Raw genomic sequence first — 72,089 nt, 5'->3', positions numbered from 1 at the left:
ACCAACCAAGAAGTGAGGGAGCGAGTTACACTCAGCGTTACGGCCACAGTAGGATTAACCCATGATCGAAACGTTCGAATGAATTACGATCGATCGACTGGCTCGCTACAATCCCTAACTAAATAACTAACTAGAAACTAAATAATAAATACCTAATCAATCACAAACTAAATATCCTAAAACAATAATAATCACAAACTAAATAATAAATACCTAAAATCTAAAAACTACCTACGTAAATCACAAACTAATTATCCTAATACAATAATAATCAAAATAACTTTAAATCAAGAGAGAGGTACCTTAGGAGCGGGCGGCCTTGACGCGTCGGCGTTCGTGGCGCGGCCGGCGAGGGTACTGCGAGGCGCAGGCGGGCGCGACTGGCGGGAGTGGCCGGCGAGGGCGCGGGCCGGCGCGGCATGGGCGGGCACGGCCGCGTGCGGGCGCTGGAGGCGTGCGCTGGGCGGCGGCGGGGCGCGGCGGCTGGCTGGCGGCGTGCGCGGGCGGGCAGGGGGCTCGCGCGCTATATTTATTTGGCCCTACCGCACCATGGATCAGGGAGCGGCAATGCCGCGCCAAGATCGGTGGCGCGGCAGAGCCCTGCCCCGTCAGCGGTCAGTGGACCGGGTCACCGCCACGTCAGCCCTCTGCCGCGCCACCATGCATAGCGCGGCACAGGCTTTTGGCCGCGCCACGAAAATAGACGCGGGCCAAAAGTGTTAGTTAAAAAAAATCCGACAGTGTTAGATTTAAAATTATATTAAAAAACGGTTAAAATTAAAAAAAATCGATGATGGTGGGGCACAGGACAAGTGGCTGGCGGGGCGCGTGCTATGGAAGTGAAAGGGGTTGTGCGGACGGAAACAAGCAGTGGGGAGCAGTGCGGACAGAAACAGAAGCAAGTCACTAAAGTCAGTGTTGGGTTGAAAGTGACTAGGTCCATAAGCTAAATGATGGGCTAGACGAAAAATAGGATAAAATTTTGAATCTTCAATATTTAGGTATAGATTGCTTAAACTATGTTACGTGTAGTCACATATATGTTCTACTAGTAGAGGTTTCTAGTGGAGGTTGGGGAAATGAGAAAATTTCAATTTTTTTGTTCCTTATTATTGGCTTGTGCTAATCTGTGTTTCCTAATGCAATTTAATCTGGCGTACTAGTTAATGCTTGATATAAGAGTCTCTCTCCACGCAACCACACACATAACTAAACTCGATCCATTGCACAAATCTAAATACAGGATAACGTAAGCAACAAAATACTAGGACATGGAGAGATGAGACTACCGTGGCTCCTAAGGATTTGTTTTTGCCATTAGCCAAATATAATGTTAGAAAATATGAAGGTAGTTGTAACTGCTCCCTTGTAATCTCTCTATATATATAGAATTAGATATTCTAGGAAATATTTGCTCGTAAATAATGGTTGTACCGGCGGCATGGAAACATATCCTGTGTAATGCCTTCGTTCCAACAACCAGACCCACTGAGCGTGCGCAAGCGGCAGGTGCAGACGGAGCGGGCAATAAGCAACGCCAAGCAGCCCGTCCCCAGTCCACGCCATGCAAACACAAAAACTACGTAGGAGCAGCACCCGCAATATGGTGAAAGGCGATAAATAATAGGGGATAATATAGGGCTTACAGTGGACAAGAAGCATCGTGAAAGTCAGCGAGAGCAGAAGATTCTTTCATCCGGCTACATGTAGCTTCCTACCCGGCAGTAAGCACTGAAGTTTTGTTATCTCTCCTCATCCATCGCCTTGACCGTGAGATTTGCTTCAGGAGTACACTGAAAGTGTGATTCTTTTATTCTATATTGAGACCCACCTTCATGTCACCATATACTTATATACATTATTAATATTAATCTAGCTTCCTCATCCACACTAACTTGAGCCAAAATTCGTACAAAGAATGTAGAATCTCATGTAGATGTAAGGGGTTATATACGCTGTAGTATATACCCCAGGCTAGTCTACCTTCCTCATCCACACTAACTTGAGCTCAAAATGAATGTACAAACATCTGAAGTTGATTTTCAACTAAGAATTGTGGCATGCAGTACAAAAGGTTTTAGTTCCATGTAGCTGAATTGCGCATTAACCAAACAACAAATCAAATATGCTTGAACATTAACCAAAACTGCTCAACAGCAGCAGACTCAGGATGATGGATCATCTACAACCACTGCAGATCATAATGTCTTTTGCACCATTCAAACTACTTAGACTGCTCAACAGAAAAAGAAAGAAAACTTGACAGTAGCAGTTTTGGTTGTTAACAGCAGCAAACTCAAAGATGATGGATCAATATCGTCCATTCTGCAATGACTTGCTTCCATGTGGCACATCAGAGATCAGCGGGTCCTCCTAACAATAGATTAAAAAAAACATGCACAATATTCGTAACCAAAATCTGACTTCACTTGCACTTCAATGAGCTATGTGCTAGTAATAATTCCAAAGATTTAACTACAGCAAGCTCCAGATAAATGCTTTAAGATGTGCAAGAAATTAGTCAAATTTCTATTAAAAAAAATCTGAAACAAGGTAGCATGAAAGTACAAGATCAACGGATTTGTATGCATATTTATCAATGCCACCAAGACAACGACATGGTAAAAATTTGGTTTGGCTTTCCAGTGCCATATATTCGGTTTGCGCTGCTTAGTAGTTCATTCACAAGCCAAAACCAACTAAGCAAAACATATTGAAGCTTCAAAGACAAGGAAGGGCAAAAGATAAGCAAGGGTTAGTACAATACCAGGAGTGTAGAAGCTCATGTAGGGTAGGACGCTGGAGAAGTCCCCGGGCTTGTCAACCTTTCTCACTCGCCCTGACTTTAGCTCCATCATGAACAATCCAACACCTATGCTGAAGAAAATGACACCCACACCCTCTGCAAAGTCACTGGGGTTGTCTATGGGCATTTTTTTCTCCAGATCAATGACTATGCATTGTACCCATTTTGCAGTTCCCTCTGAACTCATCCTTCTCGACCATAGATAAAGTCTGTAATCCTCAATGCCAGCAAGGCCCAGCGAACGATCCTCCATCACGATGAGCGCGAAGCCGCCGTGCATTGCTGGTGGCTAGGGCTTAGCTACAGATAAGAAACTGTTGGTCCAGTCATACTTCACAATTGTAGCAGCCTCCGAAGTGCGAAGTAGATTTTGTCTCCAATGAGGGGACCACGGCCGTAGGCCAATCAGGAACATTCTCGAGCGTGACTGCGTGACGCCCTCCACGTGCCTACGTATCTCCGATGACTTACATGGCCGCCCACATGGTAGGAGTAGGACTCATGTAGTTGGTGAACATGAGGACCAAAACCGAAGGAGGTCAGGCGACGGCGGCGGCGGCGGTGCCATGGCGTACTCGTGGAGTCAAATGGTCGGCGGGTTGAGGGGGGAGCCCGACTACCCGAATATGGAATTATGGGCTCAGGCGCAGCTCGTCCGTCTCAGCAACATTCTATCGGCCCACAGTTGATGCCTGCCTACAATTATTCTCGGTCCACCATTGATTCCTGACTCGACTCGAACTCCCAAAGAGCGCGCGCGCGACGACGCAAGCGGCAGGTGCGGCGGCGGTGCCGACGGAGGCACGGAGCGGGCAAGCAGCGCCAAGCCGGCAAGCCGCCCGGCCCCAATCCACGCCGTGCAAACTCGATCGCGGCGGCGGCGTCCCCGGCGCCTCTTTGCAAACTCGATCGCGGCCATCGCTCAGCCACGTCGTCGCTCCTTGTGCGGCACCGTACAGCCTCCTCGCGCGTGAAGGGCAGCGGGGACTGGAATGGGTCCGAGGTCGCCACGCGAGTGCTCGTGCAGTCATGCTGCCCTGTGCAGAGCGCAGACGCACTGAACCAAATTGCTTGGAGCCTTAGTAACCACAGGCTCTTTGCTCCGTGCTTGAAACATGTGTGTAATCGCGCTGGCTGCTAACATATATATTTTCTTTCTGAAATTTGCAGTTGACAAGAACAGCATGAGCACTAGCTGATGTCGATGCCGCTTTTGTTTGATCGTTCCTGAATCTTATAATACAAAGACTACATGTCCTGGTTGCTCATCAGTCGGTTACTTTTCTGAGATATATAGATTTTATTATTTATAGATTTTCTAAATGTATTTAATATCTAGTAAGTGTATAGGAAAAATTATGAATCTACAAAAGCCAAAACATATTATAATTTGATGAAATTTGGAGGGTGTAATACAAGTTTGAACTGTATTTATTTTTGACAGGCTTGGTTTGAGTGGTGTCTGCTGAGCCCGATGATGTGAAACCTTCGAGCTAAATGCTCCAAGATGCCTACAGAGATGCAGGCTGGCTGTCTGGCCCTTCTGCCGCCCGCTGAATTATCATTTGATGCATTTGTGGTTGACCTTTTATGTGGTCTATATATGTAACCTGTCAGGTTCCAAATTGGATTTTGTTCCAAATATTCCCTTGCACGCAACACGCAATGACGAATCTTTGATTTGGGGGGGGGGGGGGGGGGGGGGGGGGGGCATTCGGTTAGCGCTACATAGATAAAAGGTTCAATACTTATTTTTTATCTTCTCCAACAATATGACTCAAAAGAGAACTATTTCTATAAAATAGGTTTCCAGGTTATATTTGGGTTGTACATCTGCTGCCATCCAAAATGGGTCTCTCAGATAGGTACTATGTTGCGGGTGTATGTTTCAAGTGTTTCAGCTGTTTTAAACGTATGTTGCAAGTGTTTTATCTGAATATTGCATATGTTTTAGTTGCTATACATGTATGTTGCAAGTGTATGTTTCAAATATTTCACCTGTTTCAGATCTATGTTGCAAGTGTTTTATCTGTATGTTGCAATGTTGCATATGTTTCAGACATGTTGCAAACATCTATTCAAAATATTTCATCTATTTCAGAAGTATGTTGCAAATGTGTTTATCTAGATGTTATAGTTGCTATACATATGTGTTGCAAAAGTATGTTTGTAAATGTTTCACGTGTTTTCAGATGTATATTGCAGAAGTGGTTTCATGTTGCAACATTAGCAGGCGTAGGAAGCGGGCGCATGCAAATTTGGTCTCCACGTGCGTAGCAGTCCCCACCTGCATGCACATCAGCAAGCACCAGGCGGGCATCAGCAGGCATGAGGTGGACATCAGTAAGCACGAGGCGCACAACTGCAAGCGTAGGCGCACTAACATGCAGGGGCAGGTTTGCAGTCGCAGCAGTTACATGCAAGACATGGCGGCGCAGAGTTACATGCGGACAACAATTGCATGCGGAGTAGACGGGATAGGCTTTTTTTTAAAGGTGGGGCAGGCGGCGCGGGCGTCCGCACGATCGAGCGGCGGGCACTAGTCATTCCTATAGATTAGCATTGTCGTTTTCTATAATTGGCTAGCATTGCCATTTTATATATTGGTGCACAGTTCTTCATGTTTGGAAAAAAAAAGAGACTAGAACGTCCATGTCATGCAGCCTGTTCGGTTAGCTAGTTCGTATTATTGCTGGTTCGTGAAGAAGTACTGCTGGCTGGTTTGTGTGAGAGAAAAATACTGTTCCGACTGGAAATTTACGATCGTTTACGACAAGCCACAGCCAAACGAACAGGCTGATGATGAGCCGCTAGCAAAACAACTTGAATTGTTAATGTCAGATCGATCCTTGCAAGCAAACCTTATCCTATTGGACTAGACTAATGTAATTCGTTTTCGTATCGTTAGATTGACTTATTTGTCTCTTTTAGGAAATACAAGTTGACGGCGTTAGGAACTAACAGCATGCTTCGCACGAGTTTCTGCACGATATATTTAATCGCACGTGGTATCAATTTTTTTTCTCATGTCTAAGTCACTTTGATTACCAAAAGACTTACATGGGAATAATTAAGCCCTCTGTTTTAAACATTATACTCCTACAAATCACGTACGTGCTCTCTCCATCCCAACTTTATAAATTATTTTGGGTTTTCTAGCATAGCGTTTGATGTATGAATTTCAGGTTTGTTTTTCAGTTAGATGACATAGTGTATGATGTAAATTATTTTAGCTTTTCTAGTTACACAAATATGATACAAGTCTTTTTTTTGTTTTTCTAGTTAGATATATTGTACCCTCTCCTATCTCCACCAATGCTATATGCCACACCATCTTACAGGGTCGTCCATCCTAAGACATCTCGGCTACCTCGCTCCCTCCCAACTATCGTGAATTGGAGAACTGCCATTACTATTCGCATATTTCAAATCATGTTATTATAATTCTTCATCTACTTGTGGATTGTTTGGATGGAGATGGAGATTGGGATAGGGACAGGGATAAGGAGATAAATATTGTATCCTAACCATCCATTCTTTACGCCTCATTTAATCCTAGTCATTCATTCATTTCCCTTTCCCTGTCCCATCCCCTATATGCCAATATCCAAACGGCACCTTGAGATATGACAACCTATACATTTGGGATTCAGGTTAACTCGATTTGACTCACTCTTGGGCTACCGTATTTTCACATAGACAAAAATACCACTCTACTCCCTCCTTCCTCCATTCACTGACGCACAGGTTCCATGTGACACTGCCATGGGCCCACTATTACACTTATCCTCACCCCACAATCTCTCTTCTCTCTCTCTCTCTCTCTCTCTCGAAAGATTTGGGCCATGGAGGCCGTCGTTCCCTAGGCGGTTGTCCCCTACCCTCCACGTCGTGGTCGTTGGTGCTGCTACCTCTTGCCCCTCGTGGACTCAGCCACACCGTTGCCCCTGCACCCTGGACTTGGCAACACTATTGCCTCTATCCTATGAGGACTTAGCCACGTCGCCGCCCCAGAGCTTATGCCACGCTGACAACCCCTCCTCCTCGCTGCATCGGGGCCCACACACTGTGCCTCTTCCTCCCCATGTTGGGCCAGTGTCCGTGCGCCACATGCGCTCCTCCTGAGCCGCATCTCGGCCCCGCCCCACTCATGCTAGTGGTTACGCTCCATCTCATCCCCTCCAAAGCTTCGTTGCACCCCTCAAACATTGGCGGGCGAGCTCCACCTTCCCCTTCTAGAGCTGGCTTCGATGCTCTCGCCTGATCCAACGCTAGCTACGCCCTCGTAGGCCCTACTCTCCTCCTATGCTGGTGGCCGTGCTCCTCCCTCCTCCATGCGTTGGCACCCGTGGCACCACACCCTCGCCCCAGTGCTAGCAGACCACGCGCTGCCCCTCTGAATCCTTTGACGCTACTCCTCATCTCATCTTGTCCTTGCTTGGGAATGGAAGAGAGCTCCATGAGCATGTGCCTCCACCGGGTGGTTCGGATGAGCACAGGGTGTGACACGTGTGGCCGTGGAGGTAGCATGCTTGAACATAGCGGCGGCAAGAGGGGGAGGGAGGGGGAGGCAGGCAACACGCAATTTTGCATGGTGGCAGAGGGAGGAGAAGACAAATTGTGGAGGAATGGGATGACCATGGAGAACAGGGGCAATTTAGTTCATACAGAAATATTAACGCCTACAGATGGGCCCTAGGGGCCATCAAGTGTATAAACCGGCAAATTTCAAGTACTTAGGAAATTGCAATAGCATGTTTCTAATATCACGAATAGTAATGGTAGTTCTCAAATTTGCGATAGTCGTAATGACACCATCCAATTAACCAGTGCTAAAACGCCTAGCTCTAAAACTAAACAGAGCACCTTGTATGCATGATGTATGAATTTTGGTTGCCTGAGATTAAGGAGGCGTGATGTTCAACAGATAAAAAAACACTTCATCTTAAGAAGAAACAAGGTAGATTACAAATGGACATATACATAAGAGTATGATTATCTCACATTCTCACCTATTTTCATGAAAGCTTAAACGATTAACTCGTGCTGTTTAGCACTGCAAAAACCATCAAAGCTGCAAATAATGTAAAATCGTCACAACCAATTACTTTGCACATCAAAAGCACAGCAGCGAATCGCCATGCCCCATGCAAGCCATGTCGCGTAGCCCGATACAGAAAGTCGCGCGAGTAGAATCACTCTGCCTTGGTGACGGTGACGGCGCCGAACCAGCGCGAGCAGGTGTAGACGGAGCAGAAGGCCTGCAGCGCGGCGAGCAGCAGCATCATGATGGCGGCGAGGAAGGTGAGCAGCTGCCACGAGCTGAACACGTACTTGCGCATGAACCGCTTCGTCTTCACGCGCCACCGCGAGTTGTAGTAGCGGTTCACCTCCTCGATCGTCCTGTCCATGAACGCCACCTTGGTGAGCCGCACCGACCGCGTCATCCCGTTCCACAGCTTGGCGACCTCGCCGTCGTTCTTCATCCGGTTCAGCACCACCCCGCGCCGCCGCAGCAGCGCCACGTCCTCGTCGGTGTCGATGATGCCGTTCATCAGCTCCGTGTACCGCGCCAGCACCAGCGGGCCCGACGCCGCCGACGCCTCGTAGGCGACCAGGTTCCGAAGCAGCACCTCCGTGTTGGAGTCCAGGGTCACCACGGGCAGCTGGAAGGTCGCCGTCTTGGCGTCGAACGCGATGGTGGACAGGTCGCCGGAGGTCGGGAGAAACTTGACCCCGGCGTTGACCAGCTCGGACACCGAGGGGATCATGATCTCCTCGATCAGCGGCGGCCGGGTTAGGTACCCAGCGGCAGATGAGCTCGTGTCGCGGGGATCGTTGCTCCCGTCGCCTGACATGAAGGACCCCACGCCCGGCACGACGGCGAGCATCTTCCATGGCGCCTTGATGGCAAACTCGATCGGCTTCGTCACGTAGCGCATGGGCCCTGCCGTGTTAAGACCCGACACGATGCCCCACACGGCGAGGAACAGCTGCTTCACGTACTCGCAGCCGGCCGCCGGCTTCCGCTCCTCGGCGCCGCCGCCGTCCGCGGCCTGCTCCTCGATGTCGTAGCCCTCGTCACGGAAGGTCCCGTTGGCGCCGTCGGCCTCCTCCGTGGTGTCTTCTGCCGGCTTCGGCAGGAGTATGTAGTAGAGCACCTCCAGCAGGTGCGCGTGCTTGCCGACGTCGACCGCCGGGAAGTTGTCCATCATCTTGAACGGGCAGAGCTCCTTCGTGAGCCCGGTGACCATCCGCGCGAGCGTCTCGCCGGCCTCGTCGACCGACGGGTGCTGCGGCTCCAGGATCTTGCAGGAGCAGGAAGAGCGGGACCTGGTTCTCGAGCATGAGCATGTCGCGGAGGATGAGGTTGTGCGCGGACTTCCTCCCGGTGAAGTCAACGAGGTGCGCCATCCTCGACGACACCCTCCTCAGCGCCCTGCCGCCGTCTCCCTCGTCGTCGGCGATGGCGACGGCGTAAATCTGCAAGAACTCGAGCAGGAACGCGCCGTCGACGACCATCATCCACGCCAGCGTCTCGCCGTTGAAGTCGAGGTACCGGTGGTAGTAGGCGCGGATCTTCCGCTCGAGGCGCGCGAACTGCTAGGACGAGGCCGTCGAGCTTGAGCCCCGCGCAGAGCCGCTTCTGCGCGCGGCTCGCCGAGGCGAGCTTGTAGCTCTCCATCTCGTACAGCTCGGGACGCCAGTGGTGGTAGGGGCCGAGCGCGATGAACTGAGGGGTGTAGGCCTCGGGCTTGTGCAGCCGCAGCTGCTTGGGCACGTTGAAAACGGACACCGAGATGCCGTTGTCGTCGTCGTCGCCGGCGGCGGCGTCGTCGTCCTGGAGAGAGTGACGGATCTGGACCACCCACCGTACCTCGTCGAACAGCAGCGGCGTCCCGTGGCGTACCAGCTTGTTGATCCGACGAGGCCATTGGTAGTCCTCCGTCCTGTGTGCTTCCTCTCACGGTTAGTAGCAACTGGCAAGGAAAATCATTCCAACTAACCAGAAACGATGGCACTAGCTTGTGATTTACACATACATTGATTGTTAAGTGTGGCGGGAGCCACTGGAGACAGGGGCAAGAACGGTGACAGCGAACAAGAAAGAAGGCAAAGCATTGCAACACACACAAATACTCGTTCCGTCCTTGAATAAATAGATTTTTTTTTTGAATTGCTGAATAAACAGATTTCTTGTAAGTTCAGGACATATTATTATGATAAAGAAAAGACCATATTACCCTTCATTAATTGGATTCAAGTTGCAAAGTAATTATAGTATTTACTACACCCATCTAACTGCAAAAACTCAAGCCTGGATCGGTGAAAAAGAGAGAAGAAAGAGGGTGGAGTAAATATGAGGGATCTTCGAGAAAAATAATTGAGTTAGTGGACCGTTCAATCTCCTAGAGATTGATTTATTTGTGACAAATTTGTGTTAGAAATCTATTTATTGGATAGAGCGAGCAAACCCCTAAACGGTGTTTTGATCTGACCGAGAAGCCACAGGGCCAAAACACACGAGTAACGAGGACAACAACCTGTGTTTCGGTATAGCCTAAAATTTTACATTATATAAGTATTATAAATGTTTCATGAATAAATTTAGTAAACTGATTATCTTTACCATCTTATATTTATTTTCTAACATAGCACTCAATTAGATACTCCATAATCTCTATCAGATTGTGATCGATTTGCCAAATACTCTATATGGCGATGTGGGTTTCTAATATTCATTTAGTTGAAACCTTAGCTTAAATTATAGTGGCTCCTGCATCCTTTTTTAAACCATTTAATCTATATTTTGGCCTATATTTTTATCTTATTAGTTGTTACAATTTATTTATCCAAGTTCGAACCCTAGTGTTATTGTGTCTTTCATTCAGAATTTTCTTTTATATTTTATGAAAAAAATGAATTCTAGGTCCAAAGCTCCACTCTTTATTACGACAATCATGGATAGTTATTTCATCTTGCATTACACTTGTCAAGATGCTGAATTTATTTGTTGTGTTGAAGAATTATATGCATATTATTATTGTTTTATAGAAACATAGAGTGCTTAAAGCTAAATTAACAATACTGACATGCTATAATGTTTCAAGTAAAATGTATAAACTTATCTAAAGTACTCCCTCCGTTCTATTGCAAGTGGTTTTAAATTAGTTTTAATTCAAACTTGTCTTACTTTTACCAAGTTTCTAAAATATATTAAATCTACAATATCAAATAAATGCACTATCAAAATACATTGTGTATATAATAAGTCTACTTTGATACTATAGATGTTTATGCATTTGTTTGAAAAAATGTGAAAACTAGAGAAGCTTAGCTTAAGACAAAGCTAAATCAATCTACAATTTAGAATGGAGGGATACCAACTTAAAAATATGGCCTTGGAGTATTAAAATAGGTTAAAGTAAAATAGCCAGTGTGTAGGTGGGTTTGTCAAAATATCTTCCTACAATTGATAAACTATTATAATTATTATTTATTTTAACATATCTATATGTTTATTTGGTCTACATAGTGGCATATAATATTTTTAATTTAGCCATGATAGAGCTGTGTAGTTTAGAAACACATATAGCGTATTTTTTTGTGGGGGTATGATCCCCGGTATCCACGAGACAAGACATGGGCCGCACCATTAGAGGTGGCCCAGCCTACAAGATCAAGGCGTGCACGACGCTGCTCGGCATGCACCGCAAGATATTGTATATTACCAAATAGGATATTTTTCTTGTAACCCTACCCCTCCAGAGTATATAAGGAGAGGCAGGGGTCCCTAGCGGACAAGATACATACATCGACATACATATCATATTCAATACAATACACCAAAGACACATGACGTAGGGTATTACGTCGACCAGACGGTCCGAACCTGTCTAAATCGATGTCTCTGCGCCTTGTGTCATCATCCGGTTCCTGATTCCGCACACCTCCACCGATCAATCTACCTTCGTGGGATACCCCTCGGTGGACTGCGGGACATCTTTTGTCGATATTTTTATTATCCAATTATTCTCCCTAATAGATTGTATTGGTATTAGATATAAATTATTATTTTTAATATTATTTTATAATAGCATAGGTGGGCAATTTAGATACAAATTTACTTCATTATTTTCAATTATATTTTATAATGGCAAGTGTAGGTAGCTTAGATCCAAATTTAAAATGTTACTCTATGTATTTTTTTTATAATGGTAAAGATGGGTAATTCTAGAAAATATAATAGCTCCGATGGCTATTATAATGATTAGAATCTGGCGTATCAAATCAAAGCATAGATGTTCCTGAAATTTATGTGTATTTATATAATCTTATATTTTTTTCTCCTGGTGTGTCTCGTAAGGAGTAACTGTTTGAATCCTTCTAATAGTAAGATTGACTTAATAAAGTTGAGTTGGTGGCATGGTCCTTTCAGTTTTGACATGTCCAGATTCAGCTTATTTTTCAGAAGTCTCGTTGCGTGCCCATTCGTAGTGATCATCACCATGCCCCAGCTTCCATTTTATTTTTGCCCACATGGTTCTTCTTCTGCAATGGATGCAATCAGAGAGCTGCAGAAGTGGACCAGCTGCCCAGCTTGGCCTTTCACTTTCCTGTCTCTCTCAGTCCTGCTGCCTGCATGCGTCCTGCAACTGGAGTAGTACCCTGCCGAAAGCAAAACAGGGAGAACAATCATGAACCGAAGCATACTTCGCTGATTTGTAGTTTTGTACCTGCCAACACCATGACCGGAGGCATATACTTCGTTAATTGGTACAAAAACCAAAACTAGCTGATAAGAACCCTTCAAGTTTGCCAACAATCTCCGATGGAACTCCATAATAAAGCCCAGACATACGACACGGCACATACATTACAGGGTGGAAACAAGATCGAGTGACCAAATGATACCGGCCGATCGCCTCATCGAGGGAATGATGACACTGACATCCACATTATTCACACCACACATGCACCAGACTGGAAAGAACAGTGATCTGGGTCGTGGACCGATAGCCACCACGGATCATCAGACGCTGAAGAATCTTTGCACGGACCCATCCGGGCAGTATATTATTAAATATGAAATTCAGATTCGTGAAACATGCTGGGGCCAGTTTAGTTCCAAATTTTTTGGCAAAATTGGTACTGTAGCATTTTCGTTGTTATTTGACAAATAGTGTCTAATCATAGTCTAATTAGGCTTAAAAGATTCGTCTCGTGGATTTCGTCTAAACTGTGTAATTAGTTTTATTTTTTATTTATATTTAATACTTCATGCATGCGTCTAAAGATTCGATGTGACGGGAAATGTGAAAAATTTTGCAAAATTTTTGGGAACTAAACTGGGCCCTGGTAGCTGAGCTAGCACGATGATGAAGACGAGCCGTCATTTTCGCGTCTCGGAGAAGATCACTGTGGAAATTCCACGGACTGTTTGCATGCTGCGTTTTCATTTCTGAAGATGTAGCCCATGGATTTGTCAAATGTTTTTTTTATGCAGCCCGTTCCGGGATCCATTTCAAAGCAGCAGGTGCCATGACAAATACTCGCTCACGTCTGCTTGTTTGTCAAGGCACCCAATCCGTACCGGGTTCCGATTCACAGAAGACTTATTTTTGTCCCGTTGTAACGCATGAGCATGATCCTAGTAGCATCTATATATATGTATCGTGTTAGAAAATGAACAAAGAAAAAAGTGCATAGGTAGGTATTTTTATTAGGATCCCGATGGTCCACTGAAACCTGGTTTGGTTCGTTTGGTTCTTTAGGAACCTGCCCTCGAACATTTTCTACCAGGAATGATCGGCTAATTTATATAACATTTGATGACCTGGAACAATTCCTAGGTATATTCCTAGCTAACCGAACAAGCTCTTGGGAACACTTGGAATCGAACCAAACCAGGTTTTAGTGAACCATCGGGATCCACTCAATCCGGCCCACAAAGAGAAACATGCCTGTTTTCAACATGGAACAAACGAACGAGGCCTTAGATGTACTTCCTCGGTCCTAAAATAAAGATATCGATGATTCAAAATGTATCTTAAATTATAAGATTCTGGATTGCTCAATCCAATCTATACATGCCTGCCTTTTAAACTCCATCCATACATGCTTTTTAAACAACATCTTGGACGAAATGACTTCTATAAATGATAGCTCAAATCGATGACATGCATGCATGCCTTTTTAAACTATACATTACTACCGGACTCCTTTTGATACTAAAATTGTTTGGATACCTTGTATTTCAATAGGAGTAACCATCTTCATAAAACTCAAGTGCGACAAATGCATCTTAATTATTCTATGCTTTTCTGAACTTTCTATGTAGGTGATTTTAACGGTTGGATCTTCAGTTATACTCAAATTATACAGCACTGTTGATGATCACTCCCTCGAATCTAGCAGACTTAAACCAAAATTTCAATAATAACGTAAATAATCTATGAAATTTTGATCAGCGATGCAGTAGGATGCATCCATGACTGGACCTTATCACTCGAACTGAAACATGTTTTTTCCTCTCCCTTAATTGAAGCATGTTTTTCCCATGCTACGGGTGCTCTAACATTCTGTCAAAGGTTGTCAGGTACCTAATAATAAGATGAATCAAATACCTTTTATATATGTTTCATTATTGGCAAAGATGATGCAAAATTTGAGGCAAAAAAAAAATCCTGAATTTGCCATAGTGTGTCTTCATGGTCTTAATGTATCTGCAAGTGTTTTTGAAGAATATTGCTAGATGCTAGCTTTGCAATGTTGCTTACTGATGCAATAGGGACTTTTATAAGAATCAGAGATTAAGGATGAATGCAAACTCAATACCATGTCAATTTTGCAGCATAATTTTTGAGTTTTAAGGAGATATCTTACAGCATGCTTTACAAAAGCTGACCGGCTTTACCTTCAAGTTGATGTGTCCAGATAAAGCAACAACAGGTAGCATTTCACTTCATCACCATAAACTGATAAACTTTCGCAATGAAGATCGAAGAACAAGGTTTAGACAGAGTCAACCGGCCCCCGCGTCGCTCTCCCTCGGGGGCGACTCGGGCGGCGTCCTCCCCAGCGCCGTCGCAGGCCCCCGCCCCCGCGCTTTGCCGGCCCGGCCGCCGCCAGAGCTCGACGCCGGTGGCCGGCGGACGGCGGCGGTTGGGCTCTCTCCCTCCCCATCCCCTCCCTCCCACCCCTCCACCACCATACCTCTACCTTCGGCTTCTCCGGCGAGTCGACGGCCGGCGAGCCGGTTCTGGGTCCTGGGGGGCCGGATCTGCCTTCCCCATCACCGGATTTGCGACCTCTCCGGGCGGCTGCGGCAGGCTTCGCACGGGACTGGACGGCAAGCAGCCGGGTCCGGGGTGGCGGCGGCCAGCGGTCCGAGCGGCGGCCGGCTTCGCCCTGCCCGTGGCGGACGGGGCGGCTCCCCTTCTCTGCTTGGCGTGAGGATCCGTCTCCCTAGAACGCCGTTGTGGCCGGCCGGCCCTTGCGCCGGCCGGGTGGGCCGCGCTCGACGCCTTCGCCGGCGCGCTTGCTGTGGTGCGTGTGCCGGCGCATCGGGAGGCCCGTGGCGGCGGGCTTGGTGGTCACTGACAGCCGGCCGGCGTCTGCCGTGACATCCCCAGCCGGCCCATGCTTGCCTGCCGGTTCCCGGAGGTCGGGCCACTAGCGCGCGGCGGTCAAATCTGGCAGGCGGGTTTGCCGTTGGTGCTGCTACTGCTAAGGGTGTCGCGGATGGCCTGCTCCGGTGAACGTACACTGGGTGAAAACACTGCCCGGGTTCCCTAGGTCGGCGGCGGTGGCGCAGTCGCGCCATCTACCTTCTTGAAGGGTCGTCGAAGTTCCTAATCGTTGGGGCAGGCTGGGTCGAAAGACCTACCCGTGTGCTTCCTTCGGCATCGTTGGAGCACTTCTGCAGGCCATCTCCCGTTGCTCTCGCCAGAGTCGCTCGTTCCTGTGCTGTGCCTGTATGCGCTTCAAGCTCGTGCTTAATTGATGCTGCCGCCATCGTTTGGTTGTTCGCAGCGGATACTTCACAGCTGTCGCTGCTCTTTGACGGATGCTTCGTCGTCGTTGTTGTTCGGATGGATACTTTGCCGGCAGGCACCCCTTCTTCTCGGACGGATGCTTTGCTGTCGTGTTGCCTAGGCAGATACTTTGCCGTCGGAGTCTCGTTGCTTCCTAGTGGATGCTTGGCCACCGCGGCTCCATCTCTTTTGCTGGCAGCTTTGTGTCGATGTATTTTTCTATGCAGGTTCAGTTGTTTAGGTTCGTGGTGGAGGGCCTCTCCCTTTCACCTTTCTTTATGTTATGTTATCGTCTATGTTCCTAACCACTCTCTTTGTGGTTTTGTAACATGCACTATGGGGGCTTTTCCATAGTTACGTTGTGTTTGCCATTCTTTCGGCACCTCTCCTTAATGAAATACACGTAAAGTCGTGTTCTAGAAAAAAAAAAGATTGAACAATAGTAGCTTACCAGCCCATGGAAATGTAGAATACATCCGAACTTATTAAGGATGCCAGTGTCTTGGAGCTCACCTTCCAAGTGTAACATGTTCTCCTTGACAATGAGCAGCATGGGCCATTCACAATATAGAATTTGGAGCGCCGCCTCGGTCTCCGCCTGCCGAGTCACCTGCTCGCGCAACTGGGCGTTCAACTCCTCCGTCCCAAGCACCCGACCCCAGAGCGCGAGCACTTCCGCTCCGACTCCAGGGCCTCTAGGGAACTTTGGAGCGCCGTCTCGGTCTCCGCCAGGGACTTCTGCAGCGCCGCCTCGGTCTTCGCGCCGCGTCAAGCCCCCACTCACGGCAGTCGCCCGCTCCACCACGAGCAGTTCCGTCGCCCGCGCCTAGGTCACCCGCTTCACCGCGAGCAGTTCCGTCACCCCGCCTCCGCAGCCCGGTCTTGGGACTCGCAGCGGGCGGACTCCAGCTGGCGCTCGAGCTCAGCGACCCGCCACGACATCGCGGCCTCCCGGGCGTGCTCCTCCCGGAGGAAACGATACTTGCTGCTCGACATCTCCTCCAAACCCTACAAAACGAGAAGCAAGCATGCTGAGGCGACCGACGAAAGACCAATGAGCCAAGGACGAACGTAGAAATCTCACCTCTGCGACGCGGGGCAGGTCGACAGTGACTGCCTGATGGATGACCTTGACCCGCTCCAGGGCCTCCTCTAGCTTCACCTTGGTTTGGGCAAGATCGGACTCCATCGCGAGCCCTCTCCCCTAAGCACGTCCTAGAGCTGCACCTCATGCTCATCCCGAAGGTTGAATCGGACCTTCCTCGGGTCCTCGGGGCAGGGCCACACTAGGTGGGTGGTCGCCCCTAAAAGGATCAAGATGCCCAAGAGGGGCGGTGAATTGGGCTAATTCTAAATTTTCTTGCAATAATTAAAACCTACGGTTAGCCCAATTAACCCCTTGTGCCTAGAAAAGTGTTTCTATTAATCTAACGCACAACGGACTTGCAACCTATGTTCCAAACTTACTCTAGCATGGCAATTCTATGAATGTAAAGACAAGTATTGAATTGCTCAAAGTAAATGCTCAAAGTAAATAGAGAGAGGAACACGGCGATGTTTTGCCGAGGTATCGGAGAGTCGCCACTCCCCACTAGTCCTCGTTGGAGCACCCACGCAAGGGTGTAGCTCCCCCTTGATCCGCGCAAGGATCAAGTGCTCTCTATGGGTTGATTCTTCGACACTCCGTCGCGACGAATCACCCAAAACCGCTCACAACTTGAGTTGGGTCACCCACAAGCTCCGTCGGGTGATCACCAAGCTCTCAATCACCACCAAGCCGTCTAGGTGATGGCGATCACCAAGAGTAACAAGCACGAACTCTCACTTGACCACGCGAAGCCTAATGAGAACGGTGGATGCACACTTTGCTATTCTTGATTCACTAATGAGGCTACTCTCTTGGATTCACGAATCTCAATCACCACACTAGGACCTTGCTCTTCTTGGCACTCACAAACGTGTTTCTCAACTGTTGGAATGAGTAAAAGTGACTCCACACACGAGTGAAGCTTCTATTTATAAGGCAGCCTGAAAAACGAACCGTTATGAGCTTCTACGGGGTGACCGGACGCTCCGGTCATGTTGACTGGATGCTCCGGTCAGTTCAACCTACACACCAGTGTTAAAGTGTTGACCGGACGCTGACAGGGTCCGATCACCACTGACCAGACGCGTCCGGTCACATTAAACCCTCACTGGATGCTTACTGTACTCGACCGAACGCTGGATCCTCAGGGTCCAGTCAGTATTGACCGGACGCGTCCGGTCGCAGATTTTCTTCTCTGGAACCTTACTGGAGTCGACCGGATGCTGCCTCTCAGCGTCCGATCACTTAACCACTCCAGCGTCCGGTCGCACCGAACTCAGTCTCTTGATCAAATGAACTGACCGGACCCTGCGGCCAGCGTCCGGTCGCACCGGAGCTAGCGTCCGATCAGCATTTGACCCTTCATTCACTTCCAACTCTCGAACATATATGAATGAAGTTTGCTCCATAGGATCATAGGGCTGTTGTGGAGCTACCTAGTGCTAGTTTTAACAAGTGTGCACCACACCTAACTCACTAGACTCACCTAGGTCAAGCTACCCGTCTATACCCCTCTTAATAGTACAACCAAAGGAAAAACAAAGTCCTAAACTACTCTAAGTGTTACTCCAACTCCAATCGACACTTAGAACTAGTCATCCTTAACCTTGTCGTCCATCCTTTGAAAACTGAAATGATTTCCATCGTAGGGGCATGACAACCTTGATTGCCCAATTGATCTCCATTACCATGACCTAACTTAATTGCCTCTACAAAACACACGTTAGTCATAGTAATCTTGTATTGTTATTAATCACCGAAACCCAACAAGGGGCCTAGATGCTTTCAATCTCTCCCTTTTTGGTGATTGATGACAATACCACCTCGAGTATGTGAAAGAGTGAGGTTTTTGACGGGCTTGGTTCATATAAGCTTTTGTCGATAAGAACAAAAGTGTTAGGCAAACTTATATGACCCAAGCCAACACGATGTACTCAAAAGATATAAAATAAGCATGAGTACAAGTAGTAAAGCTCATTTGCATCAGAGTGTAAACGCGGAAGCAAAGGCAAATGAGCATTGCACAAGTGATATGACAAAGGAATTCAAAGTAGAGAGCACACATGTCATAAATCACAATCACGTAGATATCACATCACATAGATATAATAGTAAACATGGATACATAATGTATCACACACATAGAACTCCAAATGTATATAATATGCTAATAATAGATAACTAGCTCCCCCTAAAAGTCGCTCCCCCTAAGTCTACATACTCGAACCCTCTCCCCCTTTGGCGTCAAACACCAAAACCTAAGGGTCGGTTGGCAGGGCTACAGCGGATGAGCTAGGTGCTGAGGTACGAGGAGCAAGATGAAACTGGGCGCCATCATCATCTGACCCTGAGCTCTGTACTGACTGACCCTCTATGGCTAGAAGTGTCGCTGAAGTGGTCTGGGTCTGAGCTAGGGCAGGTGCGGCCTGTGATGCTGCTGGTACGTCTGTCGTAGGATCTGAAGAGGCGATAGACGAAGGGAGCCTCTGAGTAGTCACGGCGATAGGGGCTGCTATAGAAGGACCAGCGGTATGCATATGTGGCGGTGTAGGCATGCCTGTCAACTCGCTGAAGGATGCTCCAAGACTCCTGGAGACTGACGTATCAGGCACAAATAGCGAGGATGACTGATTCGGTGAGAAGCCCATATGATATGGTGTGAACTACGGGGCTACCACTGGTGAGGACAACCACTAGGACACCTGAACTGTGGGAGAAGCAAACGGAGCTGGAGGCTGTCCCTAACTCTGAAGCCCACTGGGTTGTACTGCTGGAGTCGTCGAAGTGGTGGCAGGCTGTGCAAGCTGGGGTGAAGGCTGTGGTAGTGGGGCCCTAAGTGTTGTAACTACATGCTACATAAATCCCATAAGCTGCTGCTGCATGAGTAATTGCTACTGATACATCTGCTGCTGCTGCTGCTAGAGGATCTGTTGCTGTCACTGGAACTCGTCCTGACGAGCCTAAAACTGTGCAAAGTTTGCAGCTGTCTCCTAAGCCTGTCGTGCCTGATCCTGCTGCATTCGCTCAAGAATAGGAATCAAGGCGGGGTCCGTCTACGGTGCAGGTGGAGCTGAGCTAGAACTGCCGGCCTCTGCATCATGTCGGCGTGGAGGCTTATGAGGAATCAGCAGATAGTCGTCATCCGAACTGTCACTAGACTCTGTCATCTCCTGCTGTGCCTCAAGCTGCTCCTCCTCAGTAGTGGCTATGCCTCTGATAATCTGGTCCTGCTGAGCTGCTGACTCTAGAACATCTGGATGATAGCTGGGCTGAGTGGGTGCCTATGGTGTGCTATGCTTGATCCCTTGTGCCATGTTATAAGCTAGAAACTCAGTGGTGGCACCTTTGTACTCTGCAACCATCTCAGGGGTCCTAACCTGCACAGACTTAAGCATTAGGAAAGTGATCCAATGTGCATATGGAAGCTGCCTGCGACCCTTGAAGCCCTCAACTACAGTATCCTCCATCTCTGATAGAAGGAGGTCCCAAATATTAAACACGGTCTGCTGCATCAGGGCATTGAGGAGCCAGAGCTGTAGGCGAGTCAGACCCTCTCTGTATCCCAACCTGGGAAGAAGTGTCCTCCTGATGATAGCCTCTAGCACACGAGCTGTAGGAGTAAGGTCACTGGGGTTCCTCCTCGACCCCTCACCAAAGGGCTCCTTGAAGCAATGGCGCACAAGATCAGTAGGGGGCACCAACCCTCCATGAGGACGCCTAGGAGGCTCCTACTATCCATAACATACCTCATGTAATCTGACAGGCTGCTCCTATAGCCTCAGTATCTCCCTGGCCCTGAAACTCATCACCATGTAGTCTCTGCCTCTGAATGCAAAGTGTATGAAGTTATGCTGCGGGTCAACATAGAGCGAAGCATAAAACTGCCGAACCCAAGATGGTATATATAGTCCTATCCGGCTAATCAGATCTGACAGCCCTAGCAAATATGATAAGTAAGGGCGGATATGCTCTCCGGCTGCTGCCACAATAGCCTCAATACTACAGACTCTCTGAGATCTTAACACTGCCCCACTGTTGAGATAAGCATTGTAGAAATCCTCCTACAGTGGCGTGTAGAAACCCTCTGCTGCTCTCTCATCCCTCCTCGGAGGAAACCACACCTCGAACTCTACAAATCTCAGCTGCCGAACCTATCTGGCCGTGGTGGCCCTCAAGTCAAGGTGTACCACCGGAGGCAGACCCTGTGGTCTAGGCAGTGGACACGATCCCCTCCTCTATGTCAGCGGCCTCAGTGAGACTAGAACATAGGTACGACCAGAGCGGCGTAGCTAGGGTGCCTGCTTGATCTCCTCGGCCTGCTGGCCCTCCTGAGTCTGCTGAGCTGGCTGAAGTTCTGCTGGTGGGGGCTGCTGCTGTGGCTGCTGCTGGGACTCCCCCTGAGGCTGAGGCTCCTTAATAGCCAGACGATGTCCTACCATCATGACAGTCCTAGGTGGACCACCATGATGACGCTCAGCCTCCTCAACTGCTGCCCTCTGTGCTGGTGTAAGCTGCTGATCTACAATGACAACACCACTGCGAGCACCGCCTCTCTTAGCATGCTCTGCGGCCTCAGCGACTGCTGCTGCTCTCGCTGTCTCTGCGTTGGGGTACTTCCGCTTCTTAGATGTGACCTACTTCGTCGCCTTGCCTTTGGTTCATGCGGGCAAGCGAGGTGGGGGCCTCCGATCGTCATCTCCTGGACTACCACCAACGTTCTTGGTGCGAGCCATCTGATCTGACAAGAGAAAAACTGCCGCTGACAAGACCAACTATCCACTGACACTCTCAAGGCTTGGCCTCGATCCATACTCACGAGCTTGGCTCCAAGTTAACTAACAACTGGACCTATCACCTCAACGGCACCGACTCACTGCACGATGGAATAGATGGATATATAGATAAATATGGTATATCTAGTAGATGCAAAACCCTTGGAAGCAAACAATGTAGGTACGAAATTGAAGCGACGGGCATGCTACCTGATGATCGGCGATCCGAGAAAAGAAGAGATGTCATGCGAGGAACCTCGGAACCGGCTAGGGTTAGGGTTCGCGATGAATCGATGGCCCTAGAAGCAATTTGAAATCAATGCTTGATAGCAGTGCAGGATTAGGGTATGACGGCGTTAGGTTAGGGCCTTATCGAAGCGATGGAGACAACACAAGCTACGCTGGCATGGAGGTAGGGCACTAGGGTAGTGGTGCGGTGTGGTCAGCGCAAGCAGGCACACGGGCTCTCTGCGGTGGCGGGCAGGAACAAAGGCGTAGGTGGCGGCGACGGTTCAGCATGGGACTAGCGGCGACGTGGAGACGATGGTTGCGGCAGTGCAGCGCTCAGGCACAGGAGAGCTATGGCGGCTAGGGCACGGTGTACGGGAGGCTCGGTGAAGGCGGCGTACGGGGTTAGGTCAAGAATGCTCATGACGGCTGTGGTTAAATGAGGACCCCACGCATAACAGAGAAGGAAACAGGGAAAGAGATCTGATTCCACACGTTTTCTACTGACCGGACGCTACCACCCAGCGTCCAGTCGATTCCAGAGAGGTCCAAATCCTCTGGAATCACGACCGGACGCGTCCGGTGGTCCATGACCGGACGTAGGTAGGGTCCGGTCAACTCTTCTTCGTCTTCTTCACACGACCGGACGCTGAACGTCTTCTGACCGGATGCTGAAACACAGAGTCCGGTCACTCCTTCGCAGCAAGTTCACCTCCTATGAACTGACCGGACGCTGGACATCAGGGTTCGGTGCAGCGTCCGGTCACCCTTTTCCAGCAAATTTTCAATGATCCTTCGCGCTGCCTGTTCCCAATCAAGTCCCAAGATGAATAAGATCCAAATAAACACCAATTGGGACTGATGGGAGTGACCTCTCTCAAACCCTCATATTTTTCAAAATATTTTGCCTTAGGCTATAATTCTTTTTAAGAAAATAGGCAATAAGAGGGCAAATGGAACAAAACGACAAAAGAACATCCATGCATATGCAATACTTTGTAAGTAAATCTAGTTGCTTGTCAAGTTTGATCCAAGGTTAAGCTTCTTCACACGCTTTTCGGCGGTTATCTTAACCATGTTAGACAAGCCCTATATGCATTACAAAAAAACAAACATGTTGTATATTACAATGAATGCAAGGGACAACACAAGCTCATCTTGTAGTGAAGTTACTAAAATCAAGTACATTGAGCTCATTCCGCAATCTACAAAATGTAGCCTCATCTAGCGGTTTAGTGAAGATATCCGCTAATTGATCTTCGGTTCTTACGCCTTCTAGTGATATATCATTTTTAGCAACATGATCTCTTAGAAAGTGATGGCGGATATCTATGTGCTTGGTGCGAGAGTGTTGAACCGGATTATTTGTAAGTTTTACCGCACTTTCATTATCGCACAAAAGAGGTACCTTTTCTAGAACTACACCATAGTCTAGCAAAGTTTGTTTCATGTATAATATTTGTGCACAACAAGCACCCACGGCAATGTATTCCGCTTCGACGGTGGACAAAGCCACACTATTTTGTTTTTTGGAGGACCAAGACACAAGTGATCTACCAAGCAAATAGCACCCTCCGGATGTGCTCTTTCTATCAACTTTGCATCCGGCGTAATCCGAATCGGAATAGCCAATTAATTCAAATAAAGCTCCTTTGGAATACCAAAGGCCAATGCTTGGTGTATGCTTAAGATACCTAAGGATTCTTTTTACTGCAATTAAATGTGTTTCCTTAGGACTAGCTTGAAATCTAGCACACATACACACACTAAACATGATGTCGGGCCTAGATGCGGTTAAATATAACAAGCTACCAATTATAGAACGGTAGAGAGTTTGATCAACCGGGTTACCTCCCTCATCTAGGTCTAGATGTCCATTGGTAGGCATTGGTGTCTTGATTGGCTTACATCCATCTATCTTAAATCTCTTGAGAAGATCTTTTGTGTATTTCTCTTGAGAGATGAAGATGCCTTCTTTCATTTGCTTGACTTCAAAACCAAGAAAGAATGTAAGCTCACCAATCATGGACATCTCGAACTCCTTTGACATCAATTCATCAAATTCTTTGCATGAGTCTTCATTTGATGAACCAAAGATTATATCATCAACATATACTTGACAAATGAAGATATGCCATCAAGCTTCTTGGTGAATAGTGTGGTGTCGACCTTCCCAATGGTGAAGCCCTTCTCAATGAGGAAGTCCCGAATGCGCTCATACCAAGTTCTTGGGGCTTGCTTAAGCCCATATAGTGCCTTGAACAACCTATAAACATGATTAGGATATCTAGGGTCTTCAAACCCGAGAGGTTGATCAACATAGACTAGTTCATTAATAAAGCCATTTAAAAATGCACTTTTCACATCCATTTGATATAGTTTCATTTCATGATGTGATGCATATGCAAGTAGGATACGGATGACTTCTAATCTTGCAACCGGTGCAAAGGTCTCTCCAAAATCCAAACCTTCAACTTGGGAGAACCCCTTTGCAACTAGTCTTGCCTTGTTCCTCACAACAACACCTTGATCATCTTGCTTGTTGTAGAACACCCACTTTGTTCCAATGACTCTTGCACCTTTTGGTCACTCTTCAAGAGTCCAAACTTCATTGCGAGTGAAGTTATTCAACTCTTCATGCATGGCATTGATCCAATCTGGATCTTTAAGAGCTTCTTCTACCTTGGTAGGCTCATAACAAGAGACAAAAGAGTGATGAGCAATAAATGAAGCAAGTTTTTGAGATCGAGTCATTACACCCTTTGATGGACTCCCTATGATGAGATCTTGTGGATGATCTTGTAGGAGAGGTGTATTTCTTCTATTGACCACTTGAGGAGGAGGTTGTGGAGCATCAATATCTTGTGCTTGTACCACCGTTTGCTCATGGGAGATATGAGTGTCTTTATTTTCTACTCTCCCATCTTTTTTGCCATCTTGTGGTACATTTGATGAAGAGGGTGGATTTATCACTTGTACATCATCTTCATCATCTTTAGGCTTGATGTCTCCAACCAGAATGTTCTTCATAGCCTCCCTCAATGGTTCATCACCTACATCATCAAGATTCTCATGTGCTCCTTGGAAGCCGTTAGATTCATCAAATTCCACATCATATGTTTCTTCAACCAAGCCGGTGGCATGATTAAATACTCTATATGCTTTGGACTTTGATGAGTAACCAACAAGAAAACAAATATCACAATATCTTTGGAACTTCCCTGGTGTTGCCGCTTCTTGTAGATGTAGCATTTGCAACCAAACACCCTAAAGAAGGAGACGTCCGGCTTCTTCCCATTGAGCAACTGATAAGGTGTCTTGCCAAAGAACTTTTGAAGGAATAGGCAGTTTGATGCATAGCATGCGGTGTTGATTGCTTCCGCCCATAGAGCTTTGAGGGTGTTGTACTCATCTAGCATTGTCCTTGCAAGAGTGATCAAAGTCCGGTTCTTTCTCTCAACTACACCATTTTGTTGAGGAGTATAAGTTGCGGAGACTTCATGCTTGATCCCAACTTTATCACAATAAGCTTCAATGTTTGTGTTGTCAAATTCTTTTCCATTGTCACTTCTTATCTTCTTGAGCTTCACTTCAAATTCATTTTGAGCTCTCTTGGCAAACTTCTTGAAGCAAGATGCAACTTCGGATTTGTCATGAAGGAAGAATACCCATGTATACCTTGAATAGTCATCAACAATCATAAGACAATAGAGATTCCCTCCCAAACTCTTGTATGTTGTTGGTCCAAATAAATCCATGTGTAGGAGTTCTAGCACTCTTGTGGTTGACATGAAAGCTTTGGTTGGATGAGTATTTGCAACTTGCTTGCGGCTTGACATGCACTACAAAGTTTGTCCTTTCAAACTTCACATCCTTCAACCCTCTCACCAAATCATTCTTCATAAGCTTCTTGAGTGAACTCATACCAACATGAGCAAGTCTTCTATGCCATAGCCACCCAAGTGTTGTTTTGGTGAATAGGCAAGTCTTCAAATTTGCATCTTTGGAGGTGAAGTCCACTAGATATAAGTTGTTGTATCTAAATCCATTGAATATCACTTGATTATCATCTACCTTGGATACAACAACCTCCTTCTCGGTGAACAAACATTTGAAGCCAAGATCACACAATTGTCCAACGGATAGCAAGTTAAAGCTCAATGAGGCAACATATAGCACATTGGAGATGGAATGATCATTTGATATTGCCACTTTGCCCAATCCTTTAACCTTGCCCTTTGAATTATCTCCAAATATTATTTTCTCTTGTCCATCTACCTCTTCATCTAGTGAGGTGAACATACGAGGATCATCGGTCATATGTTGAGTGCAACCACTATCAATAACCCAATGACTTCCACCGGTCTTGTAGTTCACCTATGCACAAGAGATTCAAGCTTTAGGAATCCAAACTTGTTGAGGGCCCTTCACCTTCTCAACAAGTGACTTAGCCACCCAAATTTTCTTAGGCCTATTCTTGTTAGGGGGACCTAAGAACATGACTTTCATCTTCCCACTAGAGTTCTTTCTAAGCATGTAGTGAGCATTGAAGGCAAAGGGTCTAGCATGCTTGGGCAAGGGTTGTGGCGGTGGAGTTTGGCACTCATGAGCAAAGTGGCCTTCTTGTCCACACTCAAAACATCTCTTTGGCTTTGGCTTTGGCTTTGATTGTTATTGTTGAACTTGAGCCTTCTTCTTCTCTACACTTGCCACATATCCAATGCCACTTCTATCCATCTTCATAACGGTGTTCATGAGTAGCTCACTTTGGAGGTGCTTGCCTCTAGCAAACTTGCTCAACCCAATCTTGAGATGCTCTTCTCCAACTTGAGCTTCTTATTTTCTTCCTTTAGAGCATCATCTTTCTTCTCTCGTTGAGCTTCTTGTTTTCTTCTTTGAGCTTCTCATTCTCAAGGATCAACTCTTTGTCATGATCAAGAGTTTCTAGCACAATGGTGTTGTGGCTTTTCATTTCTTCAAGATCTTTCATGAGCTTTTCATTTGTGTTCTTGAGCTTGACATATTCATCATAGTCATTGCAACTCAACCACTTGCTTGCCTTTGCCACTGGATCCTTGCTCAATGCTCTCATCAATCAAATCATCACATGATGTAGCTATATCAATCTTAACAACATGGTTAGTAGCATCATGTGGTTCATTTGGTAAAAATTCTTGAGCAATAACAAGAGTATCATGATTGATCTTAAGAGTTGTATACTCATCTTTTAGCTTGTTGTGGCTAGTGATGAGCTCATTGTGCACCCACTCAAGTTTATCATGTTTATCTTTAAGCTCTTTCTTATAAGATTTGAGCTCCTTGAGTTTGGATGATATAGCATCATTGTTTCTCTAAGCTCAACATTAGCCTTTTCCAATGTATCGCATTTTGCTAAGAGTGAGTCATTTTTAGCATCAAGCTTTTCATTTTTAGCTCTACTCTTTCTAATGATCTTAGTGTATTTTCTTAGTATTTTGACAAGATCATCATATGAAGGTGAATCATCATCATCGCTATCACTATCATCATCACTAGCTTGCTCATCATCACTACTATCATCACTATTAGTTACCTTGCGTTCACCCTTGGCCATAAGGCATAGGTGTGTAGAGGATGATGGCGATGGTGGCGGTGAAGATGGAAGATCAATAGCAATGGCGGCCACCTTCTCATTGTCACTATCATCATCGGATGATCCACTAGATGATTCAATGTCCGTGAGCCAATCACTGATGATGTAGGCCTTTCCACTCTTCTTCTTGTGGAAGTCTCTCTTTTTGCCATCTCTCTTCTTGTATGGCTTGTTCTTCTTCTTCTCATCTCCATCTTCATTACTTGAGTCATCTTTCTTGCCCTTGTTCTTGTTCTTGAACTTGTCTTTCTTGGGCTTGGGGCATTGATGTGCTAGATGACCAAGTTCACCACAATTGAAGCAATCCATTTTGGAGATTGGCTTTCTTCTAGAGCTTGTGAAGAACTTCTTCTTCTTGCCATCGAACTTGATGCCACTCTTGTTTAGCTTCTTTAGCATCTTGGCGGCTTTCTTCACCATGAGAGCAAGATTTTCATCTTCATCTTCTTCATCATTTGAGCTCTCATACTCAAGTCTTGCTTTGCCCTTGTCCCTTGGCTAGCTTTGAATGCTAAGTCCTTTCTCTTTCTTCTTGGTAGAGGATGAGCCATCTTGTGGCATGATGTGCATATACATCTCATGAGCATTGATCTTTCCCAAGATTTGTGTCGGTGTAGCGGTGAAAGATCACCTTGGTGTAGCACGGTCACAAGTGCCCATATTTGTCAATAGGGAGGACACTCAAGATCTTCTCACAATGTCGGATGGTGACATTTGAGTAAGTCCAAGCCCATTGACTTCCTCTACAAGAACATTCAAACGTGAATACATCTCATTAGCACATTCTTTGGGAAGCATCTCAAATGAATTTAGCTTTTAATCACAAGATGATAGCGTTCCCTCACGCTCACTCTTGGTTCCCTCATGGAGCGCACAAACATCCGACCATAGTGCATGGTGTCTTTGTGGTTCCTTACGCGGTTTTGAACACATCTTTACAAAGACCTCTAAAGATGGTGTATCGAGCCTATTGCATTCCATTTTTCATAATTAACCTCATCGTCTTGTAAGTTAGTAGCATCCTGAGGTTTTGGGAATCCTTGTGAGGTGGCTGTAAGAATACCAATGTCTAGAGCTTCTAAGTATGCCTCCATGCGGATTTTTCAATATGGAAAGTCATCTCCCTCAAAGATAGGAGGTCCATCCCCATGAGACATCTTGCTCTAAGCGGTTAGCTTAAAAACATGAGCACGAGGCTCTGATACCAATTGAAAGGATCAAGATGCCTAAGAGGGGGGGTGAATTGGGCTAATTCTAAATTTTCTTGCAATAATTAAAACCTATGGTTAGCCCAATTAACCCCTTGTGCCTAGAAAAATGTTTCTATTAATCGAACGCACAACGGACTTGCAACCTATGTTCCAAACTTACTCTAGCATGACAATTCTATGAATGTAAAGACAAGTATTGAATTGCTCAAAGTAAATGCTCAAAGTAAATAGAGAGAGAGGAACACGGCGATGTTTTGCTGAGGTATCAGAGAGTCGCCACTCCCCACTAGTCCTCGTTGGAGCACCCGCGCAAGGGTGTAGCTCCCCCTTGATCCGCGCAAGGATCAAGTGCTCTCTACGGGTTGATTCTTTGACACTCCGTCATGACGAATCACCTAAAACCGCTCATAACTTGAGTTGGGTCACCCACAAGCTCCGCCGGGTGATCACCAAGCTCCCAATCACCACCAAGCCATCTAGGTGATGGCAATCACCAAGAGTAACAAGCACGAACTCTCACTTGACCACGCGAAGCCTAATGAGAATGGTGGATGCACACTTTGCTACTCTTGATTCACTAATGAGGCTACTCTCTTGGATTCATGAATCTCAATCACCTCACTAGGACCTTGCTCTTCTTGGCACTCACAAACATGTTTCTCAGCTGTTGGAATGAGCAAAAGTGACTCCACACACGAGTGGAGCTTCTATTTATAAGGCAGCCTGAAAAACTAACCGTTATGAGCTTCTGCGGGGTGACCGGATGCTCCGGTCATGTTGACCGAACGCTTCGGTCAGTTCAACCCACACACCAGTGTTAAAGTGTTGACCGGACGCTGACAGGGTCCGATCACCACTGACCGGACGTGTCCGGTTGCATTAAACCCTCACTGGATGCTTACTGTACTCGACCGGACGCTGGATCCTCAGGGTCCGGTCAGTATTGACCAGACGCATCCGGTCGCAGATTTTCTTCTCTAGAACCTTACTGGAGTCGACCGAACGCTACCTCTCAGCGTCCGGTCACTTGAGCACTCCAGCATCCGGTCGCACCGAACTCAGTCTCTTGATCAAATGAACTGACCGGACCCTGTGGCCAGCGTCTGGTCGCACCAGAGCCAGCGTCCGGTCAGCATTTGACCCTCCATTCACTACCAACTCTCAAACATATGTGAATGAAGTTTGCTCCATAGGATCATAGGGTTGTTGTGGAGCTACCAGTGCTAGTTTTAACAAGTGTGCACCACACCTAACTCACTAGACTCACCTAGGTCAAGCTACCCGTCCATACCCCCCTTAATAGTATGGCCAAAGGAAAAACAAAGTCCTAAACTACTCTAAGTGTCACTCCAACTCCAATCGACACTTAGAACTAGTCATCCTTAACCTTGTCGTCCATCCTTTGAAAACCAAAACGATTTCCATCGTAGGGGCATGACAACCTTGATTGCCCAATTGATCTCTATTACCATGACCTAACTTAATTGCCTCTGCAAAATACACGTTAGTCATAGTAATCTTGTATTGTTATTAATCACCAAAACCCAACAAGAGGCCTAGATGCTTTCAGCCCTAGCTTGCTAGAAGGCCCAACCGACGATTGGACCACCACCAGCTCCTGCGACGGCGCCGGCGACTCCACCCTGTCACCTGCTTCATCGTCGGAAGGGACCTCCACTACCTCGATTTTATGGCCCACCGGCGGACGTTCCACCTCTGGCCTAGCCGCATCTCCCCCTGACACCTCCAGCTCCGATCGGGAGGGCGAGCCATGTGGCCCTCCAACCGGCAAGGCAGGGAGCCCGGTCTCCCTCACCTCTTCCACCGTAGTCAGTGTAGGAGGGATCGTGAGGTTCACCTCCAACATAGCCTCCGCCGCCACTAGGATTGCCACCATCACCTCCGCCACCGCCACCATACTTGTGACCGGCCGGGGGGGCATAGCCCCTAAAGGGGAAGGTTGCACCGCCGCCGCCCGCTCTCCCCGCTACTCGTCGCGACGCGATGCAAGGTGGGCCTCCACTCCTCCTGCATGGGAGTCGAGGCGATGCTCAACCCCATCAATATTTGGCCGCTATCAAACAAGTATAGGTCAATCACACTAAAAAACTCAAACTATGAGATCAAAAAGAAACAGAGAATACATACCGGGACACCAGCGGCAGGGCTCTAAAGCCCCGACCCACTAGCAACGGGCCTGCTAGATGAGGGCCGCTCATAGGTCATGAGACACGCCCCCTCACTTCGATGGGGGGGGCTTGATCCGTCCGGCTCCTGATCGGCCCGCGAATCGCCACGACCTCTGACTTGGGGCGCGCCAACCGGAGCAGCTGGCGGGTTATCCCTCCATTGTGGGTCGTGCGCTGACGCCGGCCCTGATGATGTGTGAGTGCAAGATCGCTCCTCCGACTGCTTGGCCAGCCCTGCCATGCCCGGAGCAGGTGGGGACAAGGCCGGCGATGCCTCCGAAGAGCGTGGTGACCGCGTTCGCTTCGCCTCTCGCTCGCTGATAGCGTTCAAACTGGCGGCACACTTTCTTGGCATGGGAACATCGCCGTGCCTCTCCACATCCCGTCCTCTGCTAGCAGACGTGGCCATAGGCTCATGGCACTCCACCGAGGTCACGACGACCTTCCGGTCCCCCTCATCCTTGGAGGAGATCACATCGTCACCCATCTCTGTGGGATCCTCCGACTCAAGCTCCGCCTCGATGTCGCTCCTATTCTCCCCGGCCCACATGCGTTGGCGATATCCTAGTCCTTCTGGTGCCTCCTCTGAGCCTTCTCAGCTCTCTTCTTCTTTTGGCCATCCACCGCCTCCTTTAGGGCCACCTACCGAGTCGTGCCCTCTGGCCCCTTCGGGAGATGCGGCCGGGACTTGTAATGTTCGAGTCCCTATGAAACGGACAACTTGAAGTCAAGATTACAAGAGAGCAGGATCAAAAGGGACATGAAGTAAGGAGAGGAGAATATACCAGGTTGGACAGCTTCGAAGCATGAAGAGCTCCGGGCTTTCCATCGAGGGACCCTTTGGGCCTCAGTTGCAGCACCCGGTCTAGACGGCTCTAGACTTCGTCCTTCGCCAACTCCTCTGGTGACGTGCGGTTGGGGTCCGTCGGGCCGGTGAACATCCACATTGGCTGTGTCCTCTCCGCCAGTGGGGTGACCTAATGGTGGAAGAAGGTGTGGAACACCCACAGCCCATCGAGGCCCTACTGCACCAGCTTCTACAGCTCCGCTCCAATGACCTCTAGCTTGTTTTGTCGGCTGGAAGGGCCCACAACCAGCTATCCCACCTCTTTAGCCTTCTATCGGTGAATGACAGGAATGGCGCCTCTGCCAGGTTCTTGATGTAGAACCACTCCCTATGCCACCCCCGGTTGGAGTCGCAGGGGGAGTCTATGGGGTAGGCGCCCGACGCGCTCGATTTCTTCTACAGCGTGAAGCCCCCCACCAGCGCGATCCTAAGCAGCTTCCGCTCCGACAAAGCTTGCCCAGAGAAGATCTACCAGAAGAAGTCCACGTGCGGCTCCATCCCGAGGAAGGCCTTGCACACGGTAATGAAGCTAGCGATATGCAGCACCATAGTCGGGTTGAGGTGCTGCAGCTCCAGACCCTACTCATTAAGGAGCCCATGGAGGAACCAGTGCATGGGGTATCCTAACCCACGCTCATGGAAGGCGAGGAAGGAGACAACCTCACCGGCCCAAGGTCATAGGAAATCCTCCCCCGCAGGAGCCCTCTAGTGCATCGTCTCCTTCGGCAGCAGCACCCCGTTCTCGGCAAAGGCGGCCAGCACCGACTCGCTCACACAAGATGACCTCCAGCTCGACATTGCACTCCGGATTCGCAAACGGATCTATGAGTTTCTCCTCTCCCTCGCTCGCCCCTTTTTTCCTAGGAACCGCGGTGACACACGAACGCTCTTGGCAAGAAGGAAGGAGGAAAGGTGGCAGTTGGGAAATATGTGAAGGAACAGGACGAAAGCCTTCTCCCTTCCCCTATTTAAAGAGGAGGCATAGTAGTTGAGGAAAGGTGAAGGATTGGGGCGAGAAACCCTCTCCCTTCCCCCATTCAATGCGAATGGGATACGACGGGATGCGCCCTGACCGATGGGACGCACCCTACCCGATGAGACGATGTCTGGTTAGATGGGGCGTGGCCTGGGTATCGCCCACCACTATCGCACGCTGGGCATGGGAAACAAGGCACAACTGCACGTAGGTGGTCCTCCGCCTTCCCATGCAAGACTTGGAATGGCCCAACAATGGGATCTCCGCCTAGGAGAGACCAACGAGCTTCCTGAGTCGATCGGATGGCTTAGGTGAACACCGAGAGATAGGTAAGGAGCAGAGGGATGCCCCATGCAGGCCACGCTGACTCCGTCATGACTGACTAGCGTGGATCCCATTCGGACATCTCTGATAAAAGCTCTCCAAAGCCTGTCACTCGAGTCATTAAGGTAACTCTATCAATCCCACTTACTTCATTTTATTTTCTGAATGCATAAACATTCATTCATCCATTCTCATAAACACATTCACACATTCATTCATACAAGTCATTCATTCATCCCATACATCCGAAGCATCGCATATGCAATTAATGCATCACAACGCTTCGTGTTGCGTCATGAAGCGACAGTTGCCTCATTCAACATGAGCAACGACCGATCAGGGTTTGAAGGTCAGCCCATGAAGGGCTTGAGGTCACCTCATGTCAAACAGAGCCAGGGGAGAAAATGTAGATGAGCCCCAGCGGCCCTCGCCCAGTCTGCTCCAAAGCAGACAGGGTCATCTCAACCTTCTTGTTTGATCCTAACCTCGAGCCATACCCACAGAATCTCCATCATAGGGAGGCCAGTAGGTCACCTGGGTCGGTCTCTGGAATGACTCAGGCATCTACTAGGATGCGGGTTAAGGAGTAGTGAAATGCCACATGAGAGCTATGCCGACCCTGTCATGAACGACGGACCCGGATTCCACTCGAACGTACCCGTTAGTGAGTTCACTAAGCGCGTCAATCGAGCCATCTAGGCAAGCAATGTTAGCTCAGCCCCTCTGGTTGTGGAAACCACAGATGAGGTAACGCGCGAAACTCAACCGACCCCTACCGAGCCCAATGAGGCTCAGGGGCTCAGGACACCCAACACCTTGGCATGACCTCGGTTGCTCCCAGCACCCTAGATCTGCAACTCTGACTCACCAATCCCTTGGCTGTGCTCGACGCTCGATCCGTGAGTCCATCTCGGCCGATCCCTCGGTGCGCCCGATGCCTGGATCTGCGACTCCGACTCGCCCGATCCTTTGGTGCGCCCAACGTCTGGATCCGTGACTCTGACTCGCCTGATCCCTTGGCGCGCCCAACACGTAGATCAGCGACTCTGACTCGCTCGATCCCTCGGCTGCGCCCGATGCCTGGATCTGCGAGTCTATCTCGTATGATCCCTCGGTGCGCCCGACGCCCTGGTTGATGACTCCATCTAACCCAGTCCCTCGGCCACGACCAAATGCCTAGGACCGTGCTCCTAGAAACGATGGGTCAGAAACTAGAAAGAGGAGGCTACGCCCAACAAGGTGCTCACACACACACCCGCTGACAAAACCCCCTAGGCGATTTTGCCTGAATCGCCTGGGGGCTCGGGGTCTACACCCGCAGGTGCGCTCATGTGCACCCATTGTTGAAACGAGAAATTCCCCTGCTGGCAAAACAAAAAAACCCTAGACGATTCTACCTAAATCACCCGAGGGCTCGAGGGCTACACCCGCGGGTGTGCTCGCGCGCACCCGCTGTCAAGACAAAAATCCCCCAGATGATTCTACTCGAGGTCCCTCATGGACCTGCTTCTCAGCAAAAGCTCGACCCAGCAGACGGCGTTGCGAATGATGCGCAACTCTTGGGCTGGCCCAAAAACCTAACGACAGGCCAGAAAGGCGATCCAATCTCCAATTCTGGCCCGCCTCTCCGACCGGAAGGCCTTGCCAAGGAAAGGGCAACGTTTGCTTCCGACTCCAGCCCGCCTCTCCGACCCGAAGGCCTAGGCCAAGGAAAGGACAACGCTCGCTTCCAACTCTGGCCCGCCTCTCCGACTAGAAGGCCTGGACAAGGAGGGACGATGTTTGCTTCCGACTCCAGCCTGCCTCTCTGATCGAAAGGCCTAGCCAAAGAGGAACGACGTTCGTTTCCGACTCCAACCCGCTTTTCTGACCGGGGATGCACTAAACCTCTGCTTACAGCTATCCTCCAACTGGCGTAGTTAGAGCCGACTAGGACCAACCGATCGGGGACGCCCGCTCGGTGAGAACCTAGGAAATGGGCAGAGCAAATAAACAGGGCACTCAAGTCAAACCGCAATACCAAAGACCGTACCCTGTACACCTACAGAACAGTACCGATAGAACATGTTAGAAGGGTGCTCTACCACCTTCTAGGCATGTCAGAACCCAAGCAGTGTTGTGGGCACCGACGTTTGCCCTACAGTGTTGTGGGTCCCATCAATTCCCATACTAGGTGAACACGGTAAAACCCCCCACATGCCTCTAGGCATCAACACTGTTGTGGGCGCCATCATTTACCATACATGGTGAATACGGTAAAACCTCCCACATGCGTTCAACATAAACAGTGTTGTGGGCACCTACAGTCATCTTGTACCCGACGACGTGGGCAACAAGACTTAATAGCATACGTACACTCTCCCTCTCTCACTTGTAAGGCCATCCCTTTGATCTATAAAAGGGGATACGCTCTCTCCCAATACGAGGCAATTCAGGACGATCAATTCACAGAGTCGAACAACCTACGATTCGAACAATTCCAACAAAGCACATGCTCAAATACTTAGCACATGTAGGAGCTCCCGTCTCTCTCGGCCCTTCGGTCCAGAGTCCGATCGGACCTCTTGCACCCCCATCTTACTCCCTTTCGTTTGTAACCCCACAGCAAACTTCGAGCACCTGGGCTCAGGAATAAAGTCACTGACCGACTCAAACTAGACGTAGGGCACGTTGCTTGAACCAGTATAAACCCTGTGTCATTGAGTGCTAGGCCACACCCGATCACAACGTACAACAAAACTACAAATATTTATGTGTTGGACGCCTAGATCCACGACTCCGACTCGCTCGATCCCTCGGCTGTCCCTCGGCTACGCCCGACGTCTAGATCCGTGAGTCCATCTCGTCCGATCCCTCGGCGCGCCCGATGCCCTGGTTGATGACTCTATCTCGCCTAGTCCCTCGGCCTCGACCAAACGCCTGGGACCGTGCTCCTGGAAATGATGGGTTAGAAACTAGAAAGAGGAGGCTACGCCCACCAAGGTGCACACACACACGCCCGCTGACAAAACCCCTAGGTGATTCTGCTTGAATCGCCCGGGAGCTCGGGGGCTACACCCGCGGGTGCGCTCGCACGCACCCGCTGTCGAAACGAGAAATTCCCCCACTGGCAAAACGAAAAACTACCAGACGATTCTACCCGAATCGCTCGGAGGCTCGGTGTCATGACAAAAATCTCCTAAACGATTCTACCCGAATCGCCCAGGGGCTCGGGGGCTCCTGTCGGGTTCATAAACCTAGGATCCCTCATGGACCTGCTTCCCAGCAAAAGCTCAGCCTAGCAGACGGCGTTGCGAACGACACGCAACTCCTGGGCCGACCCAAAAACCTAACGACAGGCTAGAAAGGCGATCCAATCTCCAACTTTGGCCCGCCTCTCCGACCGGAAGGCCTGGCCAAGGAAATGGCAACACTCGCTTTTGACTCCAGCCCGCCTCTCCGACCGGAAGGCCTAGGCCAAGGAAAGGACAACGCTTGCTTCTGACTCTGGCCCGCCTCTCCGACCGGAAGGCCTGGCCAAGGAGGGACGACGTTCGCTTCCAACTCCGGCCCACCTCTCCGATCGAAAGGCCTGGCCAAAGAGGAACGGCGTTCGCTTCCGACTCTGACCTGCTTCTACGACCAGGGATGCACCAAACCTCTGCTTACAGCTCTCCTCTGACTGGCGCAGTTGGAGCCGACTGGGACCAATCGACCGGAGACGCCCGCTCGGTGAGGACCTAGGAAACGGGTGGAGCAAATAAAGCAGGGCACTCAAGTGAAACCACAATACCAAAGACCATACCCTGTACACCTGTAGGACAGTACCGACATGAAATGTCAGAAGGGTGCTCTGCTACCTTCCAGGCATGTCAGAACCCAAGCAATGTTGTGGGCGCCGATGTTTGCCCTATAGTGTTGTGGGCGCCATCAATTCCCATACCAGACGAACACGGTAAAACTCCCCACATGCCTCTGGGCATCAACAGTGTTGTGGGCGCTGTCATTTGCCATACATGGTGAATATGGTAAAACCTCCCACATGCGTCTAACATAAACAGTGTTGTGGGCGCCTACAATCATCTTGTATCCGACGGCGTGGGCAACAAGACTTATTAGCATACACACACTCTTCCTCTCTCACTTGTAAGGCCGTTTCCTTCATCTATAAAAGGGGATGCACTCTCTCCTAATACGAGGCAATTCAGGACGATCGAATCACAGAGTCGAACAACCTACGATTTGAACAATTGCAACAAAGCACACGCTCAAATACTTAGCGCACGCAGGAGCTCCCGTCTCTCTCGGCCCTTCAGTCCAGAGTCCGACCGGATCACTTGCACCCCCATCTTACTCCCTCTCGTTTGTAACCCCACAGCAAACTTCGAGCACCTGAGCTTAGGAATAAAGTCACCGACCGACTCAAAATGGACGTAGGGCACGTTGCCTGAACCAATATAAACCCTGTGTCATTGAGTGCTAGGCCACATCCGATCACAACCTATGGCAAAACTACAAATATTTATATATTGGTTACTTTCTGCACCGATAACTATTGACTGGACCATTGTATGAGTTGGTGTTATGCAACTCACAACTTTATTTTTATTGTTTGCATAAATTAAGAAATTGTGAGTTATTACGATACAATTTAAAAGACAACCATTGTACATGTCTATTAAGTCGTCTTAAAATTACATGGTACTATATGAGACCGTCTACGAGACAACGCCAATGTACTTGCTCTTAATTTGGCATGTTTTATTAGCACATAATTACTACATGTAAGTCTTTCCAAATATTTTAAATCTAATTGAAGTTTAATAAGTTTTATATGTTTAACCAGCCATCAACACAAGCCTGAGGGTTAGAATCAGGATCAGTGTCGTCTTTCATTTGTTTTTGAATTTTTTCTTTTCTTTTAGTTTATTTATTTTTCCTTTTACCTAACATAGTCTAGAGCAGGAGCGAACGGTGGTTTCGCATTAACTAAATTATAAAGTTGAAACATGATAAAATCATAAATGGATTTCAAAGCAGTGTAAGAACACACCCATCTCTCTAAACATAAACTATATACTTAATTTTTAAAACTTAATTTTTAAGATTATAGTCCGTGCAGAGAACGGATTGATACACTACTATCTATTATTGAATCGACGATCAAGGCGTATAACCGTGTTTGTTTTGCATATTTTACCCGTTCAGTATGGACGACGTTCAGGTTTAAACATGGCTAGGTAACAGGGTAAGTATGGACAACCTTGACGTAAGAAAGCTCGGAGTGCATTCTTTTTCCTCAATATTATATAGGCCTTACCCCTGTTGAACTCCGGGAGGGATTAAAGCAACTTGGTATTGTTAGGCAGACCAAATGTACGAATTATTAGAAAAAACTGTCAGCTAGAAAAGATACTTGAAAGAGATTCCCAACCGGCTCCTTTTTTTAAAGGAAAATGGTCCCCTACCCTTTAACCTGTGCTTTCCTGGGTGATGAAAGAGTACCCCCAGTGGTGGGATCGGGGTTAGAAGAGTACTTCAGATATAATCACTCTCATAAAACTCAAGTGTGACAATACTTCAGATATGTATCTGCAAGTGTTTCGGAAGAATATTCCGAGCGTTGCTTACTGATGCAATAGAGATTGTTTATAAGAATCAGAGATTAAAGGATGAATGCAAACTCAATGGCAAGTCAAGTTTACAGCATAATTTTAGAGTTTTAGGGCGATGTTTTACTTTTTACAGCACACTTTATAAAGCTGACCGGCTTTGCCTTCAGAATTGACGAGACAAGAGAAAGCAACTAGCCTATTACATAAACCAGGCTCCAGGTAAGCATATCACTCCATCACCAATTCACCATAAACTTCTGCACTGAAGATTGAAGAACATTAGCTTACCATTACCAACCCATGGAAATGCAGAATACATCTTTCATCTGTTTTGCAGCAGAACGGCTAGCCGAACTTGTTTTCGATGTCAGTGTCTTGGAGCTCACCTTCCAAGTGTAATTGTTTCTCCATGGCGATGAGCAGCATGGGCCATTCACAATACAGAATTTCCTCAATATCGTCATCATGGCCGTACTCATGCAAGTGGCTTCTTACATTTCTGTTGAGACGCAGTAGACCGATTGTGGTCCTTTTGTACTCGTTTTTAACATTTACAACCCACTGGTTGATCTTTGCATTTGCCATGGCAGTATCCAACCAGTCGTTCTTGTAGGGGAGATTGTACAGTATTCTCTTCTTCTTTGCTCGTTTTTTCTGACCAAGATAATTGACAATTCTATCGTGTAGCATCAGGAAGACCTCAGTGCTGTGAACACAAGTAACCAAATGAGCCTGTGGTGACAACAACAAACAGTCAAAGATGATAAAACTGAATAAAAATAAATACCGGTTTTTCAAGGGCAGCAGAGCAGCATTGTTTACAATCAAGAACTCATCTTCCGTCGTAAGGTTGTCCTTCGTCAAGAGCAAGAGGAATTGACTGTAGTCCGGGGGCAATTTGTTGATATCGCCACCGGAGATACTAATCAACTGCTTGAGCACCCAGGACAGGTTCGTGTAGTCATCCCTCACACGCTCATTGCTGAAGCCTTCGCCAGTGAATCTGGCCCCCCTTAGCTTGACATTCCCAGTGCTCCCAATCCAGACGTTGGACACCTGCAGAGGAGCAGTGAGGTACTTGCAGACCGAGTGCTGGCTCCTCAGTATCAATGCAAGTTTTCTGCTAATCCTAGTGGCTTCGTCAGATAATCGCCAGAATGTCTTCGTTGTTCCTAACACCGGCACCTGGATCAGCATCGCGTTGTCCTTCGCATAGCTCATCGCGTCGCGCAGCCTCTCGGCAGAATACTCGTCGATGTCCTCAGTGCTATGAACAAAGAGAGAAAAATGAGTCTGTGACTACAGACAATAAAACTGATTCGGACGGAGCAGCGACATGTTTCTCGCAATTATCTGACGAAGAAACAAAGGCCAGCATCTCACTTGTATTGATACTGAGAAGCCACCACTTCGTCGCCAATTTTTGGTCCAGCAGCCTGCCGAAAATACCCAATCAAGCACAAGAAACCGAAACATTGAGGTGAAAAAATTGAAAGAACTTCTCTGGTCCCAGTAGAAACAGATTTCCTTTTTTTTGTTTATAAAAAAATTCTCTTGGCACGGGAAGGTCGTCAAAGGCTGAGATTCACTCATATTCGTAGACTAAATTAAGGCAGGCACACATAGGCGATCTACATGATCTGTTAGAGGATGACCTTGCATGCACGGATTCGACTCCTTCAAAGAAATTATAACCTTTGATCATCTCAACCGTGGATGCGGTGGAAACTCAACCAGATCAACATAAGATAGTAAAGTCGTAGCTTACTGCTTACATGATAAAATTGTGATTTTAGCAATCATCTTTTCAATAAAAATTATTGCGATATGGCAGGGATGCAAAAGGGGAGGAAATGAAGGAAGAACACCATATGTTACCGGCAGTACTTATGTTGACACCGATGTGGATTCGAACCTGGATCAGGGCGGCGGCGCCGACGGCAAGGCCGAGGCCAATGCCGACACCTACGCCAACGCCGAGGGTGTTTCCCATGGAGGAACACTGTCTTTGCTTCTTGTTTAGCTACCGAGCTCAAAGATGCGGCCAGACGTGAGGGAAGAGTAAAGTAAAAGGGCTGAGAAGAAAAACAAAGGAGACTAGACCGGAGACTGTTCATGATGGGATGGCAAGACAGTTGGATTCCCTTCAGTTACTTTGGTACATTTATACATTTTATTAATTGAAACACTATTAGATAAATCTATATTTCTTAACTGAAAAACTATTATATACATTTTTATTGGTAATAAAATTTTAATAACTCTATATTTTATAAAACAATACTACTACATATAATTCTTTAATAAGAAATTTTAATATTTTCTGTAGCGAAAGAGGTTAATAGAGACCAAAAGTAGCTATGAACTCCTTGATTTCTTAACTCCTTAAGCATAAACAGTATGACCTAAAATCCTTTTCTTTAATACAATAAAAAGAGACTTTTAAATAATATGTACAATAGGCATAGTGTTTCAGTTTAACTTGAGGTTAAACTCAAAGTTGTAATCAAAATCTAGATTCATGATGCCATAAATCAATATTATAGCTTGAGCCATCATAACTTAAACTAAGATTTCAACAAAATGCATTTTGAAGGTACATGGAAATGCCATGCAAAGAGGAAAAACTATGAATATAGATGAAAAAAATGCATCTTGTAATTGTTAATTTATCACAAGAAGACAATGATTACATAAGTTTTATATGTGTATTGTGTTAGAAAATAAATGAACAGAAAAATTTGCAAAGGGAAGTAACTTTTATTAGTAGTAGGTATTAAACATAAGGGGCCCTTATGTTCTTAACCTTGTTTTGAAGTATAAATGTGATTTTACCTTCATTTGTTAAACTTTGTGATTTTGTCTCTTCTTTTTCAAAATGAAGGCATATAGTTCATCCTATTACTAGCTTAGCTAAACAAAAACTAGTTTTCCCATGTGATTTGTTTTTTAGTACCCGGTGATTTTAACCTCTATTTTTAATATCAAATATTTGAGATACCATTTAGAAAGAATTTTCATAGAAAAAATTGCAAATATTTCAAATCTATGGCCAGGTTTAACAAGCTGCACAAGCTTAAAGAACTATCGACGGAAGCCAAAGGGTTAGGATAATGTCAAGGTCAAGGGTAATATTATTTTTGTCACATCCGATTTTAAGAACAAAATCAGCACACCATGTGTATGCTGCGACGTTATTAGTTTATAGCAATAGAAATATCATAAAAATAATGAGTAAAAAAATTCTTTATTATAGAGTTGACTCAAAGTCTTTAACATAGTTCAATAATAAACGTCCATAAAAGATAACAGTAGTGAAACTCCATTCTCCATAGGTAATCGACCGGGGAACATGTATGTCTAGACCTCCAAGAAGTCATCTAATTCTCAACAATCTCCTGCTCTGAGTAGCCATGCATAATTTTGCTAAAAGAACGTAATAAGACAAGCGTGACCACAATTGTACTCAGCAAGTGAGAGAAAATAAATAACATGCTTAGGCTCAGACAAGAAAATAACTGGCTTGGTTAGAATATTGTAAGCTTCTTAGAGCAAGTATAGCAAATTGCTATAAGTTCACGGTCTCGTACTATGTTGCGTGAGATTTTACTAATGTGGAGGAAAGAGAAAGATGCAGTTGTTTCGTGAAACAACTGCCTTATGAGCTAAAATTTAGAACTATGGGACAACTATTGACTGTACCATTGTATGAGTTGGTGTTATGCAACTCACAACTTTATTTTTATTCTATGCATAAATTAAGAAATTATGGGTTAATACGAGACAATTTAAAAGACAACCATTGTACATGTCTATTAAGTCGTCTTAAAATTACATGGTACTATATGAGACCGTCTACGAGACAACGCCAATGTACTTCCTCTTCATTTGGCATGTTTTATTAGCACCTAATTACTACATGTAAGTCTTTCCAAATATTTTAAATCTAATTGAAGTTTAACAAGTTTTATATGTTGAACCAACCATCAACACAAGCCTGAGGGTTAGAATCAGGATCAGTGTCGTCTTTCATTTGTATTTGATTTTTTTTTCTTTTAGTTTATTTATTTTTCCTTTTACCTAACATAGTCTAGAGCAGGAGCGAACGGTGGTTTCGCATTAACTAAATTATAAAGTTGAAACTGATAGATTGTTACAGGATCAACTAGCCATAGATCTAGCACGTGTACTTACATTTAGAATAAATGACGAGTCCTAGCACATATACTACGAGATTAACAGATAGAGTAAGAGAGACAGAGGTTGAGGAGGTATAAACCATCGGCCGCCTTCGTAGAAGACGAGCTAGCCATAGGGTTGCTTGATGGTGGTGCTGTGATGCCCGACGGTGAAGGCTCTGTTGCGGTGGCGACAGTGCAGAGGCAGTGGTAGCCGGTGGCGGAGCTTCCCATTGCTGGCAACGGCCCCTCTCTAGATCAGCTAGGGTTTAGGGACTGTAGGTGGGGTGTCTGGCGGCTCAGGTGACCTCATCCCTTGTACACCGGCCCCCACCTCTCTTTTTTTGGCGCTGTGCGACGGGGACCCACCAACCATGGAACGGTTAGGCGCCCTCGATCAGGGCACGGATCCAAGGGCCCAATTGGCCGTTGCCAATTGGTTGGAGATCATCTAACATTCTCTTCCTTGATCTCACCTTATGACTTAAACTCAACTTACTTACTTTATCTTGTTCCTATTCCATCACAGATCAGTGTATAGAGCGTGGCTCATCGTCACGGTCAGTTGCCATTAGATTAAACAGCTACAATGCACCTCTCTGTTTTAAAACAAATTCTCAACTAGGCCCTTATTGTCCAGAAATCATAGGCTTTCCCTTAAATCCATGCCGGCTAAGTGTTCTCTGAACACGCTGGGTGGTAAGCCTTTTGTAAGCGGATCCACGAACATCTTTTCTGTTCTTATATACTCAACACTAATTATATGATCTTGGACTTTATCTTTCACAACATAATACTTTATATTAATGTATTTGGTGGCACCACTTGACTTATTGTTGTGAGCATAACATATTACTAGATTATTATCGCAGTATAATTTGAGTGGTTTATTTATGTTGTCTACCACTTTCAACCCGAGCATGAATTTCTTCAGCCAATTCACCTGCCCTGTGGCCTCATAACATGCTACAAACTCGGCATACATTGTGGACGATGTAGTGACGGTTTGCTTTTAGCTTTTCCACGATATAGCTCCTCTTACGAGAGTGAATATGTATCCTGATGTGGACTTCTGTCATCTCCCGGATAATCAGAAATTGTATACCCCTCTATGTGCAGGGAATCAGATCTTCTGTACGTTAGCATGAGACCCTTCGTACCTTGCAGGTAATGCAAAACTTTCTTTACTAATTTCTAGTGTTCTATTAATAGATTACTCTGATATCTGCTAAGTAACCCAGTAACAAATGCTAAGTCAGGACGAGTACACATTTGAGCATACTATAAACTTCCAACAGCTGAACTATATGGAACCGCTTTCATTTGATCTATCTCATATTGGTTCCCAGGACATTAAAATTCCCCGTATCTATCGTCTTGACTATGGGAGCAGGTGAAGACTTACAATTTTGCATACTGTATTTCATTAGAACTTTTTCTAAGTATGCCTTTTGTGATAATCCTAAAACCCTCTTTTCTCTATCTCGGTGAATCTCTATTCCTAGGACGAACAAAGCTTCACCGAAATCCTTCATATCAAACTTCGAGGACAAGAACTTGTTTGTTTCTAGTAGTAGGTTAACATCACTACTAGTGAGCAAGATGTCATCCACATACAAGACTAGGAAAATGTATTTCCTATTCTTGAACTTTGCATAAACGCAATTGTCCTCTATATTTTCTTGAAACCTAAACTTTCTTATTGTACTATCAAACTTCAAATACCACTGTCTTGAAGCTTGTTTTAATCCGTAAATGGATTTCTTCAGTCGACATCCCATATGTTCTTTTCCTTCCATAACAAAACCTTTCGGTTGTGCCATATAAACATTTCCCTCTAGATCCCCATTTAGGAACGCCGTCTTTACATCCATCTGATGTAATTCTAAATCATAATGTGCTACAAGCGCCATTATGATTTTGAAAGAATCCTTACATGAGACTGGAGAAAATGTCTCATTGTAATCTATGCCTTCACTTTACGTGAAACCTTTCACCACAAGTCACGCTTTAAACCATTCTATATTCCCTTTGGAGTCATGTTTAGTTTTGTAGACTCATTTACAACCTACTATCTTGGCTCCTTTAGGAATTGTTTCTAAGTTCCAAACACCGTTGGTTTTCATTTATTTTATTTCATCTTCCATGGCTTCAAGCCACTTAGATGAGTGAGCGCTTCTCTTGGCTTCTTCAAATGAGGTGGGATCACCATCCATTTGAAATTCCTCACATTCATAAACTTCATAATCATCAGGAATGGTTGATCTCCTGACTCTTTGAGACCTTCTAGGGGCCTTGTTAGATGACGCTTGTTCTATATGAAGCTATTGTTGCTCTTCCTCATGTGTGACAACGGGTTCTAGGGGATCCTGAACGACAGGTTCCTCATGTTTATTCATTGTTGCCACAGGAGAACTAACAACAGGTACTGTTACTACAGTGTCTTGCACTGTTGGTACAGCAACAACATGTAGCGTGAAGAATGGCTCCTGAACCATAGGAGTGGGCACATATACCCGCTTCTCTTCAAAACTAATTTCACGTGCTACCATGCTCCCCCTGATCATATCTTCCTCCAAGAAGACAACATGTCTTGTTTCTACAAACTTTGTTTGTCTGTCAGGACAATAGAAGCGATAACCTTTTGACTTTTCTAGATAGCCAATGAAGTGGTAACTGACTATCTTGGAGTCTAGCTTCTCTATGTTTGGGTTAAATATTTTTGCCTCAGCTGGACAACCCCACATACGTAAATAGTTTAGTGAGGGTTCCTTTTCTGTCCACGACTCATACGGTGTTTTTGGCACCGACTTATTTGGCACTCGATTAAGAATATGAATGGCGATTTTCAACTCCTCTATCCATAAACTTATCGGTAAAGAAGAGTAACTTATCATGCTTCTCACCATATCCATTAAGGTATGGTTGCGTCTTTCAGCTACTATGTCATTTTCCTGTAAGAACCTTGTAAAAGGTCTAGGAACTTGGCCATATGGGGTGTATCGACCGTAGTACTCTCCCCCATGGTCGGACCTTACTACCTTAATCTTTTAGTTGTGCTGATTTTCTACTTCAGCCTTGAATATTTTAAATTTATCCAATGCTTCCGATCTTTCCTTAATTGGATAAATATAGCCAAAACGAGAATAGTCATCTGTGAATGTTATAAATAAATCATAACCATCCACACTCTCCACAGGAAAAGGATCACAGATGTCTATGTGAACTATTTCTAAAATTCCTACGGTTCGTTTAGCATCTTTCTTTATTTTCTTAACATACTTTCCTTTTATGCAATCTATGTATTGTTCTAAATCTGAAAATTCTAAAGGCGGAAGAATTGATTTCTTAATCAATCGCTCTATGCTCGCCCTCGAAATATGGCCTAAACGATAGTGCCATAATTTCAAAGATATATCATGCACTCTCTTCCACTTATTTGTTGCATCCATAGACGAGGAAGCATTCTCATTCTCAGTGCTCACATCATTCACATTCTTAGAAAGTGATAATAAATAAAGTTTGTCTTATCGGAAGGCAAGACCAACACACTTATTATTAATCACAATCTGATATTTGCTATTACCAAAATGGCAATCATATCCATCATTATCTAATCTTGAAACACTTATCAAGTTTCTATGCAAAGAGGGTACATAAAGAATATCTGAAAGCTATAGTCTAAAACCATCATTTAATTCTAGAGATATATTTCCAATGGCTTCAACTTCAGCTTCAACTCCATTTGCAACTTTAATTCTTCTTTCTTCTCTTTGCAGGGTCCTCCTCGTATGGAATCCCTGTAATGAATTTACAACATAGACAGTTGCACCAGAATCAATCCATCAAGTAGATTTTGCATAACTTAAATACAAGGATTCATCTATGAATGTAATGAAATCCTCACCTCTCTTCAGAAGGCTCTTTAGGAAGTCTGGACAGTCCCTCTGGTAATGTCCATGCTTCTTGCACCATTTACACTGGTCCTTCTCAACTTGAGCATTGTTGTTCTTTAGATGGTGGTCATTCTGAGGGGCTTTCCCTTGAGGTTTGGCATTCTTATTGAAGTTCTTCTTCTTGTTGTCCTTCCCAGGGTTAGTAGAGTCACCCTATAAGGATTTTAGCCTCTCCTCTTCTTGAACACATATTACGATGAGCTTCTCTATATCCCACTTATTGGGCTGCATGTTGTAATTAACAACAAAAGTTTTATATTCCTTTGGCAAGGAAGCAAAAACCAAATGAATCAGGAACTCATCCTTGAGCCCCAAATCTATTGGCTTCAGCTTCGAAGCCGTGTTGCTCATCTTCAGTATGTGCTCTCTAATACCGCCACCAGTGTATTTCTCATTGAATAATTTCTTGATCAAAGTACGGGCATAAGCCTTTGAAGAGCCAGTGAATTGACTCTCCACTTTCTTAAGATACTCTGTGGCGGTATCACAATCTAGGATAGACCCTCTTATCGCATCTGAAATTGTGGACTTAGCCACCATCAAGCACTTGCGGTTTGAAATATCCCATTTCTTACGTTCAAGGTCATACTTCATCTGCACTTCTGCATGATCTCACTGCCGAGCAGTGAAATCAGCATCAGTCTCATTATCTTCCCTCACCGGGTCCACTGACTTAGTCGGACACGGGGAGGTAAGCGCTAGGTTATTTTCAGACAGCGCAAGTGCTAGTTCATACTTCTCTCACCATACCTTGTAGTTGCCCCCTTCAAGAGGCCATATGTGCGAGATAAAAGCCATTGGGTTGAGTCCTAAAAAACACCGTCAGAGATAGTGAGAAAATATGGCATCATAATTGCATGCTTTAATTTAACGTTGGTCAAAATTTAAACATACAACATTCTTATACACTAATTCTACATCACCGTTGGGCAGAAATAGAATTAATGTATGAAAAAACTTATGAATAAAATTACAATATTGTTATCATCAACGTTGGTCAGAAAATAACAACATCATAATTAACTTAAACAAATATTACTACTCCTCCAATTAAAATTTTTCTGTTGGTTCAAAAATTAATCAGAGGATAAACTAATCATTGCAGCAGAAAACTCATACTTAATTGGTGAATTTTACCCACAGGAAAATTCTCTTTACTAATTTTATTTGAGCCATTAATCAGATACCCAGAAAAAAAAATTCTTTGGAATTTAGAAAATGAAAAAGGGCTCAAAGCATCACTGTTTACTCGGCCCAAGCAGCAAAGCGGCCCAGCCTGCTCTGCTCTCGCGCGCGCTGCGCCTTCCTAGGTCACAACCTGAGCCTAGGCCAGCAAAGCCGCCCGCCGTGCACGCCTGCCTGGGCCGAATGCTGGCCCAGCAGCTCTCAGCCGTCGATGCAGATCGGACGGGCACGCGGTGATCTCAGTGGATCAAAACCTCACGACCGGCGCTCTCCCCTGAACCCTAGCGTCATTCTGTCTCCCTCCCCTTCCTCTCTCAGCACAGCGAGCATCAACCACTGAGTGAGAGCTGAGAGGTGATGGCGCCGTCGTTGGCCCCCTAGCCGGCACGCGCCCTCCCCAGTGGGTGAGCGCGCCACCGTCGAGCGGCCTAGCCACGGTGCCCTTGGCTAGAGCTCGCGCAAGCCCGATGAGCAGCAGTGGCTTGGCCTTCTTCTCGCACGCCGATGAAACGGCAGCGGCGAGGTAAGCTGTCTCCCAAGCCCTTCCCCTTCTTCTCTCTGATTGGATCTCGCTCTATTCTTCTCGGATCTTGTCTGATTAGGGTTTAGGGTTAGGGTTTGGTCGAGTTAGGGTTAGGGTTAGGGTTTGAGTACCGTTCTTCTTCCTCGAGCTGTCTACGCGAGTTAGGGTTAGGGTTCAAGTGTGTAAGGAAAATGGACCCTAGGCCCATTTACTTTGGATTTTGGTGTTTGATAACAACACAACCAAATTGGACTAATGAATTTGCAAGTGATTGTTTTGTAGTCCAATAGGGTGCAAGACATGACTTAGACAAAAGCGATGTGATGATCCGATGATAAACACCATAAGCAGGACCTTAGAAGCACAAGAGAATACCCAAGATATCAACCAAGTCCAAGCACGAAGATAGGAACCAAGCCGGACGCAAGATCACGAAGAAACGTGCTCACAGAGGTGACCGGACGCTAGACCGGACGCTGGCGGAAAGTGACCGGACACTCCGATCAAGAGGCTCAGCAACAGCAGGCGTCAGCAAGCAGCGATCGGATGCTAAGTACTAAAATCGACTAGATGCACCGATGGTACTGTTCATCATCACCGGCAACACATTCAGTACTGACTAGACGCTGGCGGCGAATCGACCAGCCGTAGGACTACAGCATTCAATCGAGTACAGAAAGGTTCTAGAGCGGCACGCTTCCGGTGGCATATGACCAGACGCTGGCAGCGTCCGATCAGTTGATCGTGGCTCTAACGGTCGGGACGATTGGACGTGTTCGATCAGGACGACCTGCGCGTCCGGTCAGTAGCAGAAAAGCGGGATTCCGTCCCCAACGGCTACTTTCTCAATGGGGCATATATATAGACCCCCAACCGGTCATTTGAGTGGTGTGGAGCTAAGGAAACATATCTAGGGTGTTGGTACACCATTTTAGTGATCTCCACAGTGCTTAGTGTTTCATTAGGTGATTAGCATAGATGCTTTGCGAAGTGCTTACGTTGATTAGACCACCGCTTATGCGCTTGCTCTAGGTTTAGGCCTAGTGTTTAGTGAGGTTTGCAAACCTCTTACTACTCGGTGCTTGCGCACAACATTGTTGTACATCAGAGGGGCTTGTAGTCTTACGAGATCACACCAACCGCGTTTGTGGTGTGGCCGCCACCGTGTACTAGAAGGAACAAGGCCCGCGACATTTCGACCGGAAGCTTGATAGTGAAGACGGCAGGAAGCATCCGGGAGAGGCTTGCCGGAAGGCACGTCGGAGACCCACTTGCGCGTGGGGAAGGCCCAAGGCTATCCACGGAGTTACCCGATCGGGAGCTTGACCCTTGCGATGGATTCCTTGCGAGGGGCTCCAATGAGAACTAGGGAGAAGCTTGCGCGCTTCTCGATACCTCGGTAAAAATACCGAAGTCATCGACGGGAGTTTGTATATCTCTACCTTGCTCTTTAGCTTCCGCATTTACATTGTTTACATTACTCCTTTTGCGGTAGAGATAGCAATTCACAAGCAAAACCGTAGTTGCACATTTAGATAGTTTATCTTTTGCATAGATTTTGCTAAGGTTAGAAAAGAGACCATAATTTAGAATCAGAATTTTATGTTGCCTAATTCACCCCCCTCTTAGGCGTCACGGTCCCCTACAGAGTGCCTTTTCAAAACCGAGACCCTTTCTTATTCTTTTTCTTCACCCGATTTGGGTTTAAGGTTCGATGAACCCTCCGCTTAGATCCGAATCGGATCTCTCACCTACTTTTAATTGTTGCTACTCATTTTTCTACCCCGATAAGCTAGATCTACGCCTAGTTAGGCGACTGATACCATTGATAGATTATTATAGGATCAACTAGCCATAGATCTAGCTCGTGTACTTACATTTAGAATAAATGGTGAGTCCTAGCACATGTACTACAGGATTAATAGATAGAGTGAGAGAGAGATGGGGTTCAGAAGGTGCAAACCATCGGCCGCCTTCGTAGAAGACGAGCTGGCCATGGGGTTGCTTGACAGTGGCGCTGTGATGCCTGGTGGCAGTGTAGAGGCGGCGGTGGCCGATGGCGGAGCTTCCCGTCGCTGGCAACGCCTCCTCTCGAGATCGGCTAGGGTTTAGGGACTGTAGGTGGGGTATCTGGTGGCTCAGGTGAACCTCGTGCCTTGTGCCCCGGCCCCCACCTCCCTTTTTATGGCGCTGTGAGACGGGGGCCTACCAACCATGGAACGGTTGGACGCCCCCGATCAGGGCGCGGATCCAAGGGTCCTATTGGCCGTTGTTGGAGATCATCTAACAAAAACATGATAAAATCATAAATGGATTTCAATGCAGTGTAAGAACACACCCATCTCTCTAAACATAAACTATATACTTAATTTTTAAGACTTAATTTTTAAGATTATAGTCCGTGCAGAGAACGGATTGATACACTACTACCTATTGTTGAATCGACGAAAGGCGTATAACCGTGTTTGTTTTGCATATTTTACCCGTTCAGTATGGACGACGTTCAGGTTTAAATATGGCTAGGTAACAGGGTAAGTATGGACAACCTTGACGTAAGTAAACTCGGAGTGCATTCTTTTTCCTCAATATTATATAGGCCTTACCCTTGTTGAACTCCGGGAGGGATTAAAGCAACTAGGTATTGTTAGGCAGACCAAATGTACGAATTATTAAAAAAAACTGTCAACTAGAAAAGCTATTTGAAAGAGATTCCCAACCGGCTCCTTTTTTTAAAGGAAAAATGGTCCCCTACCCTTTAACCTGTGCTTTCCTGGGTGATGAAAGAGCACCCCCAGTGGTGGGATCGGGGTTAGAAGAGTACTTCAGATATAATCACTCGCATAAAACTCAAGTGTGACAATGCTTCAGATATGTATCTGCAAGTGTTTCCGAAGAATATTCCGAGCGTTGCTTACTGATGCAATAGAGATTGTTTATAAGAATCAGAGATTAAAGGATGAATGCAAACTCAATGGCAAGTCAATTTTACAGCATAATTTTAGAGTTTCAGGGCGATGATTTACTTTTTACAGCACACTTTATAAAGCTGACCGGCTTTGCCTTCAGAATTGACGAGACAAGAGAAAGCAACTAGCCTATTACATAAACCAGGCTCCAGGTAAGCATATCACTCCATCACCAATTCACCATAAACTTCCGCACTGAAGATTGAAGAACATTAGCTTACCATTACCAATCCATGGAAATGCAGAATACATCTTTCATCTGTTTTGCAGCAGAACGGCTAGCCGAACTTGTTTTCGATGTCAGTGTCTTAGAGCTCACCTTTCAAGTGTAATTGTTTCTCCATGGCGATGAGCAGGATGGGCCATTCACAATACAGAATTTCCTCAATATCGTCATCATGGCCGTACTCATGCAAGTGGCTTCTTACATTTCTGTTGAGCCGCAGTAGACCCATTGTGGTCCTTTTGTACTCGTTTTTAACATTTACAACCCACTGGTTGATCTTTGCATTTGCTATGGCAGTATCCAACCGGTCGTTCTTGTAGGGGAGATTGTACAGTATTCTCTTCTTCTTTGCTTGGTTTTTCTGACCAAGATAATTGACAATTCTATCGTGTAGCATCAGGAAGACCTCAGTGCTGTGAACACAGGTAACCAAATGAGCCTGTGGTGACAACAACAAACAGTCAAAGATGATAAAACTGAATAAAAAAAATTTCAGGTTTTTCATGGGCAGCAGGGCAGCATTGTTTACAATCAAGAATTCATCTTTCCTTTTAAGGTTGTCCTTCGTCAAGAGCAAGAGGAATTGACTGTAGTCCGGAGGCAATTTGTTGATATCCCCACCCGAGATCATAATCAACAGCCCCAGGACCCTGGAAAGGTGCTTGTAGTCATCTCTCACACGCTCAATGCTGAAGAAACCTTCGCCAGTGAAACTGACCCCCCATAGCTTACATTCCCAGTGCTCCCAATCCAGACGTTGGACACCTGCAGAGGGGCAGTGAGGTACTTGCAGACCGAGTGCTGGCTCCACAGTATCAATGCAAGTTTTCTGCTAATCCTAGTGGCTTCGTCAGATAATCGCCAGAATGTCTTCGTTGTTCCTAACACCGGCACCTGGATCAGCATCGCGTTGTCCTTCGCATAGCTCATCGCGTCGCGCAGCCTCTCGGCAGAATACTCGTCGATGTCCACAGTGCTATGAACAAAGAGAGAAAAATGAGTTTGTGACTACAGACAATAAAACTGATTCGGACGGAGCAGCGACATCTGTCTCGCAATTATCTGACGAAGAAACAAAGGCCAGCATCTCACTTGTATTGATACTGAGAAGCCACCACTTCGTCGCCAATTTTTGGTCCAGCAGCCTGCCGAAAATACCCAATCAAGCACAAGAAACCGAAACATTGAGGTGAAAAAATTGCAAGAACTTCTCTGGTCCCAGTAGAAACAGATTGGTCCAGGAGGATCCTCTGTCCCTTTTGAAGAAAGAACAATCTCTTGTATTTTATTTTCTTTTTTTGTTTATAAAAAAAATCTCTTGGCACGCGAAGGTCGTCAAAGGCTGAGATTCACTCATATTGCTAGACTAAATTAAGGCAGGCACACATAGGCGATCTACATGATCTGTTAGAGGATGACCTTGCATGCACGGATTCGACTCCTTCAAAGAAATTATAACCTTTGATCATCTCAACCGTGGATGCGGTGGAAACTCAACCAGATCAACATAAGATAGTAAAGTCGTAGCTTACTGCTTACATGATAAAATTGTGATTTTAGCAATCATCTTTTCAATAAAAATTATTGCGATATGGCAGGGATGCAAAAGGGGAGGAAATGAAGGAAGAACACCATATGTTACCGGCAGTACTTATGTTGACACCGATGTGGATTCGAACCTGGATCAGGGCGGCGGCGCCGACGGCAAGGCCTAGGCCAATGCCGACACCTACGCCAACGCCGAGGGTGTTTCCCATGGAGGAACACTGTCTTTGCTTCTTGTTTAGCTACCGAGCTCAAAGATGCGGCCAGACGTGAGGGAAGAGTAAAGTAAAAGGGCTGAGAAGAAAAACAAAGGAGACTAGACCGGAGACCTTCATCAATATGACTGTTCATGATGGGATGGCAAGACAGTTGGATTCCCTTCTGTTACTTTGGTACATTTATACATTTTATTAGTTGAAACACTATTAGATAAATCTATATTTCTTAACTGAAAAACTATTATATACATTTTTATTGGTAATAAAATTTTAATAACTCTATATTTTATAAAACAATACTACTACATATAATTCTTTAATAAGAAATTTTAATATTTTCTGTAGCGAAAGAGGTTAATAGAGACCAAAAGTAGCTATGAACTCCTTGATTTCTTAACTCCTTAAGCATAAACACTCCTTGATTTCTTAACTCCTTAAGCATAAACACTCCTTGATTTCTTAACTCCTTAAGCATAAACAGTATGACCTAAAATCCTTTTCTTTAATACAATAAAAAGAGACTTTTAAATAATATGTACAATAGGCATAGTGTTTCAGTTTAACTTGAGGTTAAACTCAAAGTTGTAATCAAAATCTAGATTCATGATGCCATAAATCAATATTATAGCTTGAGCCATCATAACTTAAACTAAGATTTCAACAAAATGCATTTTGAAGGTACATGGAAATGCCATGCAAAGAGGAAAAACTATGAATATAGATGAAAAAAATGCATCTTTTAATTGTTAATTTATCACAAGAAGACAATGATTACATAAGTTTTATATGTGTATTGTGTTAGAAAATAAATGAACAGAAAAATTTGCAAAGGGAAGTAACTTTTATTAGTAGTAGGTATTAAACATAAGGGGCCCTTATGTTCTTAACCTTGTTTTGAAGTATAAATGTGATTTTACCTTCATTTGTTAAACTTTGTGATTTTGTCTCTTCTTTTTCAAAATGAAGGCATATAGTTCATCCTATTCCGTTCAGAGGAATTAAGAGTACTAGCTTAGCTAAACAAAAACTAGTTTTCCCATGTGATTTGTTTTTTAGTACCCGGTGATTTTAACCTCTATTTTTAATATCAAATATTTGAGATACCATTTAGAAAGAATTTTCATAGAAAAAATTGCAAATATTTCAAATCTAAGGCCAAGTTTAACAAGCTGCACAAGCTTAATCAACTATCGACGGAACCAAAGGGTTAGGATAATGTCAAGGTCAAGGGTAATATTATTTTTGTCACATCCGATTTTAAGAACAAAATCAGCACACCATATGTATGCTGCGACGTTATTAGTTTATAGCAATAGAAATATCATAAAAATAATGAGTAAAAAAATTATTTATTATAGAGTTGACTCAAAGTCTTTACACAAAAAAACATAGTTCAATAATAAACGTCCATAAAAGATAACAGTAGTGAAACTCCATTCTCCATAGGTAATCGACCGGGGAACATGTATGTCTAGACCTCCTAGAAGTCATCTAATTCTCAACAATCTCCTGCTCTGAGTAGCCATCCATAATTTTGCTAACAGAACGTAATAAGACAAGCGTGACCACAATTGTACTCAGCAAGTGAGAGAAAATAAATAACATGCTTAGGCTCAGACAAGAAAATAACTGGCTTGGTTAGAATATTGTAAGCTTCTTAGAGCAAGTATAGCAAATTGCTATAAGTTCACGGTCTCGTACTATGTTGCGTGGGATTTTACAATGTGGAGGAAAGAGAAAGATGTTGTTGTTTCGTGAAACAACTGCCATATGAGCTAAAATTTAGAACTATAAGACAACTATTGACTGTACCATTGTATGAGTTGGTGTTATGCAACTCACAACTTTATTTTTATTTTATGCATAAATTAAGAAATTATGGGTTACTACGAGACAATTTAAAAGACAACCATTGTACATATCTATTAAGTCGTCTTAAAATTACATGGTATTATATGAGACCGTCTACGAGACAACGCCAATGTACTTGCTCTTCATTTGCCATGTTTTATTAGCACCTAATTACTACATGTAAGTCTTTCCAAATATTTTAAATCTAATTGAAGTTTAACAAGTTTTATATGTTTAACCAACCATCAACACAAGCCTGATGGTTAGAATCAGGATCAGTGTCGTCTTTCATTTGTTTTTGATTTTTTTTTTCTTTTAGTTTATTTATTTTTCCTTTTACCTAACATAGTCTAGAGCAGGAGCGAACGGTGGTTTCACATTAACTAAATTATAAAGTTGAAACTGATAGATTGTTACAGGATCAACTAGCCATAGATCTAGCACGTGTACTTACATTTAGAATAAATGACGAGTCCTAGCACATATACTACGGGATTAACAGATAGAGTAAGAGAGACAGGGGTTGAGGAGGTATAAACCATCGGCCGCCTTCGTAGAAGACGAGCTGGCTATAGGGTTGCTTGATGGTGGTGCTGTGATGCCCGACGGTGAAGGCTCTGTTGCGGTGGCGACAGTGCAGAGGCAGTGGTAGCCGGTGGCGGAGCTTCCCATCGCTGGCAACGGCCTCTCTCTAGATCAGCTAGGGTTTAGGGACTGTAGGTGGGGTGTCTGGCGGCTCAGGTGAACCTCATCCCTTGTGCACCGGCCCCCACCTCTCTTTTTTTGGCGCTGTGCGACAGGGCCCACCAACCATGGAACGGTTGGACGCCCTCGATCAGGGCACGGATCCAAGGGCCCAATTGGCCGTTGCCAATTGGTTGGAGATCATCTAACATTCTCTCCGTTGATCTCACCTTATGACTTAAACTCAACTTACTTACTTTATCTTGTTCCTATTCCATCACAGATCAGTGCATAGAGCGTGCCTCATCGTCACGGTCAGTTGCCATTAGATTAAACAGCTACAATGCACCTCTCTATTTTAAAACAAATTCTCAACTAGGCCCTTATTGTCCAGGAATCATAGGCTTTCCCTTAAATCCATGCCGGCTAAGTGTTCTCTGAACACGCTGGGTGGTAAGCCTTTTGTAAGCGGATCCACGAACATCTTTTCTGTTCTCATATGCTCAACACTAATTATATGATCTCGGACTTTATCTTTTACAACATAATACTTTATATTAATGTATTTGGTGGCACCACTTGACTTATTGTTGTGAGCATAACATATTACTAGATTATTATCGCAGTATAATTTGAGTGATTTATTTATGTCGTCTACCACTTTCAACCCGAGCATGAATTTCTTCAGCCAATTCACCTGCCCTGTGGCCTCATAACATGCTACAAACTCGGCATACATTGTGGACGATGTAGTGATGGTTTTCTTTGAGCTTTTCCACGATATAGCTCCTCCTACGAGAGTGAATATGTATCCTGACGTGGACTTCTGTCATCTCCCGCATAATCAGAAATTGTATACCCCTCTATGTGCAGGGAATCAGATCTTCTGTACGTTAGCATGAGACCCTTCGTACCTTGCAGGTAATGCAAAACTTTATTTACTAATTTCCAGTGTTCTATTCCAGGATTACTCTGATATCTGCTAAGTAACCCAGTAACAAATGCTAAGTCAGGGCGAGTACACATTTGAGCATACTATAAACTTCTAACAGCTGAACTATATGGAACCGCTTTCATTTGATCTATCTCATATTGGTTCCTGGGACATTAAAATTCCTCGTATCTGTCGTCTTGACTATGGGAGCAGGTGAAGACTTATAATTTTGCATACTGTATTTCGTTAGAACTTTTTCTAAGTATGCCTTTTGTGATAATCCTAAAACCCACTTTTCTCTATCTCGGTGAATCTCTATTCCTAGGACGAACGAAGCTTCACCGAAATCCTTCATATCAAACTTCGAGGACAAGAACTTGTTTGTTTCTAGTAGTAGGTTAACATCACTACTAGTGAGCAAGATGTCATCCACATACAAAACTAGGAAAATGTATTTTCTATTCTTGAACTTTGCATAAACGCAATTGTCCTCTATATTTTCTTGAAACCTAAACTTTCTTATTGTACTGTCAAACTTCAAATACCACTGTCTTGAAGCTTGTTTTAATCCATAAATGGATTTCTTCAGTCGGCATCCCATATGTTCTTTTCCTTCCACAACAAAACCTTTCGGTTGTGCCATATAAACATTTCCCTCTATATCCCCATTTAGGAACATCGTCTTTACATCCATCTGATGTAATTCTAAATCGTAATGTGCTACAAGCGCCATTATGATTTTGAAAGAATCCTTACATGAGACTGGAGAAAATGTCTCATTGTAATCTATGCCTTCACTTTAGGTGAAACCTTTCACCACAAGTCACGCTTTAAACCATTCTATATTCCCTTTGGAGTCATGTTTAGTTTTGTAGACTCATTTACAACCTACTATCTTGGCTCCTTTAGGAATTGTTTCTAAGTTTCAAACACCGTTGGTTTTCATTGATTTCATTTCATCTTCCATGGCTTCAAGCCACTTAGATGAGTGAGTGCTTCTCTTGGCTTCTTCAAATGAGGTGGGATCACCATCTATTTGAAATTCCTCACATTCATAAACTTCATAATCATCAGGAATGGTTGATCTCCTGACTCTTTGAGACCTTCTAGGGGCCTTGTTAGATGACGCTTGTTCTATATGAAGCTGTCGTTGCTCTCCCTCATGTGTGACAACAGGTTCTAGGGGATCCTGAACAACAGGTTCCTCATGTTTATTCATTGTTGCCACAGGAGAACTAACAACAGGTACTGTTACTACAGTATCTTGCACTGTTGGTACAGCAACAACATGTAGCGTGAAGAATGGCTCCTGAACCATAGGAGTGGGCACATATACCCGCTTCTCTTCAAAACTAATTTCACGCGCTACCATGCTCCCCCTGATCATATCTTCCTCCAAGAAGACAACATGTCTTGTTTCTACAAACTTTGTTTGTCTGTCAGGACAATAGAAGCGATAACCTTTTGACTTTTCTAGATAGCCAATGAAGTGGCAACTGACTATCTTGGAGTCCAGCTTCCCTATGTTTGGGTTAAATACTTTTGCCTCAGCTGGACAACCCCACATACGTAAATAGTTTAGTGAGGGTTCCTTTTCTATCCACAACTCATACGGTATTTTGGGCACCGACTTACTTGGCACTCGATTAAGAATATGAATGGCGATTTTCAACTCCTCTATCCATAAACTTATCGGTAAAGAAGAGTAACTTATCACGCTTCTCACCATATCCATTAAGGTATGGTTGCGTCTTTCAGCTACTATGTCATTTTCCTGTAAGAACCTTGTAAAAGGTCTAGGAACTTGGCCATATGGGGTGTATCGACTGTAGTACTCTCCCCCACGGTCGGACCTTACTACCTTAATCTTTAAGTTGTGCTAATTTTCTACTTCAGCCTTGAATATTTTAAATTTATCCAATGCTTCCGATCTTTCCTTAATTGGATAAATATAACCAAAACGAGAATAGTCATCTGTGAATGTTATAAATGAATCATAACCATCCACACTCTCCACAGGAAAAGGACCACAGATGTCTGTGTGAACTATTTCTAAAATTCACACGCTTCGTTTAGCATCTTCCTTTATTTTCTTAACATACTTTCCTTTTATGCAATCTATGTATTGTTCTAAATCTGAAAATTCTAAAGGCAGAAGAATTGATTTCTTAATCAATCGCTCTATTCTCGCCCTCGAAATATGGCCTAAACGATAGTGCCATAATTTCAAAGATACATCATACACTCTCTTCCGCTTATTTGTTGCATTCATAGACGAGAAAGCATTATCATTCTTAGTGCTCACATCATTCACATTCTTAGAAAGTGATAATAAATAAAGTTTGCCTTGTCGGAAGGCAAGACCAACACACTTATTATTAATCACAATCCGATATTTTCTATTACCAAAATGGCAATCATATCCATCATTATCTAATCTTGAAACACTTATCAAGTTTCTATGCAAAGAGGGTACATAAAGAATATCTGAAAGCTATAGTCTAAAATCATCATCTAATTCTAGAGATATATTTCCAATGGCTTCAACTTTAGCTTCAACTCCATTTGCAACTTTAATTCTTCTTACTCCTCTTTGCAGGGTCCTCCTCGTATGGAATCCCTGTAATGAATTTACAACATGGACAGTTGCACCAGAATCAATCCATCAAGTAGATTTTGCATAACTTAAATACAAGGATTCATCTATGAATGTAATGAAATCCTCACCTCTCTTCAAAAGGCTCTTTAGGAAGTCTGGACAGTCCCTCTGGTAATGTCCATGCTTCTTTGAGTCTAAGACAAAGGGAGTGTCTCAATTTTGGCAGGGCCTACATAAAGTGAAGCATCTTTTCAAATGGGGTGTTGTGTTCAAAGTGAGAAATGGAGACCATTGCAAATTTTGGGAAGACTGCTGGGCCAAAGGGGTCCCATTAGGTATTAGTCATGAAAATCTCTTTAGAATGGTGAGAAATCCTTACTGTTCGGTTTCTGAGTGCTGGGAGGAGGATGAATGGGTTATGGATTTCAAAAGATCTTTAAGTCCCCAAGAATACAATAGCTGGATTGATCTAACTTACTCTCTGCATGGATGTAATCCTGAGAGTGATGCAGCGGATATTGTTTCCTGGGCTTTAGAGCCAAAAGGTCATTTTTCAACCAAATCGCTATATAGATTTCTGACTGACTGGGGCATGCCAAGTAGAGTGGCTGGTCTGATCTGGAAATGCAAAATTCCATTGAAAATCAAGTTCTTTCTTTGGCAAATGTTCCATAACAAGCTCTAGGTAGCGGGGAGCCTGGTTAAGAGGGGATGGAAAGGTAACATGGGTTGTTGCTTATGTGACTGTGTTGAAACTGTTAACCATCTTTTCTTCAAATGTCACTTGGCTAAACTAGTCTGGGGCCTCTTGCAAAATATATTTGAGCTAGACTCTTGTCCTAGATCTCTGGAGGACCTATCTATTACATGGCTGCAGGGCAAGGGGCCGCTGCCGAATCGGTTGATCATATTTTTCTTCGCAGGATTTGCGTGGGCCTTGTGGACCACGAGAAATAAGATGGCAATTGAAAAATCATTTGTTAAGACGCCAACTGATGTAATATATGTGGCGATATCATTGTTGCAGAGATGGAGCGTCCTTCTAAAGGAGAAAGACAGAGAACATGTGTCGCAAGCATTGGAAGCGATTCTGAGATGGCTGAAGAACTTTAAGCCCAAGGCTACAATGGCAACGGATGTCTTTGAGATCTAGTTGGCTTCACTACTACAGCCTAGCACAGCAGGGGCGGCTCCCAGGGCTCTGTAAGGGCGGCTGGCCCAACCGCCCCTCCCAGGTGGCTCTTATTGTCCAGAGCGTTGTAGGGGCGGCTGGTCAAACCGCCCTTACAGAGGCTCTCTGTAAGGGCGGCTGGTGTTTTCAGCCGCCTTTACAGTGGGTCTCTGTAAGGGCGGCTGGTGTTTTCAGCCGTCCTTACAGAGACCCACTGTAAGGACGGCTGCAGCACCAGCCGCCCCTACTGTCTGTATCTGTAGGGGCGGTTCAATCTAGAACCGCCCCTATAGTTGATTTTCCAGAGAAAAAAAATATAAATTTGAATTCAAATCTGACCACAGCATGTAATATACAATTCAAATTCAAATCTGACCACCACATATATAAATATATACATCCACAAACACACGAGCACAGTTTAAACCATCATTACAAGCCATATTTCAAAAGTTCAATTCACAAAGTCCATCATTACATAGCCATAATTCATAAGTTCAAATAGTTCCACAAGTCCAAACCATTTCAGATTGTTATCAACGGCCTAGAGCGAGCCTGTGAGTCTCACGAAGGTGTTGGTACCTCGGATTACTACCTAAGTCGGAGTTTCGATCATGGTAATCGCCTCTAGAAGAAATAACCTCGTCAATGATGAAGCCGCAAAGGTCGCCGACGAGCCCCAAGAGTTCATCATCCTTGTATACGTCCCTTGTCCTGTCCATCTCTTCCTTCCACTACAAGAGAACAAGTTTAGGTCTAGGATTTCATAACATAAGCTAAGCTTTCATACTACGAGCGAAAAAAGTGTCAAACTAACCAGATTGGGGTGTCTCCTGTAGGCACTAGTGTTACTCATCATACAACATACGTAATATCCACAATGTAGACTCCTAGGCCTCTGCTTTAGACACTGTGTGTTTTGCATATGGAAATGTGAAGTAATGCTATTGACAAACCACGTAATGGAGTGTACCGATGTAAGTTACACGTACCGGACATAGAGTTTTGATAGCCAATCTCTCTTTCCTTTCTGGATGATGTCTTCCTTTATGATGTTGGACATAGTGCCTGAATGCCCTGTTCGAATGGTTTAAGCAAATGCAACTTGTTAGTATCCAAAAGCGAAGTTTACAAGTATATATACAAACATATATAAGCTAATGAGGATTATTGTCGATATGTATACGTCTTGCAAATCGCTATGAAGTCCATGTACGTCTCCGGCGCATAATCTGTTGAGTCATAGACATGTGCCATGCTCAGCCCAACATCGACCCCTACAAGAATCCAGTGGTTCCTGCATGAATTTAATCATTGAAGAAACAAATAAGCTCTTTTGCATCGAACTAAATATATCGAACAATGCTTTCTTTCAGTATAGAGTCAAACTTACCCGAAGTGGTATGGTAACCATATCATTTCGTTATGCTGGAGATTCTTAAGACATTTGGCAATCCGGCACGCAACCTTAAGGCCCTCTTTGTACATCTTATCTGCCCGGATGGCCTCTTTCTCCTCAACGGTCTTTCCGGCAGCTAGTTCTTCGCAATCCATTGCCCAATCCTTAGGGTACTGGAAATTTGATGCACATATCAACCAAGGATCTACATAGGCGGCTCTTAGAGTTGGCGCCTTCTTCACAATATGTGTTTGCATTCTACAAAACACGATGTGGTTAGTTACAACAAAATCCAAATATTTCATTCATATCATATCGAGAGGTCAAGGACTTACAGGCACCACACGCGAACTAGATTCATTTCCATCATTCCGAGGTGAAAGCATGCCTGCATGTCCTCAAAGTCAAACATTAGATCCCCAGCTGCGCCTCCAAATGTTCCTTCAGGGAAGACGGCTTTTATCTCGTCCAGTCTCATCAAGTGAGCACGCAAGTACCAATCATGGAACTTTCTCATTCCAATTGGCATGCGCTGCATGATTCGGTTTGGTAGGAAGTGCTTGCCTCTTTCATATTCTTTTGGGACATCCTTTGTCCACTTGATCTCGTCAACATTTGGATACTTCTTTACCTCTTGGTGGAGTTTGCTAGTGTCGGGCGGCTCAGAAGCACGTGCGTAGACGTTTTTAACTTGGTTCTCAGGCTTGAACTGGTCATGAGCAAACCACTTGTCAATCAACGAGATGTCTTTCATCGGAGCAAACATTGGCCTTGTATGGTAGGCAATCTTCTTTCGGGCCTCTGATTCATGCACGCCCTCATCTTCTTTTTCAGAAGGCAGTCCTTGTTTGGGTATCGGCCATGCTTGTTGAGAAGGCTCTGGCGGGACATCGGGCCCTTGCTCGGTTGGATAAGGATGCGACATCTCATCATGCACTTGCTCAATATGATGAGCTGGAGAACATTGTGGCATCTCATCATGCCCTTGCTCGATAAGATGGGCTGGAGAAGTCTGTGGCTTGTCAGTCATGTGCTCGCTAGGAGTCAGGGAAGAATGTGGCAAGTTAGGCGTGTGGTCGTCACGAGCCGGTGAATATGCCTTCCCGTCCTCAACAACTTGCTCCTCAACAACAATGTCCTTTTTGTGCCAGAGGATGAACTGTTTCATGACTTCTCCAAGATGAACAAGCCCCTCAGGAGTTGGGTGTTCTATCTCCCACGTCATGAAGTTGGGCTTCACGGTATGCACCTCGACCCTAGTGTAGTCCCGTGGGATTGGGCGACTGTGCCATTCGCCTCCCGGAGGATGTGCCACACCCGTTGCCACCTTAACCATCACCATCTTGTTTCCCCTGCCCATGGGAACCAATAGGGTGCAACTAGTTGGCACCCGTATGCGATCGACGTCGGTTATGGTTGCAGTGGAACCTTGGCTGCTGGGAACACCCAGAGGGCTGCCAACTATAGCCAGTTCTCCCATCGGCTCCATGAGCATCCGTGCCTCTGTATTCACACCTTGCGCCGAAAGCGCCTTCGCAACTAGAGCCTTCACAGTGAGCTCGAGATTGGCCTCTCGGTCTTTGCCATGTTTCTTGTACATGTTGCTATCCTCGGCGAATCCTTTCTTCCAGGTTACCAGCTTCCCTAGCCCCCTGGTGCGGCCTGTGTGCTCGTGGTTGCCCAAGGCAAGGCTTAGCTCATCCCTCTCTCTGGAAGGAGTGAATGTGCCATTCTCCATGTCTTCAGCATACTTCAGTATCTTTGATACTACCTCTTCTGTCTCTGGCTTAGCAAACTTGAGGTCAGAGGAATCCACACTCCTCACATATATCCATTGCTTCAAACGTTTCCTCAAATCCTTCACTTTCTTTTTCTTTGGATCCCCAGAAGCTTTGGCCGCTTCGTCCAGCTTCCTAAACATGCCTTGCTTGGCATGGTAGCCACCGGGGCCTAGGCAAGGGGGGTGTTTGTTCTTCTTTGCCTGCTGCCTATTACGGGCACTGAGGGCCAATGCTTCGGGTGAAGTCTTCTTAGCCATGAGCTACGCCCTTCTTCTCCGACGTGTGATATCATGAAAGTTACCCCCTTCTTTGGATATGGGTTTGGCTTTCTTATCCCTCGATTCCTCTTTGGTACGGTAGCGGAGTCCGTCATGGTTGTGCCTTGAGGCTGTGGAGCAGAGGCCTCAATGTCAGTCTCTATGGCGGTTGCCTCTGCCCTCCTTTCCCTAACTCTGTCTTGTTCGGCATAACGTGTCGGGCGTCGATGTCGTCTTTTCGGAGGTCTAGCAGGGACCTGCATATACGACAGGTCAAAAGCGTTAGCAGAGGTAATATAGCCAAAGCCTTAGACGATTTCATAAGCTACAAAGGCTCCATCCCTACCTCCTCGTTCGGGTCGAAATCCAGGTCCAACTCATCCTCTATTGGCCTCCGTCTGGGTGGTTGTGGGTGAGGATCCTCGGGACTTTCATATCCTAAGGATGAGCCCTCGTCATCCTCCTCTTCTTCGCCTTCATCAGCCTCTCCTCCTCTTCCCTCTGCTCCCCTTCTACTCCACCTTCCCCTTGAGAAGGCAACACTGCTAGATCAATTTCTACCTCATCATCGAACTGCTCCTGCGTAAGCTGTTCCGGTAGTTCTTGACCTCCATGGCTAGGATGCTCATTATTTTCGTGGGATTTGGTTGCACTGTCTGTTGTCCGCGTCATTTCGTGCTTTGTTCTAATAGATGCAAGGAATAAAGTGTGAAGTAGTAGTAGCAGTAGAAGTAGTAGTAGTAGTAGTAGTAGTAGTAGTAGTAGTAGTAGTAGTAGTAGTAGTAGTAGTAGTAGTAGTAGTAGTAGTAGTAGTAGTAGAGTAGTAGAGGCCTCAGAAACATGTCAATCATCATTTGATCATGAACTTGGAGCATAAAGGCATCATAACAGAGAAGAAAGGAGAAGGTAATGTAAGGGCGGCTGGTAATGATGTCAAGTTCCTCACAAGTTCATGATTATCAGATCATATTCCATATAATGAATGGACTTAGACAATTTCATCATCGGCAAAACAAAGGAGAGGAGGGGATTGGCAAAAAAACATAGAAGTAGTAGTAGAGGATAGGAGAGGAGAAGTGTAGTAGAAGTAGTAGGACTTAGACAAATTCATCATTGTCAGTTCAAGACATAATACAACATGAAGGTAACAGCACCTACTAAACATCAAGGTAACAGGGCAGCCTCATCCACTTGGCCACATCCAAAGCCACAGTAGAGTAGTAGTAGTAGTAGTACGTAGTAGTAGTAGTAGTATAGTAGTAGTAGTAGTAGTAGTAGAGTACAGTAGAGTAGTAGTAGTAGTAGTAGTAGTAGTAGTAGTAGTAGAGTAGTAGTAGAGTACAGTAGAGGAGGAGTAGTAGGTAGTAGTAGAGGTGGGATAGGACAGGAGCAGACAGGAGTAGTACATAAAAACCCTCATCATTGGCATAAGGCAACTGCTCAGTATATAAAAACCCTCATCATTAGCATAAGGCAGGTGCTCAGTATATAAAAACCCTCATCATTGGCATAAGGCAGGTGCTCAGTATGTTAAAAACATCATCACAGGCAACAGGCAGGTGCTCAGTATGTAAAAAACATCATCACAGGCAATATTCCCAGCAAACCCACAGCAGGCAACATTCCCAGCAACCCCACAGCAGGCATCCCAAGATTCCCAGCAACCCTCAGGTTCAGAGTAGCATCAAAATAAAATAGTAGAGGACAGTAGTAGTGGACTAGAGGATATGAGAGTAGAGTAGTAGTAGTAGTAAAGGAGTAGTACAGAAGAGTAGTAGAGTAGTGCAGAGTAGTAGAGTAGTAAGAGTAGTAAACTGGACAGTGAGTGCCATTTCAGAATCAAGTGCCATTTCAGAATCATCAGTTAAGCTCAATTCAAAAAAATGTGCTCAATTCATCAGTTAATGCGCTTAATTTGGAAAATGTGCTCAATTCAGATAAAATGATCAGAACAATTCAGGCCATCAGCAGCAACCATCACTGCACAGTATGTAAAAAACATCATCACAGGCAGGTAAAAACATCATTGCACATGCCTTATGCCTCAGGTTCAGAGTAGCATAAAAATAAAACATCATTGCACATGCCTTATGCCTCAGGTTCAGAGTAGCATCAAAATAAAACATCATTGCACATGCCTTATGCCTCAGGTTCAGAGTTGCATCAAAATAAAACATCATTGCACATGCCTTATGCCTCAGATTCATAGTAGCATCAAAATAAAACTTATGCCTCAGGTTCATAGTAGTATCTTACAAAAAAATTAATCTTCATCAGATTAGTAGTAGTAAGACAAGTACTAGTGTTAGTAGTTTCAAAAATCAACCCCAAAGGGCTAAGTCCTTCGGCCATCTCAAATTTGGGGCCACCAGCCACCAAGTAAGGAAAGAGAGGTGTAGTAAGTAGAGAAAAGAGAGTAGAGTAGTAGTAGTAGAGAGAGAAGGATAAAAAATGTGTTTAATTTAAAATAGTTGGAGCAGCCGAGAAATCAAGTGGAGAGTAGTAGAGTAGTAGTAGTTAGAGTAGTAGGAGTAAGCCAGCAAGTAGTGAGTCAGTATATGACTAGCCTTGTGTAGTAGTAGAGTAGAGAGAGTAGAGAGAAGAGTAGTAGAGTAGAGAGAGTAGTAGAGTAGAGAGAGTAGAGAGAAGAGAGATGCAGTAGAGAGAAGAGGGTACAGTAGTAGTAGAGAGAAGGAGCACAGTTTAAAAAATGTGATCAATTCAAAATAGGAGTAGAGGAGAGTAGTTTCAGTAGGTAGTTTCAGTAGACAGTAGACATTTAGGACAGTAGACATTCAGAGTAGTTATCAGTAGTTTCAGTAGACAGTTGCAATAGGCAAGTAGAAAAATGTCCATTAGAATTTTTTGATGGGGATAGGTGTTGTTGACTAACAAACATAGAGTAGTAAATCATTGGGATCACAAGTTACTGTCCACCATATTCATGAGAAATGGCAAGCATCTGAGCTAACTCTGCTACCTCTACACATTCAGAGATGAAAGCAGCAGCAATCGACAGTAATCGATAGTAATTGACAGTAATTGACACATTCAGAGATGAAAGCAACAGTATTCGACAAAGGAATCATGTGCTCTGAATTGAGCAATCGACAGTTCTGAACAAAGCAATCGACAACTCTAAATCAGAGCGCTCTGAATCAGAGAAAGAGGGAGAGGAAGGTGGGGGCGGTACCTTGCAGGAGGAAGGAGAGTACAACCGGTGGGTGGCGGTGGACCGAGCGCCTGGGCTCGCTGAATGGAGGTCGGGGACGGCGGTGGTCGTAGCTGAGGAAGAAGCGCATAGCTGGGGCGACTCGCTGGAGGAGGGCCAGAGCACGCGCAGGCACCGGTGAGCTCAGGCATCGGCCGGGGCGCTCGCTCGTCGAGGGAGCTCGGGCACCAGGCTCACTCGTAGGAGGAGGAAGCACGCGCGGACACCAGGGACGGGGGCCCGGTGGCGGCGGATTAGGGCGGAGAGCGCCGGCGGGAGTTGCCAGAGGGAGGAGAGCGCCGGCTGGAGGAGGGGCGCACGGGCACCGGTGGCGCGCGGTGGAGCCAAACCCTAGCCGCTGCGGGCGTGGGGGCGTGGCGGCGCGTGGGGGCCCGGTGGCGGCAGATTAGGGTGGAGAGCGCCAGCGGGAGGAGGGAGTAGAGCGCCGGCGGCAGGAGGGGCGCCGATGGGAGGAGGAGCGCACGGGCACCGACGGCGCGTGGTGGCACCAAACTCCAAGCACGGCGAAAATCGAGCAACCTGACGGCGCCCAAATTAAAAATTTCGCCCGTGACTTAGCCGCTGGGCTCGCGTCGCCCTTTTATCTAGGCGGCCCATCTGTAAGGGCGGTTGAGTTTATCAGCCGCCCTTACTGATGGTTTTTTTTTAAATGTGAAATCAAATCTTGTTTAAAAAATAGATTTTATATGTACTCAAAATTCAAAATATATTTATATAATAATTTTAAATTATTCCATGTATTTTTATGATTAATTTTTATATATATATATGCTCCAAACCAGTTTTCAAAACCCTAGATGGTCTCAACTAGAAATGTCATGAATACCAAGTTTGATCAACTCATCAAGATCTACAATTGTTATATAGGTCATTTTTGCATTTGAGAAAGTGTTAGGAAAGTTTAGTTCTAAATTGACAAGTCTCTCATATAGTTTCATGAACCCTATGTGAGATTCATGATTTTATGACTAGTGTTTACTAACACTTTCTCAAATTGAAAAATGACCTATATAAAGATTGTAGATCTTGATGAGTTCTAACACCTTTGTATTCAAAAGTTTTTCATCTGAGGTCATGTAGTGTTTCATTTGACAAAGTTTGATCAAGTCAAATTTTGAATTTTAAAAAAATGACACCTTCACACTAGTATTTGATACTCTAAATGGTTTCAAATAGAAAAGTCATGAATACTAAGTTTGTTAAACTCATCAAGATCTACATTTGTTGTTTTGGTCAACTTTTCATTTGACAAAGTTTGAACGATTCAAATTTTGGATTTTTAAATTTTGACAGCTCCAAACTAGTTTTCGAAACCCTAGATGGTCTCAACTAGAAACGTCATGAATACCAAGTTTGATCAACTCATCAAGATCTACAATTGTTATATAGGTCATTTTTGCATTTGAGAAAGTGTTAGGAAAGTTTAGTTCTAAATTGACAAGTCTCTCATATAGTTTCATGAACCCTATGTGAGATTCATGATTTTATGACTAGTGTTTACTAACACTTTCTCAAATGGAAAAATGACCTATATAAAGATTGTAGATCTTGATGAGTTCTAACACCTTTGTATTCAAAAGTTTTTCATTTGAGGTCATGTAGTGTTTCATTTGACAAAGTTTGATCAAGTCAAATTTTGAATTTTAAAAAAATGACACCTTCACACTAGTATTTGATACTCTAAATGGTTTCAAATAGAAAAGTCATGAATACTAAGTTTGTTAAACTCATCAAGATCTACATTTGTTGTTTTGGTCAACTTTTCATTTGACAAAGTTTGAACGATTCAAATTTTGGATTTTTAAATTTTGATAGCTCCAAACTAGTTTTCGAAACCCTAGATGGTCTCAACTAGAAACGTCATGGATACCAAGTTTGATCAACTCATCAAGATCTACAATTGTTATATAGGTCATTTTTGCATTTGAGAAAGTGTTAGGAAAGTTTAGTTCTAAATTGACAAGTCTCTCATATAGTTTCATAAACCCTATGTGAGATCCATGATTTTATGACTAGTGTTTACTAACACTTTCTCAAATGGAAAAAATGACCTATATAAAGATTGTAGATCTTGATGAGTTCTAACACCTTTGTATTCAAAAGTTTTTCATCTGAGGTCATTTAGTGTTTCATTTGACAAAGTTTGACCAAGTCAAATTTTGAATTTTTAAAAAATGACACCTTCACACTAGTATTTGAAACTCTAAATGGTTTCAAATAGAAAAGTCATGAATACCAAGTTTGTTAAACTCATCAAGATCTACATTTGTTATTTTGGTCAACTTTTCATTTGACAAAGTTTGAATGATTCAAATTTTGGATTTTTAAATTTTGATAGCTCCAAACCAGTTTTCGAAACCCTAGATGGTCTCAACTAGAAACGTCATGAATACCAAGTTTGATCAACTCATCAAGATCTACAATTGTTATATAGGTCATTTTTGCATTTGAGAAAGTGTTAGGAAAGTTTAGTTCTAAATTGACAAGTCTCTCCCTTAGTTTCATAAACTCTGTGAGATCCATGATTTTGGTCAACTTTTCATTTGACAAAGTTTGAATGATTCATACATAAATGTAGTCTCACACACACATACATAAATGTAGTCTCACACACACACTTACACAAACTAGCTAGGCCCCGCTGAAACAACTTTTCCCTTGCCACCTTTTCGTTCCCATGGCAGTATGTCTTTGGGTAGGTTCCTTTCCACTGCACTGATCTTGTTACTAAAGTCTGTGAATAGCGGCATCTCAGCGTAGTCATTGTAAGCTCCAACATCATCCACGCCATCAACTCCGATAATGTGCTGTTTCCCGGAGGCAACCACATGCTTAGTCTTCTTCTTCGGGGGGAGGTTACTTAGCAGGTCGGGCATATAGAAAACTTGTGCAACACGTGAAGCAAGCACCCAAGGGTCATCTTCGTAGCCTATATTCTGGAGGTCCACGACTCTCAACCCGATCTCGTTGACTTGATGTTGCTTCATCCAGCGGCATCGAAACACGGCCATCTTTAGATTCCTTCCATAGTCAAGCTCCCATATATCTTCAATTATGCCAAAGAATGGGACCTTTCACCCCAGTCCGTCGACTGCATCTACTCGAACACTGCTGTTTTGGTTCACACTTTTACTATCCTTTGTGTGGGTATAGTATGTGTACCCATTGATGTCATAAGCATTCCAAGACGTCACTTGTTTCGATGGTCCCCTCGCCAATTTACTAATGGTAATAGAATCTTCACTTTCTCCAGGCAGTATGTCCTGGTCCTTCAACCAGGAAGTTAGGCGATGCCTGTGCTGTTTCATGACCCAATCATCTGAACGACCGTTCCTCTCCTCCATAATGAGAGCCATGTGTTCGTCAACGTACGGTTGCATCAGTTTTGTGCTTTGCAAGACACAATAATGCACCTGACTGACTTCTTTATATTCATAGTCGATGAATGTTTTCCTACCACTGGTGCCCTTCCCAGCCAGCCTACCCTTGTGATGAGAATTAGGATTGCCAATCCCTCTTTGTACTTTCAGGTATTCTTGATAGGACTCGATGACTTCTTTAGTAGTGTAACCCTCTATCATGGAGCCCTCTGGGTATGCTCGATTATGCACGTATCGGCTTAGGACCAACATGAACCGCTCGTAGGCCCACATTTCATGCAAGTAGCTTGGGCCCAGCACCTCTATCTAATGAATTAGGTGAATCATGAGATGTACCATTATATCAAAAAAAGCAGGAGGTAAACACATCTCAAGTTGGTTCTAGGTCTCCACCATGAAATCATGTAGGTCACTTAGCTCTTGCCTGCGAAATGACTTCTGTGAGAGCTTTGAAAAGAAGTAGCACATGTGGGTGATGGCCATCTTCAGGAACTCTGGCTTGATAGCCCTGATTGCAATTGGTAGGTACACTGTCAGCATCATATGACAATCGTGAGCCTTGCAGTAGTGAAATGAGAGGTCCTTCATCAACACTAGCTTCTTCGGGTTTGTCAAAAACTCAGTGGGGACTTTAAGGTTCTTCACGGATGTGAGTAAAGCTCTCCTCTCTTCTATGTCTAGGTTGTAGCAAGCCGTGGGCAGATTGTATTTTCCATTATCCTGAAGTACTGGGTGAAGCTCTAGCATCATGTTTAGCTGCTCCATGTCCCTCCGCGCTTTTAGACCATCCTTTGACTTGGCTGTGTCCATCAAGGTACCGATGAGACTCTCAAAGACATTCTTCTACACGTGCATAGCATCAATGGCATGGGGGACCACCAATTCTGGCCAGTAAGGTAGATATCAAAAGAAGATCAATTATTTCTTAAAAGGTACGCCTTCGATAGGAGGTGTGCTTCTATCTCTGATCGTTCCATCTGGATTCTTCTTTCCATAGACGATCTGTATGGTTTTCACCATTTTGAACACATGTTGTCCATTATGACGTCTCTCCGGAGGGGGGTCATCCTCTGGGATGTTGCCATAGAATCTCAAGTACAATTTGCCGCGGTACTTGTGACCCTTCTTTAAGAAGCGACGATTCCTTATGTAAACAACCTTCTTGGATCCATCTAGCCACACCCATTTAGTATCATCCAAACATACTAAGCATCCCGTCTTGCCTTTGATCTGTCCATACAAGGCAAACAGCATGGGGTGATTGTTGATAGTCATAAAAAGTATTGCTCTTAATGTGAAGT

At 45.1% G+C, this 72,089-nt stretch overlaps 2 protein-coding genes and 2 pseudogenes across 4 annotated transcripts in view; all 4 read right to left on the bottom strand.

The window, feature by feature from the left end:
• Nucleotides 1–7,760: 7,760 nt before the first annotated feature.
• On the bottom strand, nt 7,761–9,770 carry LOC136522161 (putative UPF0481 protein At3g02645; annotated as a pseudogene).
• Nucleotides 9,771–38,764: 28,994 nt separating this feature from the next.
• On the bottom strand, nt 38,765–40,750 carry LOC136522424 (uncharacterized). Of its 3 annotated transcripts, XM_066516243.1 has the most exons (5): nt 40,619–40,750; nt 40,087–40,139; nt 39,491–39,970; nt 39,090–39,409; nt 38,765–38,965 (listed from the first exon to the last, which is right to left on the bottom strand). In XM_066516243.1, the coding sequence occupies exons 1-5, from the start codon at nt 40,694–40,696 to the stop codon at nt 38,940–38,942; spliced, it is 957 nt and encodes a 318-aa protein (XP_066372340.1). In that variant the 5' UTR covers nt 40,697–40,750; the 3' UTR covers nt 38,765–38,939. The 3 variants fall into 3 exon arrangements, with proteins under 3 accessions (XP_066372340.1, XP_066372339.1, XP_066372342.1); XM_066516242.1 differs by having other exon boundaries at nt 38,765–39,409; XM_066516245.1 differs by having other exon boundaries at nt 38,765–39,409; nt 40,582–40,686.
• A 10,813-nt stretch (nt 40,751–51,563) lies between these two features.
• On the bottom strand, nt 51,564–53,513 carry LOC136522838 (uncharacterized; annotated as a pseudogene).
• A 17,656-nt stretch (nt 53,514–71,169) lies between these two features.
• Nucleotides 71,170–72,089, bottom strand: part of LOC136523173 (uncharacterized) — a 1,482-nt gene continuing 562 nt past the window's right edge. Inside the window, exons 1-2 of the mRNA XM_066516948.1 lie at nt 71,725–72,089; nt 71,170–71,631 (exon numbers count right to left, since the gene is read on the bottom strand). The exon at nt 71,725–72,089 is cut by the window's right edge and continues 562 nt beyond it. Of these exons, the coding sequence (XP_066373045.1) occupies nt 71,170–71,631; nt 71,725–72,089 (827 nt within the window). The remainder of the gene's footprint in view (nt 71,632–71,724) is intronic.

The sequence above is a fragment of the Miscanthus floridulus genome, chromosome 18 (assembly GCF_019320115.1).
Source record: "Miscanthus floridulus cultivar M001 chromosome 18, ASM1932011v1, whole genome shotgun sequence".
Lineage (NCBI taxonomy): Eukaryota > Viridiplantae > Streptophyta > Magnoliopsida > Poales > Poaceae > Miscanthus > Miscanthus floridulus.
The sequence above is the reverse complement of the archived record's forward strand: the minus strand, read 5'-3'. Positions and strand labels throughout refer to the sequence as shown.

Coding starts and splice junctions, on each gene's coding strand:
- LOC136522424 (XM_066516242.1), bottom strand. CDS start 40,696: ATGGGAAACACCCTCGGCGTTGGCGTAGGTGTCGGCATTGGCCTCGGC. Junction 39,971..40,086: donor GCTTCTCAGTATCAATACAA/GTGAGATGCTGG, acceptor CTTTGTTCATAG/CACTGAGGACATCGACGAGT. Junction 39,410..39,490: donor CTGCTGCCCTTGAAAAACCG/GTATTTATTTTT, acceptor TTGTGTTCACAG/CACTGAGGTCTTCCTGATGC.